General features: G+C 47.0%; 5 protein-coding genes across 10 annotated transcripts in view; all 5 read left to right on the top strand.

Moving 5' to 3' along the window:
- Nucleotides 1-2785, top strand: part of cenpu (centromere protein U) — a 9118-nt gene extending 6333 nt beyond the window's left edge. For both annotated transcript variants that reach the window (XM_030106649.1, XM_030106655.1), the window contains exons 12-14: nt 384-445; nt 2399-2555; nt 2630-2785. In XM_030106649.1, the coding sequence (XP_029962509.1) occupies nt 384-445; nt 2399-2555; nt 2630-2725 (315 nt within the window). In that variant the 3' untranslated portion in view covers nt 2726-2785. The remainder of the gene's footprint in view (nt 1-383; nt 446-2398; nt 2556-2629) is intronic.
- A 356-nt stretch (nt 2786-3141) lies between these two features.
- LOC115399342 (caspase-3-like) lies at nt 3142-11969 on the top strand. Its single transcript, XM_030106667.1, has 7 exons — nt 3142-3210; nt 9251-9342; nt 9579-9736; nt 10155-10283; nt 10376-10551; nt 10988-11108; nt 11213-11969. Exons 2-7 carry the CDS (start codon nt 9287-9289, stop codon nt 11446-11448), a joined length of 876 nt encoding a protein of 291 aa, XP_029962527.1. The 5' UTR covers nt 3142-3210; nt 9251-9286; the 3' UTR covers nt 11449-11969.
- Nucleotides 11970-14440: 2471 nt separating this feature from the next.
- On the top strand, nt 14441-24795 carry irf2b (interferon regulatory factor 2b). Of its 2 annotated transcripts, XM_030110998.1 has the most exons (9): nt 14441-14683; nt 16967-17047; nt 17583-17675; nt 17791-17890; nt 18317-18540; nt 19231-19357; nt 21166-21318; nt 21414-21451; nt 22325-24795. In XM_030110998.1, exons 2-9 carry the CDS (start codon nt 17006-17008, stop codon nt 22604-22606), a joined length of 1059 nt encoding a protein of 352 aa, XP_029966858.1. In that variant the 5' UTR covers nt 14441-14683; nt 16967-17005; the 3' UTR covers nt 22607-24795. The 2 variants fall into 2 exon arrangements, with proteins under 2 accessions (XP_029966858.1, XP_029966867.1); XM_030111007.1 differs by lacking the exon at nt 16967-17047.
- Nucleotides 24796-48751: 23956 nt separating this feature from the next.
- Nucleotides 48752-52968, top strand: LOC115401590 (uncharacterized). 4 transcript variants are annotated; one of them, XM_030109883.1, is made up of 12 exons: nt 48752-49435; nt 49553-49690; nt 49767-49975; nt 50075-50219; nt 50363-50658; nt 50759-50966; nt 51058-51174; nt 51288-51448; nt 51544-51744; nt 51827-52039; nt 52127-52351; nt 52479-52968. In XM_030109883.1, exons 1-11 carry the CDS (start codon nt 49301-49303, stop codon nt 52164-52166), a joined length of 1863 nt encoding a protein of 620 aa, XP_029965743.1. In that variant the 5' UTR covers nt 48752-49300; the 3' UTR covers nt 52167-52351; nt 52479-52968. The 4 variants fall into 4 exon arrangements, with proteins under 4 accessions (XP_029965743.1, XP_029965735.1, XP_029965727.1 ...); XM_030109875.1 differs by having other exon boundaries at nt 49553-49975; nt 52508-52968; XM_030109867.1 differs by having other exon boundaries at nt 49553-49975.
- A 4815-nt stretch (nt 52969-57783) lies between these two features.
- On the top strand, nt 57784-63973 carry LOC115404405 (D-beta-hydroxybutyrate dehydrogenase, mitochondrial). Its single transcript, XM_030113721.1, has 4 exons — nt 57784-58165; nt 58439-58591; nt 59366-59499; nt 63608-63973. Exons 1-4 carry the CDS (start codon nt 57784-57786, stop codon nt 63971-63973), a joined length of 1035 nt encoding a protein of 344 aa, XP_029969581.1.
- The last annotated feature ends 5568 nt before the right edge of the window (nt 63974-69541 follow it).

Below are 69541 nucleotides of genomic sequence, written 5' to 3'. Positions count from 1 at the left end.
ACTGAAATGAGCCTGACGCTCTTGTCCAGTTGTTGATTTCTCTGCAAACCAATGGAATTTTCCCCACTTACTACTTGTATGGCTGCTCTGAGATGTGCTGTTGGGGCCTCATTGAAAACAAGATTTGCGTGAAAGTGACAATCCTCCGGTGGTTGTTAGAAAGCCTGAATCATTGAGTATTTTAGGCCCATGTTAAAATGGTTTTAGTCTCACTTTTGTGAGAATTTTGCTCCACTTTTTTAAAAAGTGAGTTTTTCATTTGTGCTCCAGCATCATGTTAACATTCATGCTTTGTGTTATGCAGCTGTGCTTTGTGATGTTGTATAGTAATGGTGTGTGTGTGTGTGTGTGTGTGTGTGTGTGCGTGTGTGTGCGTGTGTCAGATGTCTTCTTTAATCCGCACAAAGACTCAGAAACTGCTGGATCGAAAACAGGAGGCATTGAGGTGAGAGAAGCTAGAACACACACACACACACACACACACACACACACACACACACACACGCAGATCAACATGTTTTCTGCTTCCTCAAACCGTTAAAGAACCAATGCTTTAACCAGAGGGTCAACATGAGGGTTAGGGGCTGAATCTGGCCTGTTGGATGAGCTCTGAAGGAGTTAAACAATACAATGTTTAAATGAAGTGCCTGCTGTTCCTGAACTGTCCACTAGGGGGCGTCAAGCACAGGTCTTACGCTTTATTACTAAAGGTCATGGAGTTGACTTTTTAATGGTTTTGGATCATTTATTGTCCTCTTATGGATTAACCTGTCTTGTTGTATCACTGATCTCGGTGTCAAATATCTTTATTATAACCACGTTTTCTACCTTTAGTTTGATTCTATTAACGTTGAGAAAAGGAAGAAGTCTTGAGAAAATCACTTTACTCATCAGCTGTAAAGCTTAAAGATATGAGATTCATTTAAATTTTAAAGATTCGTATTTCAGGTCCGGTTTTATTTCCCCACATGAATCTTTATTCTCAAACACATTTTTTTCATTTACAAGCGAAAGAAGCCAATCGATTGCGAGCCTTGAAGACGGGTTGCAGCGTCACTCCTCCATCATCCAGCTCTGCTTCTGTTCTATGAGGGAGCACCTTTAACTCCTCTTTCGTTGTGTTTCTTTCCTCCAGTTTTCATGAGTTTCTTGCTATGAATAATATTTTTGTCACATTTTTCATTCAAAGATACGATCTCCTCTGGAGTTCGTATTCAGATGTTTTTCCTAATTCTTACACTTCAGCTTCCCCTGTGGAAGAATCCGGCTCCGTTTCTCTCATTTTACAGTCTCTCACCCGGCGATCTGTGGAGAACTTATGTTTTTCCTGAGTTGTTTCCTTCATTAATGAGGCCAAACGAGCCGTGAGTCGTCCTGCAGCCGTTTTCACAGCTGGCAGGTTCAAATGTTTTATCGTCGGGGCTTTAATGTCTTTCTGAATTGTGTCTGTTTTTGACTTTTTTAAACCACAGTCAGTCATTTTTATGAGTTTCACTGAAAATGTGTTTTCCTTGTGAACGTTTTCAGTGTGTATGCATAGAAATAATGTTTAAAAGTTGGATTTATTATTTAATTTTTCACTAATTCTGCCCAAAGGGTCAACGACCGGTCCCTGCAGGCCTCCTGAACTGTGAGGATCACTCCCCGCTCTGTGGGTCCACATGTTTCAGTGTTGATGGAGGAAAAAAGTATCGTCTGGATGTTTAGGGAGCAGCAGTGACGATCAGGATGTGCGCTGAGCCCGTAGCTCTGACTTAACTCCGTCAGGCGTAGGAACCTGAGCAGATGCTCAGAGGTTTGTTTAGCGGCTGCAGAAACAGGTTGTGGATGATCAGAAGAGAGAATAACATGCTGTATTAGACACTGATTCCACTGAGGCCTTAAAGGTCTGATACACGATTTTCTCGAAAAGACGAAGCCCCACGTCTGTTACTCACTTTCTGAACAACGCGCATGTGCCAGACCATCCGCCCGGCTCTCCTGCTTCTCCCAGGAAACGCGGAAGTGTACGAGCGCGATCTCCTCTTCTCCGGCGTGCACGGCTCTGTTTACAGTTTCTGCGATCCGCCTCGCTCATAAATAAAGCTTTTTTTTCCGAAACAGCTACAGTTTCATTATGTCAGACTCGCCATCGGTAAGTACTAGCTCAGAAGCTCACTGGCTACATAAACACTCTGAATGCGCAAAAGGGAGAAGCTGATTGGACGCAAGCACGGAGAACCGCCTTACGAAAGCAGCTCGTCAGAATGATTGACAAACAGACCCACCAATTATTTAGGTGATCCACCCGGAAATCAAAATGTTGTATTACACCTTTAATAGAACATTTACATTAAATTCTCCGGAGCAGCGAGTCGTTCTTCTTCAACCAGCTGTTGTCCACCGTGTTTCCTGTCAGGACGGAGACGGAGGTCGCCCGGCTGCAGGCGGAGAAAGCTCAGCTGCAGCACAGACTGGCCCTCCTGCGGCGAGGACGCTCCTTCCTCCACGGCCTCCGGGAGCTCAGCCGGCAGTACCTGGACCGCCGGCGGCAGCACCCTGACCAGAGGGAGACGGTAGTGAGAACACACACTGTAGTGATCTGGTGGAGGGGGTGACCTGACGGCTGGCTGCTCCCTCCTGTCTGCAGTACGGAGCGTCCAGCCTGCCGGCCCTGCTGCTGGAGACCCGGCTGCTCAGAGCAGGCCGGGCCCCGGGACAGGAGGACGGCGCCGCCGGGAGGTGAAGCAACACAGAGGGAAAACACCTTTTAATCACTTAATAAAGCTTCTCTGTTCCAACGCTGCTCAAGGTTGTGCGTTTTATTTCATTATGGTCACAGAAATATGAGTGCATGTTCTGTTTTGTCATCGTTGAAGGGTGAACCACTGCTGGAGTCACAAGTCACATGAAATATAATCTGTTAAAACAGTGAAAAGGAAATAAAAGTGTGAATACACACAGGGATTCATGTGTTCATTTGCTCCCAAACTGCTTCATATTGATCACATGATCAGGTTCTGAACAGGTTACAGGTCCTTGCTGGTGATTGGTGGAAACGCTTGTGGACAGCTCGCTCAGCCAATCAGCTTCTGCCTTCCCGGCTCGCGTTAAGTCCCGCCCCCCGCAGGAAAGGCGGCTCCTGATTAGCTGGAAGTTTTCCCCGTCCTGTACTTTGAACGGGTTGGATCTGAGGAAGGAGACGCTCCGGAGCAGGTTCTTCTCTCTCAGGTACGGGAGAATTTCTGACCGACACGCCGCTGAACCGCTCGATGTTTGCCTCATTCAGACGTTCTGGACGGAAAGCGTCGCGTTAGTTTAGGGCAGAGTCTCAGGCAGACCGGAGGGGAGGGAGCTACCTGACACACACCTCAGCTCAGGAACGCACACACACACCACACACACACACACACACACACACTTTATCACTTCACTGGCTTAAAGTTTCTTAAAAGCAGCTCAAATGGCTTTAAACCTGTGTGTTAATGGGATTTATTCAGTGGATAATCTCTCATGACGCTCATCTTCACTTTAATGTTAAATGGAAAGCAAAATATAATTTACTGTGGTTTTATTTTCACTTTGTGACACCGAGGAGATACTGTGTTTTTTATTTATTTATTGAGTTCACTCACACATTGCCACTAAAACTGTTAGAGTAGACTATCGGGGGTAACTCTCATTTCAGAAGTGAGGGGGCATTTCTCAGAGCTCTATAGTGATTTATCTTCCTCTAACATTCAGTCACAGCTCTCCTTGGCTTCAGGTAGGAAACTTTACACTAGGAATATCTAAAGCTGTAAATTCCATCGTCCGGATTATTTAGGGCCAAATAACAACGACGGACATGAAAGGTTCAGTAAAACACCATTTTGTGAGCAAATTAATATTTACAATACAAAATGGAATGGAAGTGGGAAAATAAGACTCATAATTTAAAGGCATAAACATAGAGAGTGACACAACACTAAACACATCGACAGTTTAGTCAAATCTAACGACACATATGTGCAAACTTAATCAAAATAATGAGAAATGAAATGTCTTGACCTATACCTGCTTTCTGTAAAGACACAAATAATGCAGTAGTGTGTATTAATGTTTCATTAACATCTGCATGTAACAGCACGTTTCTTTTTCTTTTGCTGAACATATCATCACCATGTTTCCCATCAGTGATCAATACCGACTGTATTAACAAGCGGCTGCTCGTGGTGCATTTAAAGACGGCTCAGAAAAATAAGTTACAGCATGTTTATAACAGATTATATGTTTGTAACAGCTGAAAAAAGTGCAGGGGACAGAGTGGACAGATACCAGGAGTATGGGGACATGTCCGTTACACCCATGCAGGCCAGTGCTGTAGTCAGGATCACCGAACCTAGGATCATGTCACACAGCAAATTTTCCAGTGTTGAATTAACTCTGAAAGTGTTTAGAGTGGTCTCATATATACACTGTTGTAGTGTTAATTGTAAGTGTTAAAATATACACTTTAAAGTGTTCATTCTAAGAATTAACAGTGTATAGAGTTAAATAGGAACACTGGTCAACAGAGAGGAATATTAATATAACTCTACAGAGTGTCAGCATTAGAAATTAACACTGGTCAGTGTTGAGATTTTAACACTACAAAAGTGTATATATAAGACCGCTCTTTAACACTTTAAGAGTTAATTCAACACTGGAAAATTTGCTGAGAGGACCAAGACCAGAGACAACCAAGACCTTAAGGTTACAGGATCAAGACCCCGGGCGAATCCCAATTCTCTGCTTAATCCTCAATCTTACTCCTCATTCCTCAAAATGCGCGCTCCCGTGAGGTTAAGTGCTGTCCCATTCCTAAACAAGTTGAGGAAAGGAGCGAGACTAAGGGACGTTATCTCCCTTAATTTTGAGATTCTACCAGACCTACCTTGGAGTTAAGGAGAATCCAGAATGCTTGTTAAATAGGTCGTTTTGCTGTTATTTTATTAATAAAAACTTGTGTATATTACTTTGGGAGTAATTGTATTAACTTTCTATCACAGATAATACGTATTTGCAAAGGCTATTAGAAAGAAATCAAGAAAATTCATTTGAATGCATTTATTAACAAGGTCACACATGCAAAATGTTAAATATTTCTAATGCAGGGTGCATTACTTACAGTTATAAAGGATGTTGTTATGGATCATTGACCAAAAGTATTACTGCTGCCAGCCCCCCACCACCACCACCACCACCACCACCGCTACCGCGCTAAATTCTGCAGCGCCTTGACAACGGAGAGGGAAAAAACAACAGCGGTCCACGCGTGTGCGCTCTCTCTTCTTCGGACGGTCCAAAGAAGCGTCGCGCTGGCCGCTAGCACCCTCCCGACGGCCAAAAAACTCCCCGCCGCGCGCGCTCCCCCCAGGCCAAACTTTTTTCCTGCAGGAAACGCTGCACTTCTGGCTTTCTTCTACCCTCTTGCGCAGTGCTGCCCCCTGTGGTCCAAGGACGTAACTGTCTTTAAGGGTTGTCCCATTTCCAAGTGACATTACATTCCTTAACACTTGTTTTTAGGTAGCACTTAATTTGAGATTGAGGACCAAGGTTGAGGAGTGAGGATTAAGCAGAGAATTGGGATTGGGCCCCCAATTCTCTGCTTAATCCTCAATCTTACTCCTCATTCCTCAAAATGCGCGCTCCCGTGAAGTTAAGTGCTGTCCCATTCCTAAACAAGTTGAGGAAAGGAGCGAGAGGAAGGGACATTATCTCCCTTAAAGGAATACTCCACCCAAAAAACGATTTGGCCTAATTTTCTACTCACCCTCATGCTGAGAAACACTCTGGAGCACTTTTTTGATGTTTCAAATGCAGTTGGAGATTTTTGGGGACTTTCGTTGTCAACAAACAGGGACCGACAGAGCCCGAAAGAAAAAACGGTCCATAAAGTCCACAAAAACGTGTCCATTTTCCTTCATACTGCTCGTCCGCTGTAATCCAAGTGTCCTGAGCGCATAACGTCCATAATTAATTCTTAACGAGGTAATTTAGTATATTTTAAGAGCCCAAACAGTGCGCTCTGGTGCAGCTCAGGTGCATGTCTGCGTGCGCACCCTGAACTACGGAAGCCGCGGCAGACCAAGCAACACGCTTGGCGCTTTCAGCAGGACACCGAATTCAAAGCTTTAAAACAGTAGCCAATCACTTTTGTGATTGTCCACAGCTCGGTCACTCACAGCAGAATATAAACAGCGGAACTTCTTCTTCTACGCTTGCAATTTAGAAAAGTAGTCGCTGAAAGCGCGCAAGTGTGTTGCTTGGTCTGCTGCGGCTTCCGTAGTTCAGGGTGCGTGCAGACATACACTGGAGCAGTAAGAGAGCGCACTGTTTGGGCTCTTAAAATATACTAAATTACCTCGTTAAGAATTAATTATGGACATTACGCGCTTAGGACACTTGGATTACAGCGGACGAGCAGTATGAAGGAAAATGGGAACGTTTTTGTGGACTTTATGGACCGTTTTTTCTGTTTCTGTTTGTTGACAACTAAAGTCCCCAAACATCTCCAACTGCATTTGAAACATCAAAAAAGTGCTCCAGAGTGTTTCTCAGCATGAGGGTGAGTAGAAAATGAGGCCAAATCGTTTTTTGGGTGGAGTATTCCTTTAATTTTGAGATTCTACGAGACCTACCTTGGAGTTAAGGATAATCCAGAATGCTTGTTAAATAGTTCGTTTTGCTGTTATTTTATTCATAAAAAATTTGTATATTACTTTGGGAGTAATTGTATTAAGTTTCTATCACAGATAATATTTACAAAGGCTATTAGAAAGAAATCATGAAAATTCATTTGAATGCATTTATTAACAAGGTCACACAGCAAAATGTTAAACATTTCTAATGCAGGGCGCATTACTTACAGTTATAAAGGGCGTTATTGATCATTGACCAACATTATTACTGCTGCTCTTCCACTTCTGGCTTTCTTCTATCCTCTTGCGCAGTGCTGCCCCCTGTGGTCCAAGGACGTAACTGTCTTTCAGGGTTGTCCCATTTCCAAGTGACTTTACATTCCTTAACACTTGTTTTTAGGAGGCACTTAATTTGAGATTGAGGATCAAGGTTGAGGAGCGAGGATTAAGCAGAGAATTGAGTTAACAGGACTGAGACTTTAATGAGGTGGTCTCTAGACCTGAGACAGAACTACAGGAGAGGTGACGTCCTGAATCCCAGCATGGCCACACATTCATGTGAGTTTATGATGGAATTACTCGGTAAAACAGTCACTGAAACTGGAGAAAAACAGCAGAAAGTTGTTCCCTGTTCAGCAACACTGCTCTGTGTCCTCACGTCTCTTTAACATTACATATTTGAAATGTGTTTTAAAGAAGCAATCTTTATCATATTGATCACTTCAAACCTGCAAACTACAATTTAAACAGTCTGTATTTCTACAGTTTTCTCAGCCATATTGTGAAGCCACACTTTTTCAGAATCATTTCCTCAAAGTCTTTTCTGTTCCTAACAGCCAGACAATAAAAGACTGTCGATTAATTAAAATATTCAGCAGTTCAATCATAGTTTGTAAAATTCATCATTTTGGTTAGTCTCTGTTGTCCTTCACACTGAAAGCGTGTTTTTATGGGTGTACTGTATTTCCATTTTGCATATATGTGTAAATATTCACACCTTTTCAAACATTTTCATTGCAAATGAATCATTCATTTATTTTTTTTCTGGAAATTGTCTTTATATAAAAAATAGTAAGTATGGTAAAATTGCCTTTGTGTAATTATTAATGTTAAAAGTTCTTGAAAGCAGTGAAAATTCCAGTGGCATTCAGCTGTAGATCTCTGCAGAGCCGACTCCAGCTGGAAGTCTTCTGGGCTTCGTCTCCACGAGCACCTCCAGAGACACTCTGTGTGTTTACAGGGGACTTTTTATTCCTCTATAAATCTGAATAAAGCCTAATTCCGCTCTAAAATGACCACGTAAACGCCTGTAGACATTATTCAGAATTAAGTTTAAATCCAAATAGACCGGCGGAGTGGAATTATATGCGACTTCACGCCGGTCGTTCTGCGCATGCTCCGTCCTGATGACGCAATTTTCCAAGATGGCGGCCGGTCCGCGGTTCGACTCACAAGGAGACGATTTATTTAACAGCAGTTTTAAAAGAAATGGGATATAATGAAACGAGCGGATAGACGGGAGCAGGACAATGCGGACACTTTCAAAGCTGCAGCACCAAACTAAATCGAGAAAGAAAGACAAAAAAATGTTGTTTACTTCCGGGAGACGTCAGTACGTCTCGGCCGCCCCGTCCAATCAGATCGCAGCACAGACCCCGGCGCGAGAGAAGATTTAATCCTTCATTTTTCTAATGCAAACATGATGCTCATGAATATAATTCTGAATTACTTACTTTAGAATAAATCAATTCTGAATTAAAGACACCTTGTAGCCACACTCACTTTTTCCCGTGCGTCTTCATCAATTAGCTGAAGCTCGGTCAGAGTGGGCGGAGAGTGTTTTCAGGTCCTGTCAGACCCTTTCAGTGAAGTGGAGCTCCGGACTGTCGCCTGGCTGGAGGTTACGGGTCGCTCTCCTGCTGGAAGGTGAACCTCCAGTTCTGAAGTGTTACTCTAACAGGTTTTCCTCCCAGATTTTCCTGCATTTAGCTCCATCTTCATCAACCCTGCGCAGCCTCCCGGTGCAGCCCCACAGCTTGATGCTGCCTCCGCCGTGTTTCTCAGTGGGGATGGTGTGTTCAGGGCCATGTGCTTGGCCTGTTTTCTGCCACACACGGCATTTTGAATTTAGTCCAGAGAGTAAATTTTGGTCTCATCATTCAGAGCTCCTTCCTCCATGTGTCTCCAGCATGTCTCATTACAGAGGCGCTTCTTTTGGCTTTGTTTTCTTTCCTCTTTCCATTTTGAGATTGTGGATTTCACAGTCCTCCTTGAGATGTTCAAAGCTCAGCATCCTTTTTTAGAACTTAGCCTTAAACATCTGTGTAAAGTAAAAAGGCTTTGACAAAATTACATAAAAAGTATATGAAGAGTATTTAAAAAAACAAATATTGTAACAGAAAAAAGACAACTCAGAGGTTCAATAAGTTTTGTATCAAAGTGAATCTTCTGAATCTTCGTTGGATTTAACCCTCAGTGGGACTAACCGAGCCTGTTTGTGTTTCTGCTGTGATTTGTGAGTTTAAATGTGTGAGTTTATCCTTCGATTGTGCGTGCATAGCTGAATGTTGTGTTCAGTTTTCCCTCCTGGTGTTGTGTTTTCCCTGCAGGTGTCCAGCTGTGTGAGTACTCGCTTCAGGGGAAACATGTCTGATCCTCAGGCTGCTGGAGACACTGTGGACGCATTTCCAGTGTCAAGGAGGTAACTCGAGCGTCTGGTTTAAATGAGCTTCAGTGTGAACGTAAAGACTCCTCCGCACACTCCTCCACACACTCTCTGGTATCTTTACATATTGTGAAATCATAATGACATTTGTCTGGAGATGAGCTGAACCGGTTCCCTTTGTGTTACGTAAGTCAATGTGTCAGTGCAAAGACGACAAACAAGTTCTCCACTGACGTGTCCTCACAAGTGCGCGTGTGTGTGTGTGCTCCCAGATCGAACGGAGCAGGTGAGCCGCCAGGTGGCGGTGAGCCGTCAGGGAAGGGGGATTCCCCCCCCATGGAAGCCTCGGACCCCTACCGCTACAGCATGGACTACCCCGAGATGGGAACCTGTCTGATCATCAATAACAAGAACTTCCATCGCAGCACCAGTAAGCACACACCCGCCCACTCACACTTCACTCGTTTTCATGGACTCTCAGGGTGGGGGGGTCCGTTTCAGTGTGGGACAGGCGAGCAGACAGGTGGAGTCCTGTCCAGGTTTCTGCTGCTGGAGACAGAGAGAGGAGGTTCAGTCAGTCGCTTTGCTTCCATGGAGAATCTGAGCCAGCAGAGCAGATCAGTACCGACATGTCTGTCTGTGACGTTTCTTTCCCAGAGGAAATCTTTCTTCAAAGTCTAAAGCAGGGGGGTCAAACATAAAGCCTGCGGGCTGAAACTGGCCCTCAGGAGGCTCTAAAACAGGACGCAAACTGGAAAACTGTCGACGAAAACCCAGGTTTTTTCATTTGTTTGTGAAGCTGTGCAGACGTTTGTGGCGGTCGGGCCGCGCTGTGTCTCCGTCTGCAGACATGAGCCTCCGGAACGGGACGGACGTGGACGCCGCCATCGTCATGAAGACCTTCCGCCAGCTGGGCTACAAGCTCCGAGTGGCCAACGACCAGACTGTGTTCCAGATGAAGGCTCTGATGCAGAGTGGTAATGAAGCTCCTCCCCCTCCCCCTCCTCGTCCTCTGGCGTCCCGGCCGGTCCACTTCCTGTCTTGAACCGCTCGCTGTGTGTGGCTGCAGTGTCTGAGGAGGACCACAGCAGCAGCGCCTCGTTGGTGTGCGTGCTGCTCAGCCACGGCGAGGAGGGCGTCATCTACGGCACGGACGGCTGCGAGCGGCTGGAGACCCTCCTGCGCTGCTTCAAAGGGGACCGCTGCCGCAGCCTGCTGGGGAAACCCAAGCTCTTCTTCATCCAGGTGAGTCCAGCACGGGCAGGACCGACTGACAAGGTCTGAATTAGGGATCGACTGATCATCGGCTGGCCCGATTATCGCCGCCAGAACAAATTAAACTGAGCAACATTTCACTGACTGAATACAAAACACAAACGCTAATTATGTCAATACTAACAGGCAGATATTTTTCTAACTCAGAAAATGATGAACAATAATGAAAAACTGAAAACTCTGCTGTTAGCCTACAAAACACAAACAGGAAGTAGCTACGGAGGCCTGAGAGGCTTTGTACTATTCAACATTTTGACACCATTATTTTAAATTTTACTACAAGTGAATATCGGCTGTAATTCTTGGTTATCGGCCTCCTTGACTACCGATAATCGGTGTCAGTGTCGGCCCTGAAAACACCACACTGGTCTGTCCCTCGTCTGAATCCGTCACCGTGCTCCACCAGGCCTGCCGCGGCTCCGCTCTGGACGACGGCGTGGAGCTGGAGACGGACAGCGTGGACAGCCAGGTGTCAGAGAAGATCCCCATCGAGGCCGACTTCCTGTACGCCTACTCCACCGCTCCAGGTGCGTTTGCTCGTCTTCCTCAGCCGTTCATCCTGGTTGCTGCTGCTGCAGTAAACAGGAGTTTAGTGAACCGTAACTGAGGCTCACGGCCATGGTCCCGGCAGGGTACTACTCCTGGAGGAACACCACCAACGGCTCCTGGTTCATCCAGTCCCTGTGCGACATGCTGCTGCGCCACCCGTCCCTGGAGCTCATGCAGATCATGACGCGGGTCAACCGCAAGGTGGCGCTGTCCTTCGAGTCCTCCACCAACCTGCCCGGCTTCGGCTGCAAGAAGCAGATCCCCTGCATCGTGTCCATGCTCACCAAGGAGTTCTACTTCCCCCCTACGGCCCAGTGATCCGCTCCGTCCTGCAGTCTGGACTGGATTTGTATTTCAGAAACACCGCGACTTTCAGAATAATGGGAACGAACGGGGAGTTGGGGTTTTTTTACATGTTCTGTAAGATACTATGTAGAAATGTAAACGCCACGTGCAGCCACGTTTTACCAGCTGGATTCTCTCAACATGTTTGAACAAGTTTATTTTTATTGATATTTGATGAGATGATGGAGCACCCTGCTCTTTTCCACTTGTCCTTCTCATGCCAGGGTTTTTCTGAATTAGTATAAATAAATAAAGACATTCATTCATTCATTCATTCAATTAGACTGATGTTATTTTTTTAATAGTAGTGGCGAGTAAAACCAAAATGGTGTATTTCTGTGGCGAAATGCTTAACAGGGGATGAAATAATTCAATTAAAACACCAAGAAGAGACATATTTGGCCATCTTATAGCATTATTATGAAAGATGTTGGTATTACAAGTGTTGTCATGAACTGAAAACGCCTTAAAATGTTTTAAAATAACAGGAATGTCTCATTTTTTTTCTGTCACACCTGTGAAATTATCCGCATTTTTTAAACTCTTGGATTAATTGATGATTGTGCTGATATTATTCACCAGACATTGTGTTTCTAGAAGAAGAAATCTTCAGCGAGGTTCAGTTTTGTGGAACAGCCTGGAAAAGGTTGTGCTGCTGTAGCTTCACCGTGAGGACGCGCTCGTGCACATCAGCTTCAGTGTCTGAGCTCTGATCAACAGATCCGCCAGCAGAGGGGGGCAGAGAGGCGGGGGGGGGGGGGGGGGGGGGGGGGTCATGAATCAGCAGTGTCTTTTCCAGGAACTGAAACCGTGGCCGGGTTTAACCCTACACACACACACACACACACACACACACACACACACACACACACACACACACATACACGCGCGCGCGCAGGGTGGGGTTTGGATTAATAAACTGTGCAGAGATAAGTTTGACTTTGACTTTCTGCAGATGGTGTTCATGCAAGCCTTACACTGTGCGTGTGCTCGTGCGCGCGTTCATTTTTTTTTTGCATACATGAAAACCATCTGCATCCTGAGTCTGCAGCGTCCAGCTGCGTCTTCTTATTAAAATGAGTTTTCCTTTTGGTTTTGGGGGCTGAAGCTTCCAGAGAGCGCAGGTGTCTCAGTCAGGCCTTCACGAGCTCCTGCCAACTTTCTTGTTTCGTTTCCAGCAGTACTGAAAGAGGAGGAGGAGGAAGAGGAGGAGGAGGAGGAGGAGGAGGAGGAAGTGAAAATGAAAATCCAGCCAAAGATCATCTATTGACGTGAAGAACACTTTCCCCAACCCCATCTATATATCTCTTTTCTGTTACTGTTTCTACATTTTTTCAGCTGTGTGGTCGTTTTGACTTGTTTTGTGCTCCTCTCCAGTTTGTTCATTATTCTATTCCTCTTGCCTGTTATTACATGGCTGTTCTGTGACTTTGGGATCCAGTTGTTTCGATCTATAAGTTCATTTGACTGCATTTGTCCTTGTCATTCTGTCTGTCTCTGGTCATTATGTTTCATTAGTTATTTTTTCCACTTTTTTTTTGCTACTGTTATTTTATTTTGAGTTGCTTTGTGCTCCTCTTGTGTGTTTTCCCCTGTATGTTGATTATTTTCTGCCTCCTGCTTGTTAAATTCTGTTGTTTTGTGTTTTTAAGGTCCAGCTGTTTCAGTCTATGACTTTTATTTTATATGTTTGTGTTTATGCTTGGTGTTATTCTGAGTTTTATATCCATTTGTCTTTTTCACTCTCTTTTGTGGTTGTTTTATGTAACTTTAAGGTGTTTTCGCCTCTTTCAGTCCCTATAATGTGGTATTGTTGTGTGATTTCATGCTTCCTGCAGTCTTTGTGTCTCTCCTTGTTGTCAGTGTGTGTCTGTGGTCATCATATGTGTATTCTGTAAAGATGTGTCACTTCTCCCCCGTTTGTGTGTTTTGTTTTGATTTTCACTACATGTATGTGTGGTTCCTTCTTCACTGCGTGTCTTTCATGGAATTTACCTTCAGTTCTAATGACATTTAACAGGAACAGACCTGGTAGATATTCTCCTCTCAGCTCAAGACCTGCAGAAAGCACAAGTGAAAAGCGATAAAAGGGAGATAAGAGCGGCTGGTTAATGTCAAACTATCAGCGATGTGTTTGTGGTGGACGAATCAGCTCTCAGACTCAGTTCTGTGAAGTGAACCAGTTGGTGATTATACAACGTGCAGTGTGTGTGTGTGTGTGTTTCTGTTTCTCTTCTTTTACACACTCTCATTTATAGCTGTGAGCCTCTATGAGCTCCTGGGTGTTGTAACAAACGTGTTATAAATTCAATGTCAATTTTATTTTAATTATTTTTCTTTATCTAGTCACACACACACACACACACACACACACACACACACACACACACACACACACACACACACACACACACACACACACACACACACACATACAATTACCTTCAAAAGTAATAGTATTACTAATTACTCTTTTAAAAGTAAGTTACTTCACTGATTATTTGACTTTAAAAGTAAATAAGTCAGATTACAAGTTACCATATCAGCTCCAGTCAGCAGCTGAGGAAAACGCCCCCTCCTCCTCCTCTGACCACATCAACATAACAAAATATGAGTTTTATCAATACTCACTTTATTGGAAAGGCATTTTGAACAGTCACATCAGTAACGCATGTCCTGACATTTTTAATTGAAGATGAAAAACGATTTCTTAAAAAAAAGGACCGTTTTTTGACCTGACATGACAGATTTATAACTTATAGTCCTGAAGCAGCTAAACAACAAAAATAAAAAATGCAGTTTATTCTTTTAAAAATAAAGTGATCATTGACTTTATCTGTAATAAATCTCTTGACTCGATAACGTTTGCGGGGATGTGCTCGGGGAGACTCGGTGAGGGAGTCGGGTCTGGGAGTTGGAGCTCGGAAAAGTAAACGGAAGTGAGCGCTCTTCTGGTCGTGAGCGCGCACGGAGCGCGTGTACGGGAGGGACTTCCCGGAGCGGAGCGCAGCGCTGCGGAGCGGAGCGCCGTTGTTTTGCTTTCACTCTGCGCTCGGAAACAGAAATAACCCGGCGTCACTTTCCCTTTTTCTGCCCCGCGTCCTCCACCTCCGTCGCCCCGCCGCCCTCTCTCCGCCCGGGGCTGCGCCGCCTCGACCTTCCCGCGGCGGGACAGCGGAGCCGCGCGGCCGTCCAGCCGGAGCAGCAGGTAACGTCTGATTTCCGCGTCTCACACTCTCTCACACACTTTGACACACACACACACACACACACACACACACGGAGAAAGAAAGAAAGAAAGAAAGAAAGACTTGGTGCGGGACGGGGCGACGCTCCGGCTGGAAGTGTCACCGCGGCGCCTGCTGACAGCGTCCCCGCTGACCGACACTTCAGCCCGGCTGGAGGAGCGCGAGGCGAGGCGAGGCGGCGGGGAGCAAACAGGAAGTTTTGACGTGACCTCCATTAGCGCGCGCACACACACACACACACACACACACACACACACACACACACACACACACACACACACACACACACACACACACACACACACACACACACACACACACTGTATCTGCATCTGATCTTATCCCAGGACTACATGCTAATAGCATTCATGCTAACAGAAGTTAGCAAAGAAGAAGAAAAGTTAAAATAATCCAGAAAAAGATTCAGTCAGAAGCAGAAACGACCCGAAACAAACAGTTGTGGAGCTGACATGTCTGGAAAGCTGAGGTCAGGAGAAAGCTGCTGCTGACAACAGTAATAAAACAATAACAGGGTCCAGCAAGGTGTGAATTGGGGCCAGGAGAAAGAGCACTGTTAAGAATAAAAACTGCTCAGACATTAATGTTATCTGCTCTGTACTGTGGGAAGGATGGTTATCGCTTGCTTTCCGGTGCCTGCACCTGTGTTATAGATGTAACGTTACACATTTAAAGACAGGAGAAGGGAAATAATCCATTAGATTATTATTCTGCTGCTCGTTTCTCTCTTAAAGCTTCTTCTCCTTCCACTTTAATCACTTTATTGATGTTTTCATCTTTAAAATATCCTAAAATAAGTTTTAAACAGGTGCGCATGACACTGTTCATGTGTAACTTCTAGTGTTTTTCTGTATTTCTCACTGCTGAGTTTCTGAGATTTTCCAAACAAGAAGAATTCTGTCCTGTTTAAACTGCAGAGAAGAGCGTTTATTCCAGACATGAACCTCTTCCGAGTGTTTCATGGTGTTGCAGTAACCTCACCACATTGTCATGCTTCTATTCATCACATGCAGGCCTGTTTGTTCCTGTTTCCACCTGGAAATCGAAAAATATTAGATTAATAATCTGCTGCAGTTGTCTTTAAGGTCTCTCCTCCTCTTTTTGTAAATAATGTGTATTTATTGTAGAGTTTGCAGAAATCCTGCAAGAAATGTAAACAGTTTTTGAAATTATTTAAAGCCGGGAATTGTAAAGAAGACTGTTATCAGGATTAACTGCAGGGAGGCTTTTATACCGACATTAAAGTGTCTTAACTGTGTTACAGGTCCTGATAAAGACGATCAGTGTTGCTGAACTGAACATGAGCGGTTTCTAGAAGGAACTCGTATTTCCCAGCGCTGCTGGTTTAAAGGCAGGTTCAGGTGTGTGAACGCGGTTTGATGTGAGCTGTGCAGATTGGTTGCCTGTCAGGATGATGTGCGGTGTGTGAAGCGGCGCCCGTCGCCCGGTCTGACCCGTCGGGGGAGTGTCTGCCTCGCCACGCTCCCCTGAAGCCAGCGTGAAGAGCCGCCTCCCGCTCTGTTTGGTGCTCTGCTCCACCGTGAGGCGGAGTGTTCTCTTTATCTTCACCACTCCCGGTTTTTATTGTCCTAACGGGTGAAAGTTTTCTTTTTATCTTTACGGCTGATGGGATCTGAAGTCGTCTTCCTTCAGTCAGTTTTATTGAAAAACGGCAGTGAAGAAGGTCTAAAGCTGAAACCTGAACCTTCCTGACCAGCCGTCGTTTTGCTTCCGCTGCGTCTCGGTGAGCTGAGAGGATTTTAACCCTCTGGGCTCCAGGAGTCAGTCGGCTGCTTCTGATTCCACCCTGATATTTCACCTTTTTGCCATCACAGCCTCGCCTGCGTGATTCTGTTAATATTCATTCATAGATGTTATGTGTGAAGACACTGAACGTGATTATGGAAAAAGAAACAAAAGAAAAAAAAAAAAACCCTCCAAAAATAACAGGAAAGAAAATCCAAGCCGGAAAAGTTCCATAATTTACATGTGTGGTAAAACAATTATTCATTTATTTTTTATTTAACTTAGAATGCGAACATGAATAGTAAAATTCAAAAAACATCGTAGGAAATGTAGTTTCATATATATGACAGTTCACATTAAACTCCAGGACATTCCTGGGTGATTTTCTACGGTGTATTTTGACTCGTTTTGTTTTTTATTTATTTATTTATTTTGTTATCCAACCTTCTGATGTTCAGAACAGACTGAATCTCTTCCAGACCAACAGAAAGAAGAAACGACAGTAACAGAACAGGCTCATGAAGCGCAGTGTGGTTGAGGATATTCATCTCCTTGATAAGGTGTGTTAATGAGGCGCAGTGCCGCTCCGTACCGGAATAAAATCTTCGGAGAAGCTCAGGAGCCTTTTTCCAACACATTTGATCAGATAAGTGTGGTTTATGCTGCACAGATTTATCTGTAGCTGAAAATCAGAGAGATTTAAAGAATGATATGAACTGAACAGCGACACGTTCTGTACATTCAGTGGATCGAAATGGGTCAATGGAAAACACACACACACACACACACACACAAACACACACACACACACACACACTCACACTCACACTCACACTCACACTCACACTCACACTCACACTCTTCACCCGGTCCTGAGTTTACAGTCATCCTGTCATTTATATGCTGCTTTATCTCACATCGAAGAGCCTCATAAAAGGATGAAGGTCAGAGTTTCTTTTCAGGAAGCCTCATTTAAACACGTCATCAGGTCAGAATCTTCACACTGTGTGTGTGTGTGTGTGTGTGTGTGTGTGTGTGTGTGTGTGTGTGTGTGTGTGTGTGTGTGTGTGTGTGTGTGTGTGTGTGTGTGTGTAGGCCATCATGCCAGTAGAGAGGATGAGGATGCGACCGTGGCTGGAGGAGCAGATCAATTCCTGTCAGATTCCTGGACTGAAATGGGTGAACAAGGTAAGAGTCATACTGTAACACACACACACACACACACACACACACACACACACACACACACACACACACACACACACACACACTCCAGGACTGACAACATGTAAACTCTGTGCAGGAGAAGAGAATCTTCCAGATCCCCTGGATGCACGCTGCCCGTCACGGCTGGGACCTGGAGAAAGACGCTCCGCTCTTCATGAGATGGGCCATACACACTGGTAACACACACACACACACACACACACACACACACACACACACACACACACACACACACACACACCACCTCAGCTCCCTGTGAAGTCTCTCTGGATTAGAAAAAAACAAGTTCTTTCTATTTTTACTGGTGTCTGACGGGGGCTGCAGCTGATCCAGATCACTGAGAGCACCTGGCAAGACGATGAGGCTGGTGTCAAATTACCACAATAAGAAAAACGTGATTTTTCTTGTTTTCTGAGGACGTGAACTGGCTGACAGGAACAGACTCACCGCAGAATCAGTTAATGCAATCCTCTCTGAGCCTACAGGTAATACTGGTTCAGCTACCGTCGCTGATGTGGGGTTTCCTCTCTGTGTGTGTGTGTGTGTGTGTGTGTGTGTGTGTGTGTGTGTGTGTGTGTGTGTGTGTGTGTGTGTGTGTGCAGGTAAATACCAGCCGGGCGTGGACCGTCCCGATCCCAAGACGTGGAAGGCCAACTTCCGCTGCGCCATGAACAGCCTGCCGGACATCGAGGAGGTGAAGGACAAGAGCATGAAGAAGGGGACCAACGCCTTCCGGGTGTACAAGATGCTGTCGTACGAGGAGAGGAGCCTGAAGAAGGGGAAGAAGAAGACGGAGCGGGAGGGGCGAGCCAGGGCCAGCAAAGAGGTGGGGGTCGCCGCCGCTCGGCCCGCAGATAAACACTTCTGGCTCGGCGCTGGCAGGCCGCCACATTATCTCTGCTGAATCATCGTCCGTTGCTCCAGCTCCCACAACACCCGCAGATCCACAGGCCCCAGTGTGTGTGTGTGTGTGTGTGTGTGTGTGTGTGTGTGTGTGTGTGTGTGTGTCTGTGTGTGATGCAGAGGAAACAGAAACGGGAGAACACCTCATAGCGAGGTGTGGAGTCACGCCAGGCTCGCTCTCTCTCTCTCTCTCTCTCTCTCTCTCTCTCTCTCTCTCTCTCTCTCTCTCTCTCTCTCTCTCTCTCTCCGTTCTGCACGTGTCTGCTGATCCCTGCTTTACGGCACGACTGAACCAGACAGGAAGTAGAATCCAGCGCTTCCTGTCTTCGTCTTTCGCTCCAACATGGTTTCATAGCAACAGCACTAAAATATCTAAAGACCAATCAACAAAATCTACAAACAGTCTCGTTCTCGTCGCTGCTGCTGGAAATGAGGGCCAAGAGAAAGAGCGCTGTTAGTTTCAGTATTGCAGTGTATTGATTAGTGGCCGTAGAGGGCGCTGTTTTCCCCCCCCGTTTCCATGGAGACGGGATCAGGGTCAGCCGTCAGAGGACGTACACTCAGCCGGTCTTCCGTTGAGACAACCTGTCCCGTCCTCGTCTCCGTCCCCCAGGCGTCCTCTCCGTCCCCGGACCGCATCCTGAGCCGCCTGGAGGCGCTCGCCGGCGCCGCGTCCGCCGTCAAGCGGGAGGAGGTCAAGGAGGAGCCGGAGGAGCTGGTGGTGGCCGACGGAGCGCCAGGTATCCAGACCGCCGGCCCGTCTCTGCACTCTGTCCCCGAGTGTGTGTGTGTGTGTGTGTGTGTGTGTGTGTGTGTGTGTGTGTGTGTGTGTTTGTGTGTGTGTGTGTGTGTGTGAGGCAGCACAAATATTTGCTGTGTCTCTGAAAGTCTGGTTTTTCCCTGAGAGGAAGAATAACTTCCAGCTCTTTCAGCTCCTCGCTTGTCGATTTCAACATTTCGTCGTGTGAAGTTGTGTAAAGTAGGGCTGGACCATATGGCCAAAAGTGTTATCACGATATAGGTCTTAATTTCGGTCGATACGATATAATTCCGATATCGATATAAATTATATAAAAGCCTCAGAAAACCTGTTAAGAATCATGTACATAATGTACTACCTGTAAAACTAGAAACTATTTATCCAGGAAGCTCCTCCAGTAAAACATTTTAGAAATAAAAACTACAATAAATTAAATGTTTACCTTTTATTTAAGAAATATGAAATCACTGTCAAATAAACACAAGTTTCACCTTTTCCCATATAAATAGCTTTAACTTTACACTTAAATACAGTTATGTTGTTGTTATGGATTCAAACAAAGGTGCTTCAACCAGGAAGAAAAATAAAAGAGCTCAGAATTACTGCAATAAACAGAAAAAAGAGTGAGCAACGACAAACATAAATATTACTGGGACAGGGAATTTAAATCACTGCCATACACTCACCTTTTCAATATTAATAGCTTTAACTTTTAAACTACAACAGTTTTTCTTATAGATTTAAACAAAGCTGCTTCAACCAGGAAGAAAAATAGAAGTGCTCAGAATTACTAAGGTTAAGTACAGAATTACTTAAGATTGTAGTGGTTATGGTGACGCTGCAGTGAATCTCTGTACTGTTTTTTTGTTCTTTTTTTTTTTTAGTGGTGTTTGTCTTCACTGTTGCAGCGTCTTGTAAATTGTAGACGGTCCCTGAACCCCGCAGCACTATGGCTGCTCATAGAAATCAATATTGTTTCTGATGCTTGATATACAGATACTTTTAATAAAAATGAGCTTGCAGCCTGTGGTCCAGCTCACAGCGACGGGATGGAGGCTCCTTTGTGTGTTACTGACGTTTTGTTAAAGAGTTATTGAGACCGAAAGTCCGTATCTGTCAGTATGCTGCTAACTTTACTGGACTGCTCAGTGAATGATGTTCCTAATTCGTGGCCACGAATTAGCATTTCGTGCGCACGATTTATTATTTCATGGCCACAAATTAGCTTGTGGAGGCTTGTTCAGCCGCTTTTACATCACAAATTCTCATTTTGGAGCTCAAACTCACCGCGGTGGAGCTAGCTTGTAGCCTGAGGTGAGGACGGCCAGCTGTGGCTGCAGAGCACTGATCACTCTCTTGCGGCGCTTTCTGTTTGGCTTGAATCAGCGGCGCCGTCAACAGCAGTTAGTGGATGTGAAACGCAGACTGTAATGCACTGTATCGAAAATGTGTTTAAAACTCATTTCACCGTTACTGAATAAAAATATACAGCGGTTTATATTGATGTCGAAATTTTGTCCAGCCCGAGTGTGAAGTGTCGCGCTGTTCAGGGACCGCAGGTTAAACTGTGTGACTCGCTGCTTCTGACCCGCTGCTAACCGGCCGTTTCCGTGGTGACGGCTAGTTGTCGATGGTTTGGTGCAGTTAGCGGCTCGCTAGGCGGTTTGGCGGCCCAGATATGAGCCTCCTGGGGCCCGGTTGTGGCCCCGGGACTTATGTTTGGCAGCAAGCTGTGTTGTGATCCCACCGTGTGTGTGTGTGTGTGTGTGTGTGTGTGTGTGTGTGTAGCCATCCACAGCTCGGCGGACGAGCACCTGATCACCAGCGAGCAGCTGCCGTTCGTCTGCCAGACCATCGAGGTGACGACCGAGAACGAGGAGCAGACCGTCAGCTCCTCCCACTCCTACCCGCTGCAGATCTCCCCCGTGTCGTCCTGCTGCGGTGAGACGCCGGCCCCGCCCCCTGCTCCTGCCCGCCCCCCCCCCCCCCCCCCCCCCCTTCTGTTTTTTGTAACGTGTGTGTTTTATTCTGCGCAGGCAGTGAAACGGACAGCGATACAGAAGAAATCAAAGAGGTGAGTCTGAGTCAGCGGCCGAGTCCTGCTCCCCGCGACACGCCACTACCTGTTTAGGCTGCGCTCTCCTGGAGTGTGTGTGTGCATGCGTGAGTGCGCATGCGTGTGTGATGTGTGTGTGTGTGTGTGTGTGTGTGTGTTTGTTCCTTCCTGTAATGTTGCAAGACTGAGAAGAGGGAGGGCTCTATCAGGAACTGCTGCCGTCAAACATTAACTGTGTGATTTCAGGTTGTTCTTTGTAGCTCTTTACCACGCAGGCTACACACACACACACACACACACACACACACACACACACACACACACACACACACACACACACACACACACACACACACAGTTCTGTCAACTTCAAATGTAAACACTGTCTCAGTGTTGCAGCAGCATGTCAGTGAAGTGGCCTTGATCGGAGAGTTTATTGCTCCTTCATCGTCAGACCTTCTCTCACCTGCTCATCGGTTCCATAAAAATCTGTTTTTTGAATATTTCTCACAACTTTATTGTTTTTGAACCTGGACGCAGCGTGCCGACTTCCTGAAATGGGCTCCTTGTGTTCCAGCAGTAGAACTTGTGCAACAGTACCAGGGAATAATGTTGGCGAGCTGCTCCAATAAACATTTACTACCAGACTGGCCTGTTTATCGTAATGCACGCTGTCAAACATAAGGCCCGTGGGCCAAAACCGGCCCACTCGAGGGCCCGATCAAACGGCTGAGCAGTCAGCCTGTTTAGCAGAAGCTTCTAACAGTTCTTCTCTGAGTGTTGCGACATGTTGGAGCGCTGTGGCGACCCACGCTCCTTGAACGGCTCGCGTGTGGACGCAGTGCCGATGCTGAGCTCGTCTTCCTCCTGTCCCTCCTCTTCCTCGGTCAGGGCATCGGCGCGGCCTGGCGGAGGAGCTACAGCACCACGGTCCTGCGGATCCCGTCCTGCTCCCTCCCCAGCATGGCCACCTTCGTCAGCCCCAGCAAGCCCAACTTCCGGGTGACCAGCACGCGGGACCCCGCCCCCCTCATCAGCTACCACGGCGGCGACTGGACGCCGCAGAACTCTCTGGTGTCGTCGGCCGGCGGCGGCGGCGGCGGCGCCCACGGCCACGGCCACGAGGCGCGCGCCAGCGTCATCATGAAGACCTCGGACGTCACCTCGTCCTGACCTGCAGGGGGTCCCGGGGGGCCGCGGGGCGGCGGTGATTTGCTGTCAGCTTCGGTCTGCGGCGCCGGAGCCGCTCGTCCCAGAAGGTCAGCTTCTTCATTCTAATCTACTGAATCAGAGGAAATCGGCGTGGACGCGGTGTAACGAGACAGAAACCGTCATGAGAACCAGGATCCTGATCATGCTCTGCTCCGGGAGGTGAACCCTCGCGGTCCTCCGTCCTCTCTGGGCTCTGATGGACCTGGCAGGGGGGACCCAGTCCGGGACGACCGGACCGTTCCTGACCCGCCGTCCACAGAGGAGGCGGAACCGCTTCCCCCGTCTGGAGCCCCAGACAGAAATCAGTGACGCTTCAAGCTCCCTTTGCTAAATTACCGTCTAACTCCCAGAGCCGCCACAGAGCCCGGCGCCGCCGTGCCCCTCCGCTCTCAGGACGGCCGGAGTCTCGCCGTCTGTGGCGGCTTCAGGGAAACCTCTGCTCAGTTTCACACTCGTTGGATTTTGAAAAACTCTCAGTAAGTTAAAAATATCCACCAGAGATCTGAAGCAGCCGACCGTCGTTTAATCGAAGTGTTTGTGATTAATGAATGCCTCAGATTGATCACACCAACCCAACCTGATCCCAGACAGGAGGACGACTCACTACCAGGACCTGATTTCTGTGTGTGTGTGTGTGTGTGTGTGTGTGTGTGTGTGTGTGTGTGTGTGTGGAGACCTCAGGACAGTGAACTGTGTGATCATGTCTTCTCCCTCTAATCCTGTACATAGCTCTCATGTATGAACGCCAGCAGCTTCAGCACCTTACAGAGTGTGTGTGTGTGTGTGTGTGTGTGTGTGATGCGGAGAAGTGAGCCTTATTGAAGATTATTGTGTGCCTTTCACAGCTTGATTCAAACTGTCTGTGCTTCAGTCTGATCGTCCCTCCTCCAGTTTAAAGTGTGAAAGAGCCAGATCGACGGATCAGTCCGCTGATCGACCGGCTGACGGATCAGTCCGCTGATCGACCGGCTGACGGATCAGTCCGCTGATCGACCGGCTGACGGATCAGTCCGCTGATCGACCGGCTGACGGATCAGTCCGCTGATCGACCGGCTGACGGATCAGTCCGCTGATCGACCGGCTGACGGATCAGTCCGCTGATCGACCGGCTGACGGATCAGTCCGCTGATCGACCGGCTGACGGATCAGTCCGCTGATCGACCGGCTGACGGATCAGTCCGCTGATCGACCGGCTGACGGATCAGTCCGCTGATCGACCGCCTGACGGATCAGTCCGCTGATCGACCGGCTGACGGATCAGTCCGCTGATCGACCGGCTGACGGATCAGTCCGCTGATCGACCGGCTGACGGATCAGTCCGCTGATCGGCTGTCATGACGGCTTCTCTCAGGCTCCGCCGCCAGCGACTCTCACAAGTTTCAGCCTGCCAGGTGTTTTTTTAAGGTGACATAAGATGCTGTGAAGAGTCAGTCCGTCTGACAGGAACTGTCTCACCAGAACTCCACAGCTTCCAGCTTCATTCTCAGCCTTTATTTTCTAACTGTGAGGAAAAAGAAACGCAGAAACACTAATTTCCCTTCTATGTTGAGTCAGTTTGGATTTTTTGAGGTTTCGTCATCGATTCGTCACTTCGTTTCCAGGCCGTGTTTTCACGCCACTCGCCGTTTTGAGTTTCATTTTTGTTCCCGCCGGAGGTTTTCCTGAGTTTCCGTGTATTGTGGCTGAGATTTCCCCTCTCCGGTTTGTGTTTCTGGACGTTTCGACTGCGAGCTGGAGGAGACCTGTCAGGCTGAAGCACGGCCGCTCATAGGAAAGAGTTTCTGAAGCGAGACGCCGACACTGGACACGCCTGCCGCCTCCTCTGGGGGGCGCCGCCTCTTCCTCCGTGCCTTTGTTGACCTCAGAGGAGATATTTAAACTGATCAGCGATCGACGACAGGCGATATTTAAATGTGCCAAACGCCGCCTGTACGCACCCCGCTGTGGGAAACACTCACACGTTGGCCTTAACGGGTTTTCTACACACCGATCCTGCAGTGCGTTTGTACGCTCTCTCCTTCTTCTTCTTCTCTGGTTTTTTTTTAAAGAGTATTGTATCTGCTTGGCGTGGAGGACAGAGCTGCGAGCCTGCCGCCACGTCTCCCTGCAAACCCAGTGAATCATGAATAAAGACCTGTTTTTCTATTTAATCCCAGGTGTTGCCTGTCATTGGGGGGGTGGGGGTGGGGGGGGGGGGAGGAGGAGGAAGGGGGGGCGAGGAGCTTTGTTACAGATCAGAGTCCTGCTTTATGACTCAGCCTGTTCGTGGATATCTGCTGCTGTAAAGATAAAAGCCACGGCGATGAGAGTAAAGATCATGCAAGTTACAGCAAGTATCAGACACTGCAGCCCTGGGAGTGTGTGTGTGTGTGTGTGTGTGTGTCTCACACAGCTCATTCAGTTAGCCCAGAGCCGCCGTTTCAGTTTCGCTCTCCGTTCTCGCTTCTCGCTCGGCTTCCTGTTTGTGTCGGTGGAGGGTTTGGCCGGTTGCCGTGGCGACGCCTCACCGCAGCCACGCTTCAGGCTGCTGTTCGGAGGCGCACGCCCTCCGGAAAATGCCACATTCATCATCGATACCGGGCGTCGGGGCCTCATGTTAAAGGTTCCATGAATTTCATTCGGTGTGAGAAGAAAAGCCCACGGCTTCCAGTCATGAAGGGAAATGAAGGTTTTATAGCTACACTTTGAAACGTTTTTCTTTTTAATTGATTTTGAACAATTTTACCACGTTATTTTATTGGATTTGATCATTCACCTGTATGAGACTGCTTACAAGAGTTTCGACCTTTGACCTTTGCTGTTTTTAAGTTGGTTCACTTTGCCTCTTTTAGCAGTTTTGAGGAATTAGACTGATTTTGTTTCAGCTCTTGAAGCCGTTTTGACTCTTTTAAACATGTTGGCTGTTGTTCGTTTCAGCATTTTCTCTGTATTTTATCCCTTTTAGCTGCTTTTAGCTGCTGCAGCTGTCAGAATATTTTTTTTTCCTTTTATATCTTTTGCTGTTTTCGCAGTCTGGAGAGATTTGTACCGTTTTCTAATTCAGCTGTTGACGTTGTTTTGAGTCTTTTTTTGTTTTTGCTTTTGACATATCCCAGATTTTTTTTTGTTAAGATTTCCTCTATTTAGTCACTTTATAAGTTGTACTTTTTCCAACTTTTTTAAGTTTCTAGAGATTTTATTTATTTGACTTTTTTGCTCTTTTGGAGGAGATCAGAGTTCTTCTGATTTCCAGATTAAAAACTTTATTGAAGCCTATTTTCAGGAAATCTCCCTGTTCAGAGAAACTGAATCGATTTTAAAATGAATCTAGATTTAACAACAGAAATACATCCTGGAGTTTTGGATGCAGCTTTGAATGTTGAAAGCTGAGAGGCTCCAGCAGTGTGCGGTGCACTGGCGCCCCCTGCTGGACAAACGCAGAACCGCAGCTTTAATTAGTTCAGGAGTTTTCATACAATAAAACATGTAACGCAAAGTGATTGAACACAATTATCAGCCTTCACAATCATCTCCAAGGCATTCTGAATTTTTTGAGTTGATAAGTACAAAAGTATTTTAAACGCTTCTAATTGAAATAAATAATTTAAACAAAGAGAACTATTAATAATCTTAAAAGGAGGCCTTAAAATGAAATAAAATAAATGTGTAAATACCCCCCAACAAAAAGGTATAAGAAAAAAAATAAAAAACTGACATTCATCATAAATGAATAACATTAAAACGGAAAATAAAATTACATTTATTGAAGGGATTTAAATATACCAAACAAATGCTTTTATAGAAATGGAAAAGAAAAAATAAAAAGACAACAAAATAATTGAACACAATATAAAATACTCAAATGACTTGCTAAAATGCTTATTTAATTTAAACAGCCAAACACATTAAGATTGCTGGCATTGTTACATAGATAAAATAGAAAATAATTTCATGTTTTTCTCATTTAATAAGAAGCTATTACATTATTATATTTATTACATTTAAAATGTCCAGAATGGTTTAGATTGTAGTGGGCCATCACACTTACATTGAGGAAGCTGGTGTCGTCTGTTGTGAGTTGTTGTTTATTTGATAGAGAAACAGGGAGGCGAGGAGCAGGAAGCAGGTCAGGAGAGGCCAGGATGTCAAAATGTCCTCATTTCTTCCATCCCGGCTCGGGCCGGGTCAGAAGAGCTCAGATCACGTCCACAAGCTTCATGAGCAGCCTGACATTTCTTCATCCTCCCAGACGACGTCTATTTATTGTTCTAAAACATTAGAAAAAAATTAACTGTGCGTGTTTGCATTGACGTGACTCAAACTGCTTGATTTATTGATTTATGCTGATTTAGAACAATAACTACGTTCATCATCAGCCCGATACCATTTTTGTTAGGACCTCTAAGGTTCCCTGATTGATGCCTGAGGCAAAAACGATTTTAAAATTGAAACATTTTAAACCTTCTTTTATTTAAAGACCAATATTTTTCGTAATGTCGAATTAAAAATTGGATCACGTATGGCTCATTTTAACAGCTATTAATGACGAGAGCAGCGATCAGGCAGACCAACGACATGGACCAACAACAAGGACCAACAGCAGAGAGCAACGGCATGAGCCAATCACAGAAGACAAGCACATGTGCAGACAACTTCATAAGCCACCAGCAGAGGGCAAGAGCATCATATGCAAAGTAAGATGAACTGGCAAAATCAGTGAGTAAAGACCACAACACATATGAGCGCAACATATGCAACAAACACATTTACAATATACACATATGCAGAAAATACATGTGCAGCATCTACATATGCATCAAACACATATGCAACAAATACATGTGCAACGTCCACATATAATGCAGCAAACACATATGCAACATATACATCTCCATATACATAAAGCAACAACACAAGACATCAGCCAAGTACACATAGCAACAACATAGACCAACAACATCGACACATATCACATGTACTTTTTTTTTGACACAAATGGAACCCCATAGTTTCCCCTCATGGGGACCCAAGAAATGTCCCGACAAATGACATTGTGCCTGGTTTTCCTATGTTGTGGGGACAAAATGTCCCCACAACATGGGAACCCCCCCCCCCCCCCCCCCCCCACACACACACACACACACACACACACACACGCAATATTGTTAAAACAAATTTTTACTTATCTGTCAATGATCATGAGTCAGTATGACTCAGTTCTGACCAAAAACACCAGCTGTTCATGAGTTTAAAGTGCTGTTTATCTGCTAAATCTTTCTCCATCCAAACAGGTTTTAACCCTTTCTAAGGTAAGATTGCTTTTAAATATCTTCAAACACTTCATATTCAGGATAACACACCCCAGTGTGCTGTTATTCACACTCTAAAAACAAATGTCTAGACTCAACAAAAAAAAAATCAACGCAACAGTTTGCATGAGTCTTTTTAAGTTATGGCAGCCTCATTACAAATTACATTGAACCAACAAACTATATTGCTTTGAGTGAATTCATTTTTTGTCATCAGTCAAAGATCATTGTAAGTACTGCTTACTTAATAAATGTAAGATTTTTATGTTGATTACTCAAATAAATTGGCTGCCCACTTTTAAGTAGTTAAAATCGTCAGTTTTTGTTGAACATTAATATCGTGATTATTTGTCATCACCAATGTGGACTGATTCTGTATAGGCAGACACAGGCCTTTAATCATCCCAGAGGCAAATGGGAACTGTTCTGTTGAACTGTCCAAGTTCCAAAGTAGTAGCAGGAGCAGATTAAATGCTCAATATTTCTCATTCCAGGTTTGACACGAAAACTAACTAAACTATTTAGATTAACTGAACAACAAGAACACAACCAAACACAACTATCAACAACACTATTAACGTCAGAACATTAAAATAAATCATGAAATCAATGTTTAAATCTTGAATATCTCATCCCAAACTCCCATGATTCATTGCGACACTACCATCATCACTGTTAAATTCTTCAAAGAGCCCGCTCCCTTTATGCTGTGACCAACACTGACCCTGTCGATGTGGTGTCCTGACGCCACTAGAACTATTAGAAATAAATTTTACTCGCCATGAAATGTTGCTTGTATCAAGGTTTTTCATCCCGCTAACCCACTGTCCAACTGGCCCAGGCATGTTGTGTGGCGAGAGGGAACTTAAAATTGTGAAGTCAACGCTGACAAAATTAAATCATCAAGCCAAGTTTGTTAAGTGATAACAACTTGAATTTTGTTTTAAACCCATCAACAATGAATTTTGAGTTCAAATTGCAAGCAAAATTAAGTTGATGTAATTAGGAACATTTTTATTTATTCATAACTTGAAAAGAATAAGTTTGAAACTTAGAAAGCTTATCAAAATCAACTAATTACATTTTTTTACTTGGATCCACGAATTAAATCAAGTGATGTTAAAAGCTTCTCTGAGTTACTTTTTAGAGTGCACACTTAATGATACATGCTGAAAACCATCCATCCATCTTCCATCGCTTATCCAGGACCGGGTCGTGGGGGGGCAGTAGTCTGAGCAGAGATGCCCAGACTTCCTGTCCCCAGACTCTTCTGCCAGCTCTGAGGACCCCAAGGCATTCCCAGGCCAGTTGAGAGACATAGTCTCTCCAGAGTATCCTAGGTCTTCTCCGGGGCCTCCTCCCAGTGGGACATGTCTAGAGCTTCTCCCGAGACAGGTGTCCTAAACAGATGCCCGGACGGCCCTTAACAAGGGGCTCCGGACTCAGTATTCCCGAAGCCCCCCCACAAGACACCATGAGAGACGTCTTCTCCAAATCCACAGAACACACGTGAAACTCATGTCTCCTCTGTTATATAAAACATTCTGGGAGTGTGTCTGTTTGTGTGTGTGTGTGTGTGTGTGTGTGTGTGTGTGTGTTTGTGTGTGTTGCGTGCATACGACCCTGATTGATGGTGCGGTTTTATTTTGTTGTTTTTATGACTGATTTTACTGTTTAGCACTTTGATTGATTGATTGATGAGAACTGGTCGGGCGAACTCTCATGAACCTTCGAGCACCCTATGGAGGGTATAGAGCTGGTCCAGTGTTCCACGACCAGGATGAAAACCGCATTGTTCCTCCTGAATCCGAGGTTCGACTATCGGTTGAATCCTCCTCTCCAGTACCCTGGAATAGACTTTCTCAGGGAGGCTGAGGAGTGTGATCCCCCTTGGGTTGGAGCACACCCTCCGGTCCCCCTTTTTAAACAGGGGGACCACCACCCCAGTCTGCCAATCCAGGGCACTGTCCCCAACTGTCCCTCAATGTTACAGGGACGTGTCAACCAAGACAGTCCCTGAACATCCAGAGACTTAATGTACTCAGGGCGAGACCTCGGCCTCTCCATGGAAGACATAGCGACAAGATTGAGGAGGCTCTCAAAGTATTCCTTCCACCGTCCAATAATAGCCCTAGTTGAGGTCAACAACTCCACACCTCCACTATAAACAGTGTTGGTGGAGACCTGCTTTCCCCTCCTGAGGGGCCGGATGGTTTGGCAGAATTTCTTTTGGTCGACTGGTAGTCCTCCGCCATGTCCTCCTGAGCTTCTCCAGACCCAAGTTTTTGCCTCCACAACCGCTCTGCCTGCAGTTCGCTTGGCCTGCCGGTACCCGTCAGCTGCTTCTGGAGTCCCATGAGCCAACAAGGCTCGGTAGGACTCCTTCTTCAGCTTGACAGCAGCCCTTACTTCCTGTCTCCACCACCGGGTTCGGGGGTTGCCGCCACGACAGGCTCCAGAGACCTTACGACCACAGCTCAGGGCAGCTGCTTCGACAATGGAGGTGGAGAACATGGTCCACTGGGATTCAATGTCCCCAGCCTCCCACGGGACATGAGCGAAGCTCTCCCGGAGGTGGGAGTTGAAAACCCTGCTGACAGAGGGTTCCACCAGACGTTCCCAGCAGACCCTCACAACGCGTTTGGATCTGCCAAGTCTGTCCGGTTTCCTCCTTTGCCAGCGAATCCAACTCACCACCAGGTGGTGATCGGTCGACAGCTCTGCCCCTCTCTTCACCCGAGTGTCCAAGACACATGGCTGGAGATCAGATGACGCGACAACAAAGTCGATCATCGACCTCCGACCTCGGGTGTCCTGATGCCAAGTGCACTTATGGACACCCCTGTGCTCGAACATGGTGTTCCTTATGGACAAACTGTGACTAGCACAGAAGTCCAATAACAAAACACCACTCGGGTTCAGATCGGGGAGGCCGTGCGATCCAATCACCCCCTTCCAGGTCTCACTGTCGCTGCCCATGTGAGTGTTGAAGTCCCCCAGTAGAACAATGGAGTCCCCAGATGGAGCACTGTCCAGCACCCCTCCCAGGGACTCCAAGAAGGCTGGGTACTCTGCACTGCTGTTCGGCCCATAAGCCGAGACAACAGTGAGGAACCTGTCCCTGACCCGAAGGCGTAGAGATGGTATACTGGTCATTGGAGATTTTAACATACACATGGACTCACTCACATGCCGACAAACTTCAGAATTCAAACAAGTACTGGACTGTCTTAACCTACAACAACTCACTGATCAACCTACACACAATAAGGGCCACATTCTGGACTTGGTAATCACCGACTCAGTTCCATTAACTGATCTCCATATCTACAACATTGGCATCTCTGACCATCAGGCAATAACAATCAGGATTCCCATCTCCTCTCACTTCACCAAGCACAAACGACAAATAGTATTCCGTAATATCAAGAACATTGACTACACCTCTTTTAAACAGGACGTTCAACTTCTTTTCGTCCTCCCTGAACCTACAGTTGCTAATCTTGTGGACCATTACAACAAAAGCCTCAGTTCAATCCTGGACTCGCATGCACCAATAAAAACCCGGACTGTCCCTTTTGCTTGCTCAGCACCCTGATATAACAACCAACTGAGGACTTTGACCGCAAGGTCAGAACACTACTCCACAATCATAAACAATAATCCAGGTAATTCCAAAAAACTTTTCTCCATCATCCAACACCTTCTCAAACCACAGATTCCTTTACATCACTCACCAACAGTAGCTAACTGCAAGAAATTCTTGGATTTCTTCACCTCAAAAATTCACAATCTTCGCTCCACACTGTCATTTACATCCAACAACACCCAGCAAAAAACTCTCTCAACTTTTTCTCACGACGCAGCAGGTCGAGAAAATCATCCACTCCTCAAAACCATCCACTTGCTCCTTAGATCCCCTGCCCTCCCTTCTGCTAAAAAGTCACTCCAAATCCTTCAGTCCCTTCATAACCAAAATTATTAATCTTTCTCTTGCTTCTGGAACCGTCCCAACCTCCCTTAATACATCTGTCATTAAACGACTCCTAAAAAACCCACTCTCGACCCTGAACCCCTCTCTAGTTACTGTCGTATCTCAAACCTTCCATTCCTTTCCAAAATCCTTGAAAGAGTAGTCTTACGTGAATTGCACAATCATCTCACAACTAATAGTCGATACAAAAAATTCCAATCTGGTTTCCGCCCCTCCCACAGCACTGAAACAGCTCTCATCAGTGACCAATGACCTCCTCATGGCCTCTGACTCCGGTTCCACATCCCTCCTTGTTCTTCTTGACCTCTCTGCTCCGTTCGATACCATCGACCACCACATTCTCCTGCACCGCCTCCAGCACCACATCGGCCTCTCTGACACTGCCCTTCACTGGTTTCACTCCTACCTCATGGAAAGGACCGAGCACGTGGTCCTGGGGGATGCTAAGTCCCGCCCTCACACTGGCACCTGTGGGGTCCCCCAGGGCTCCGTGCTCGGCCCCACCCTCTTCGCCATCTACATGCTTCCCCTCGGGTGTGTCGTCCGCAAACATGGAATTAATTTCCATTGCTATGCTGATGACACACAGCTGTACCTCAAGGTCTCCCCTTCTGCCTCCCCCTCCTCCGCTGCCCCCCCACCCCCTCCAGCTCCTGCCTGGATGAGATAGGGGCATGGATGAGTCAAAACTTCCTGCAGCTGAATGGCTCAAAAACTGAAGCCATTCAAACCGGAACCCCTCATCAACTTCACTCTTCTCCCATCTCTTCCATTTCTCTTTTCGGTCATAGCATTCCCCTCTCTCCCTCTGTAACAAACCTCGGGGTCAAATTTGACCTCCATCTCTCCTTTGACAGTCATGTCAACCACATCTGCAAAACTTCCTTCTTCCACCTCTGTAACATCTCTAAACTCTGTTCTTCACTTTCCCTTCCTGCTGCAGAGAAGCTCGTCCATGCCTTTGCCTCCTCCAGGCTGGACTACTACAATGCACTCCTCATCGGGATCCCTGGCAGGAGCCTCCAAAAGCTCCAGTATGTTCAGAACAGCGCTGCCAGGGTCCTGATGAGGGTACGGAAACACGAGCACATCACCCCCATCCTTCACACCCTCCACTGGCTTCCCGTTCACCTCCGTATCGAATACAAAATCCTCCTGCACCCCCTCAACCACTGTCTTCACGGTGACGGCCCCACCTATCTCACAGACCTGCTCACACCGCACACCTCCACCAGGACCCGGTCAGGCCAACAGCACCGTCTGCTCCCGCCCAGGACACGGCTCAAGACCATGGGGGACCGAGCCTTCGAGACCGCTGCTCCCCGTCTGCAAGAGCGAGCATCCAGCTGCAGACAAGACGGTGGCCGCCTTTTGCAATCCATACTGGAAGTCCATGCCGGAAGTTAGTCCATACCGGACTGTTTCCTTATTTTGGTGGAAGTTGGTGTTGAAAAGAATGTGGATCTCCTGGAGGCGGATGGTAACCTGGCAAAAACCATTTTCACATGTGCAACAACGAATTGCTTCACATGTCCATCTGGGATTTCACTCGGCAAATCCGTTTGGGAAAGGAGGGACTTGCTGCAGAACTCTTTGTGTTCATTGGACAGAAGAACACAGTGCACCGCCTAACCATGTTTAGTTTCAGCCAATCACTGCAAAGAAAAAACCTCTTGCTGATCGTTTTTCAAAGATGCAATAGAGGATTCATCCAAAACAGATTTAATCGCTGTCGGGACATCCACTGTTTTCGCTAGCCATGCTAATATTATTAGCAGTCCGTGACTTCCTGCTTCCGTCAAAGCGTGATGTCCCGCCCTAAATGACGCGTGATTGGTCTGACCGAAAAAAATCTGAGCGTGATTGGTCCGGCCGAAAAAAGTCTGATCCCGAGCACATAGGCTGGAGCGGTACAAGATGGATTCTCGTGGTGTGTGAGAACAAATACCGCGAGAATTCAGCTTGCTGGCAAGGTTAGGCGGATGGTTCCTTTGGTTCTACTGGATAAAAAAACTCCAGCTTTGGTCCAGAAAGTTTTACTAAAACTACATAGATAGAAAAGGTGTTGTATTGTTTCCATCTCATTTTTACAGAAACAGCAGTTGGAGTCTACGTCTAACTTAAATCTTTGCAACGTTTTTTTAGCTGGATTCTTTGCTTTGTTATTGATGCAGAATTTTTTATCCTTTTAATAGATGAATGAGGCCTTTTGGTTTCACTGAAACAATGTTATATTCTATTTGTGAAAGTTAGATTTTGTATTTAGTGATTAATTCGTTATAGCTGATTATTTCTCCTAATTTTGAAAAATAAAGTTTTGTTTTAGTGTGTGATATTTTCATTGCTCCACAGTCTGATGGCGGCCTCCATCTTGTCTGCAGCTGGGTGCCTCTCAAAACAGACGGGGCGGGACAGTTTCAAATTGAGCTTTGGAGCGTGATGTCACAAAAAAGGGGCGGAGCCATTTTTAATGTTGATCCGCCATTTTGAAGGGGTGCAACAAACGCACTGCAGTGCAAACCCATTAGAAGCTGGGAAAGTAATGACCAAAATGGTTCGAAACTGCTGTGTTGCTGGTTGTAAGGCTCACTGGCCTGACCGGAAGGGCAGAAAGTGAGAGAATGGGCTGTCTGTTTTTGGTTTTCCTGCTTGGAAGCACCGTATCATGTTACGGCTTGCCTGGATTGCTGCTGTTAGACGTGTGGACATAAAGTTCGATGTCATCCCAAGATATCTCTTGATATGTTCTACACATTTTCATTCTGGTAAGTTCTTGATAGTGGTCATGAATAAATTACTGTCATAAATTACTCTGTCAGTTAAACAAGCTACGCTAAGACTAGCACATGGCTAATTGATTATTCTAAACAAAGCCCTCCTGCTACCACTCCTCATCCTCGCAGTCGGACTGACATTTTAGTGAGTTTTTCATAATCATAGCATCACCTCTCAGGTGGAGGTAAATCAGGAGGAGCTCTTTGGAAGAATTAAAACGGGAATTAAAGGAGAATAGGAAAACGCTGTCTGGAGGAAGCTTGCAGCAGCGATGAACAGCGTCATCTGGACGAACGGACACCGGCTGAGGTCTGAATAGATTATAGATCCGTTAATTTAACCCTGATGTTACAAATAATGAGGCTGACTCATGTGATACAGCTCAGAGTTTTATTGTTTTGTTTAATTATGTCTCGGAGACAGACAGCGGCACCGCGGCCCGGTCTCCTCCCCACAGCGGGGACGGTCCTACCGAGACACACCCAGCACCGGACCCGGTGCCGAACAGGACCCAGACCGAGCGGGACACAGGACCAAACAGGACCCGGGACTCAGGCCACTGAGGGCGGCGCCTGCCACCCGCTGTCGGTGCAGCTTAAATTAAAGAATAGAAGTCTTAATAAAATGTTTGACTAAACGTCCTCTGTCTGTATTTAATCTCCCTTTAGCTGATACGTTATTTTCTGGGCTGCTGGCTTCACACCTTGCTAAACTTTAGAGTTTATTTACATTTCATAGCGGTTCTTCAGGTCCCGTCTCCTCCATCCAGCCAGTCCAGGCTCTGTTTCCACGTCGGCTCCTCTCGTGGCGCAGGTGCATCAAAAGTAACTCTATCTATCAGCCAGTGCAATATTGTGTAAAACTGCCAAAATAAAGTCCTATCTTTTCGGGGCTGAACAGCAGCGTTTCCCCTGCTGGATCTGAAGCTGCTCCGCAGCAGCTGTGCGTCTTTGCGCTCTGTTAAAACAGCTCCTCTCCGTGGCAGGATGGACCAGCGGAGTTATTGAAAGTTACAAATCCATCATTAATCCCACAAGAGGGGATATTATTAGATGTTCTGTAAGGGCATTATTTTATTTTTTATTCTTTCACTTTTTAATCTTGCTGATTATCTGCTGCTTCTGCTTAATGGCGTGTTTCAGATGTGCTTTATAATTGTTCTCACGCTCCGCCAGGTTTTTCCTGCACTACACTGTAAATCCACACTGACTCAAACTTGCGTACGCGATGTCAGACCTGTCGTGAGATGTCGTGAGAATGAGGTATCATAATTGTGCATCCAGACGCAATCGGTCGCGGTAGAATCTCTTTTCTTTTGCATTTTCAAATGTTGTCATAGTTTGTTTTGATTTCTCTACCCCTTCAAAATGGCGCCGTCGTCCCATAATGCATTGGACGTGACGTCGGTTCCAAAGCTCAATAAAGAGAGAAAAATCTCAGAATATGGAATATGTCCAGGAGACTCCTTGAAACGTGAGAGAGGGGGGTGGTAATAAACTGACCAGCAAAAATGAAAATCCAGTGAACAGCGACACGACTCTTGACATCAGTGTCCAGATGCTTCAACTGTGCATCAACTACAGAAACACTGATAAAAAGCTGGTTATTGTGATACTATTTTCATGTTTTACAGTTACTTCTGTATATTCTTTAAGAAGCACTCATAGTCTTACTTTTACTGCTCCACGTACAAACAAAGAGGGTGGTCGCAGAGCCTTCCAGTACAGGGCTCCACTTGATTGGAATAGGTTACCTTTATCCATTCGCGATGTAACATCTTTGGGTCAATTCCAATCCTTATTATTTTCACACCTGAAAGTTTCCTGCTTATGTTTTTAGTTTTTTTTCCCCTTTGAACTTCTGTCAATGATGCATCACCTGCTTCAGAACTCATGGGGGATTGTGGGTGAGGGAACAAAGGAGCATGTCTGTCCTGTGTGTGTGTGTGGGTAAGTGTGTTTATGTGTAAATGTGTGCATTTATGTATGTTATTGTAAATTGTGTTTATATATGTACGTGTTTATGGACCCCCTCGAAAACGAGATGCTACATCTCAAGGGGCGTTCCATTAATAAACTTTAAACTTTTGCCATGTGAATATCATTAAAACACCTCGGCTTCATCAATACACACTTCAAACGGAACTTCTAGTAGAAAAGACGCATGCTTCCTTTCCACACATGAGCACTGCCTTCACTGTTTTTATTTTTACCAATCAATGTAACATCTTGAAGCCTCTGAGGCAGCTGTTGTTGTGATACTGGGCTATACAAAAATAAATTGATTGACTGATTGACTGAATGTTTTATTGTTGTTACACGGTGTACTGTGAGATTGGACAGTTTCTCCTTTCCAGTGCAGGCACAATGAAGATAACAATATTTGGCCACACTTCCCTTGTTCTGGATTATAATAATAATATATAATCTGAGATGAACATCAGTCCTCCTTATCTGTGTATATATGTCGGTCTGTATATGTTGGCCTGTGGATTTATGTCGATGGAGTCTTTGTAAATTGAAAGATTCAATCCCAAGCTCTCCCCCTACCAGTTTGCATGTGTTTATTTATCGTTTGCATGTTTTTAATCAGGTGAAAATTCAATAAATCGATGAATTCTGTCTTTTCTCACTCATTTGGCGTGTCAGTTGCCTGCAAAAGCAGTTCAACCTCTAACAGGATTCATGGGTTTGTCTGGAGCAAGTATGAAGAAATTGCCAATTGCAGAGTCTGACACACTGAAATATAACCAATCAGGATGTTTCCAGCAGTGACATCAGAGACAGGAAGCTGCAGTGGTTGTTTCATATTGAGGAACTCGACCAGTCCAAAGTTTAGACACACTTTCTCCTTCAATGTTTTTTTTCTTTTCTTTATTTTCATGACTGCATGATAGCTGTTCAGTGAAAGTATCAAAACTCTTAAATAATACATATGGGGTGTATATTTTTTCTCAAAGTTTGCGCCATTTGCTTTGTTGACAGCACTGCAAACAGCCGGCCTTTTCTTAGTTTCAACTTGGTTAAAAGCGACAGTTTGTCCCGGACAGGATTTGAGGAGCTGCTCATCCAGGTTGGGTTCATGGCTGGTTTTGCTCTTTGGTCACATGGGGTCTCTGATTTATTCATTTCTAAGCATAAATACTGGTAACCTGTGTAGGGGCTAAGCCTATGCTTGAAGCCTCTACGGCTTCTGCCCGGAGATTTCGGCTGACACGCCGGCACTTGAATGGAGTGAATAATGTGGCTGAGGCGATCGTTTGCGTCTTTGAACTATGTCCATTTATTTCCAGTCTCACAAACTCCGCACGGGGCGCAAATCACACAGCGATGGCGTTGGCGGTCAAAACCGTGTTTCCTCTCACGGGCAGCAACACCTGTCAGGCCATGATTACTTCCGTTTTATACATCCCGTGCTCCAACAATCTGGGTTAACATGATTGTATATTCTAAAACCTCTATGGAATATGTCAGTAAAATTGGGCTGCTGGCTGTCCTCTCCTCTCCCTCATGGATATCTACTGGACCTGGTTCCTCAGCAGAACGCAGAACCTCATCGAGGACAGATCACATCCAGTTCTCAGCTTGTTGATCTGTTGCCGTCTGGGAGGCTTTACAGATGTATTAAGTTGAGGATAAACAGACTGTGAAGTGGAGCGAGTGGAGGGAAACAATCGGAGCAACAAACCATCAAACTCTCAACTCGACAAATTATCATTTAATTACACAAACATCATATGTGTAATTCAGGACGTATGATCACCGGGACCAGGAAATACATGTTTCGCTGTCTTTCTGCGGATACGCCGACAGCGTTACCTGGGCAACGGGAAACGCCAGTGTTTTTCCGATTAAAAAAAGAACATTTCACTCACTGAATTAAAAAGTGGAAATTCAATGTTGAAAACAAAAAGGACCATTCAGTTACGAAGGGAAAATGATAAAAGGTCAATTTGTTTTGTTTGTTTTATTTGCTGGTGACAGCAAGCTGGTTGCTGATAAACATGAGGATTATGGGTATTGTAGTGCTTCTCCGTGATATGACATTGACAATAAAACGTGTTTTCTTAAAATAAAGTTGATAGTTCACGGGGCCTTTTGACTCAGCAGAAGCACATAGCATTGCTACACAGTCTGCCTCGGATGGTTTCACTGTTATGGCTAATAATCACATCTTTCTTCAGAATATCGGATTAGTCTACAGCAAAACTGTTTAAAGACACTTCTCCCCTGATCAGTACATCAATGTCAGATCAGATCAAGCTATCTGAAGTAACATGTTATGTACCACAGGCCTTTAAGTTTATGTTAATAAACCTCTTTTTCAAAAAGCCACCCTTGATCCAGGTGCTCTAACAAGCACCAGGCCAATATCCAACCTTCCCTTTAATTCTAAAATCCTAGAGAAAGCTGTTGCAAATCATCTTTGTGACCATTTATATAACAAAGACCTTCTATTTGTGTCTATTGTTTGTATATCTATGGTCGTGCGGTGGTTTGTGCCATAAAGTGTCACAATGTCTGTGGACGGCGCGGAAGTCTGGGGTTGTTCTGGTATAATCCAAAGTAATCCTGCTCAGTAATCTGTGTTTTTTTATCAGATGTACCTTGAGCCAGATGAGACATTTTTTCATGTAGAGTAACAGAGTTTACAGTCGCATTTTTTTTGTATCTTAGGAACACACACACACACACACACGCAGGGAAGAGTGCTAATCACTGTGCAGTTTATTTATACTCAAAACAATAAAGAAAGAGTGAGAGGTGAGGATGGACGCGTCCTCCCGTCTCCTCCACGCTGCGTTCACTGACTCTTTAACGTGGCAACATTTTTGAGCCAATGGAGTTTGGAGCTGTGAGCGCCGTCTCTGTCTCTCGTCTTTTCTCTTCTCCCCCCTGCCTTTCCGTGATGAAGAGCCCGTGGAGCCTTTACTCGTCTTTAGAAGCGACGACCGAAGCAGCGTCCGCATCCCTCAGTGGCAGCAGAACTCTTCTGCCTCTTCTTCCAGTCTCTGTCCCATTTCTCGACGGCCTCTTTTTTGGCCTTCTTCTCTGCCTTCTTCATCTTGGCCTTCTGCTTGTCGGTCATGGAGGCCAGCCGGTCCAGCTCCAGGATCCTGTCGATCAGAATCTGGATGTCCACCTTGCTCCGGGTCCTCTCTTCGCTCCATCTCTTCTCCTTGGTGATCCAGGCCTCCTCTGACTCTTGGCAGCGTTCCAGCAGCGCCCCCCTCTCCCACCTCTCAGTGTCCAGTTTCATCTCCAGGTCTGAGACCTGGGCCTCTGTGGTCCGGAGAGCCTGTTTGAGGGCCGTGACCTCTGAACTGAGCCACCGGACTTTCTGCTGGTGCTCGGCCTGCAGGAGAGACTTCTCCTGGTCGGCCTTCTCCAGCTCAGTGGCGATCCGACTCTCCAGCCCGGCCAGGATGGCTGTGAGCTCCTCGTCCTTTGCTTGAAGCGTCTCTTCCAGGCTGGCGTTCTGGACCTCCTTCAGGTCCAGGGCCCTCTTCAGAGAACTGAGCTCCAGCTCCAGCTGGCCCATGTTCATGTCGCGGTCGTCCAGGAGCTTCTGCTGCTTACTGAACTGATCCATCCAGATGTGGCGCAGCTGCACGGCTTGCTGGCCTCGCTCCTGGAGCTGAGACTCCAGCTGCTGGAGCTGGTCCTCCAGGACTCTGACGTGGCTGCTCAGACTCTGGTTGTCCTTCTGCAGCTGCTGGTTCTCTCCTTCCCGGCGGCTGACTGCAGAGCTCAGCTGGTCCACCGTGTGGCGGTACTGAGTCTGGAGGAGCGATTTCTCCTCCGTAGCCTCCTCCAGCTTGCGGACCCTGAGAGTCTCCAGGGCGGTGACGGTGGCTGTAAACTCAGCCTCCTTGTCCTGGAGCTTCTCTGTCAGGCTCTCACACTCTGCCTCCTTCAGGGCCAAGGCTCGTGTGAGAGAAGCCACCTGTGTCTCCAGGCTGGCCTGTCTGGTGTCAGAGTCCTCCAGGTATTTCTGCAGCTTGTTCAGCTGATTCATGTAGACTTGAATCAGCTCGTTGTCCGGGTCGCATCTCTTCTTCTCTGCTTTGCGCCACCTGACCCTCCATTTGTTAGCCGTGGACGCCATGTTAACCAGCGTCGGCTCACAAGCAGAGTCCTCAGGCGTGGCCGTGACAGCGGGGACTCGAGTTCGAAAATCCTCCATTTCCTTCAGAACGTTCGAAAGAGGATGAATTCTACAACCAGCGTCTGGTGATCTCTGGGACTGAATCAAATGCAGCAGTGTTTGACTGTGGGGTGTCTGGGTTCACGGACAGTAGTATTTCCTCACGCTGGAACGGAGCTGGTCTGGAACTGAACTGCTTCTGGGTCGCTCTGGTATGGAAAATGGACTTTTCTGCTGCTCTGATGAGCAGAGTTCAAAGGCTGCTGATGACATCACTGCAAGCACCATGATGTCTTAGCGTTACCATGGCAACTGCAGATGCTGTGCAGGTGGCGCAGCTCAGAGCTGTCTGACTGGCTGCATTTCATGTTCCGGAGGAGAGATTGGGTGGCCCATGTGAAAATAAATGAATACTGGATTTTATCTGCAGTGTTTAAGTTTTCTTAATGAGGGGGTGTGGCTACTTGATTGACAGGTCTGCTCTGGAATACCTGACAGGTCCTTTATTCAGAGGAACGTAGTTCTCATCAACATGAAGTTATTTTCTACAGTTGCTCAGTTTGTTGACGAGCTTTAAACACCACTGTGTGAACTGAAACACTGGATCCATGAAGCTTTGCTCATTTCAAGAGGTAAGATCAGGCTTGAGAGTGATCCTGATGACAAGAGGCTGCCGTCAAACTCGTTTAGTGGAGTCGTCTCTGGAACAGCGACACTAAACAACACTAAAACGTCCCCACTGATGGCCCGGTTTGGGCTGCAGGCCTCATGTTTGACACACGGGGGTGAAGAACGCCTCCGGTCAACGCTGCCCTGGTGTGTGTGTGTGTTTCAGGCCTGTCATGTGTTTACACGTCACATTATGGCGACTGGACCTCATGGGTACAAGGATGAATCCACCATGACAGAAATAAAGAATCTGAGGTGTTGGACTGAGGCTGAGGCTTCTGGGAAATATAGCAATGTATGAAAAAGGGGTAAAGGTCACAGTGAGGATAAAAAACACAGCAAGTCTGCAGGAAGTTGAAGAGAAAAATGTAACAGAGAACCAACATTCTGAGATCAGAATGGTATGAACACACACACACACACACACACACACACAGGTCAGGTGTGAGCTGAGAGTGTGTTCCTCCGCCCTCTCTGGTCTGTAGACCCTCCACTCCGCCCTCATGGCCGCCCAGCAGGGTTTCCTGGAGGGTGTCGGATGCGCTCGGACTTCCGGTGTGGGTTTAGCGTGTGCAGCGAGCCGGAGGATGACCCGTAGAGCGGGATCATCATGGCCGTCCTGTCACGGCCTGTGAGCAACGGGAGGAATTCAGACTTCTGCTCAATATTCACAGGAAGTGAGGCTTTGAGAATAAACACCGCGGTAAATGATGAACTGCGATGGAGGAACCTTTAAATGATTAATGGTGTTGTTGATACTCCTGTTTAGAGAGGAGTGAGGCAGCAGTGTGACAAGCAGCAGCCTCAGGAGGACGCCGGCGCCGACCAATCACGTCGCAGCAGAACGCCACAACTCTCATTCAAACATTTCTGGTTTTCAAACAGCAGATCCTGGGACTCTGTGAGCTGAAGGTGCATGAAAAGCGCTCTGGCTTCACGTTAGTTCCTGGTTTTTAATCCCTCACCTCTGAAATCTGTCAAAATACAGTTTGACCAAAGAGACAGAGCTGGTGTTCAGCACTGGGACTCAACAAGAACTCAGCATTCAGGACAGTCAGGCTCATTTCTGACTGGAAGGGCTGAATCCTGTCCTGTTGGTCCAAGTTTGTTCATTAGAAAGCAGCTCTAAAAATGTGTGCCGGTCCGTTACAATCCATTTTTTTACGGTTTTCACTTTTTAAGCCATGTTCCACTTCTAATAATACCTTGGCGTTGAAATGATGAATACGATTCCCTGGAAGTTTCTTTTCTTGGTTTCTGTGGTTATATTTGGAAAGTCAGAATTTATTTATTTATTTTTTAAGTTTCCTGTTTCATGAAGTGTCATGTTTACTGGGCAGCGCCTTCAAAATGATGTCCGTTTACACAGAAACGGCTGAAATACGAGGCAGTTTTCATGTTGGGCCAGTAGTGGGAGCTGCTGTTCGTTTCTCTATGAAAACACAAGCTGCGTTTTTTACGTTTTCCCTTTATTATCTTTATTACGGCTTTATTTGAACTCTCTATTTTATGTTACATAAATTACATGTTACACCCTCTGTCCCTCTCTCCCTCTTTGGAAGATTTAAATGTACATGAAGTTTTTCTACTGACCCTTCATCCTGACTCAATGCGCCCCCTGGTGGCGCCAGGCGGGATTACACACACTGTTGTTCAGTAGGTTCATTGTAATTACTTATTTGACACATCCGCTTTTCAGATGTGTTTTAGTGGCTAGGCGTCTCTCCTCAGGCCCAGAGAGAACATGCAAACCCTGCACTGAAAATCCCCCAAGACCGGACTCGAACAGGGGATTTTCAGCAAGGCGAGAGGACGAACCACTGCAGCACCATGAGAGTCATAAACCATCAATTAAAATTAAAATCCTCAGTGCAACCTGAAATATTTAAATTAGAGACAAAGTTTAAGCTCTGACCGTGCGTCTTCTGAGGCGGTTTAGACGTGCAGTGGGCTGCTCTCTCGCCTCACAGAGAGAAGTTCCGGGTTTGAGTCTGGGATGTTCCCTCCTTTCCGTGTGGAGTTTGCATGTTGCGCTCGGTTCAAACACATTTAATTCATGAGATACACTCTGCAGTGTTCGGTTTCAATTCACACATTCATGAACTCTGCAGTTTTTCTTTCAGTCGTTCACACTTCATTTGTTTGTCTTTCTTCAATCCTTCGGCGCTCTTTCAGTCTTTCGTTATCCAGCCGTCGACGACCACATGCTGAGTGATCAGCCCCCCAGGAGGGTCTTCACTCTACTGCTGCGCTTCATTTTCCTCACGTTACATGAATTTCTGCTGTGATTTTAGGATCTGATAGTGTTTTTAAATTCATCCGTCATTTTTAACCTTTTCTTCCCTTTTTGAGCGAAGTGAAAACCAAGAGAGAGGAGTTGAGATTAAAACTGGATGAAATGGACCTTTAAGATGATAAAAGGTCAATTAAACTTCAAAATGACAAAAGGAAGGTAACGGTGATGCTCTAAATGAATGGATTTCAAGCACAAACAGGTTGATTACCAATAAAAATACAAAAAAAAACAATGATAAAGCTGAAGAGGGAGTTTTTAAAGGGATACTTCAACATTTTGGCAAATTGGCCCATTTAGCGCAATTCCTCAGTCACTTTGAACAGCATACTTACTTTTTTTGTGAGGGCGAGCTGTTCTTTATTCAGAGGTGAGTCAGGGAAGGTTTTCGGGACAGACACAATGGAAGTGGATGGTATTTTTGTTCCCCCTCGTCAAACTCATCAAATACACAATCCAACAACCCCAAAACACTTTGGTGGACACGTTATAATCCGCACATTCACTACGCTGTGGAACACCAACAAATAATATTGTAGCGTTACGACACTGAAGCAAATACTGGGAACTACTTTTTCTTTTGAAATCACTACGCCCAGACGCCATGTTTAGTAAGTAGTTCCGTCTTAGCAATCTTCGCATAAACAACTCAATCTCGTAATTTTGCATCAATATTTCACAACGTCTCCTCGACCGTTTCAGCTAAAGTTTCAGTTTCATTTTCAAAAATGTGGCGTAGCGAGACAAGGAGGGAAAAGACATTTTCAAATTTGAACGTCTTAATGAGGCTACGGCAACACATACTACTGAAAGAAACTCTTCACAAAGTGAAAAAGGCGTCATATGTCATTTAAACAGAGCAGCGTTTGCAAGCAGAAACACACGGCATAAATGGAATTGTCCGGCGGCTGTCTGTCACTTGTCTGGGGCGCTGTCACCAACCGGGAGGAGGAGCGATCTGGGTCATTGACGTTACAAGCCAGAGAATTTCAAAACCGAGCGTTTGAGCACACATTTGCTGAAAGGTGGAGCAAGCAAGAGAAGGAGAGAATAGACTTCTCATTTTTGGGGGGGGGGGGTGTGGACAGGCTCAGGATGCATATTATTGTTACAAAACCATTGTAAAGTGAATTTTGCATAGTATGGGACCTTTAAGTCCTTTCATGAAGGCTTCCACCGTCTGTGGGGCCCTGAGGTGGTCTGGAAGAGAGTTCCACACATGGGGAGAGGCACCCCGCTGCAGACAAGACGGTGGCCGCCATTTAATCCATACCGGAAGATGTTTATCCGCACCAGATCGGCTCTGTGGAGGTTGAAACTTCTCGCTTCTCTCGCGAGTGAAGAAACTTTTTGCCAGGGCTGTTTGTTTGCCCCACACACACAAATCTTTCACGTGTAGCCATTGTAACCCCGGTTATTTGTAGTAGTATAGAACATTCCGATGCTCCTGAACGCACCATCCGCTGGTTGCAGAGACACAACAGACTCAGGAGCAAAGAAAATATCACACAATAGAACAAAACTTTATTTTTCAAAACCTGGTTTGGGCAAATCAAATAATAAACGAACTAGGAGACATAATCAGCTATAACGAATGAATCACGAAATACAAAATCTAACTTTCACAAATAGAATATAAGACTGTTTTAGTGAAACCAAAAGGCCTGACTCATCTATTAAAAAGGATTAAAATTCAACCCACAAACTCAGAAAATTGAAAAGCAGATATTAATAAATGGAATGGATATAAATAAATGTTCAAACAAATTGATCAGAAACAATATTGGGCCCACAGGTCGCCCTGCAGCAGCATCCTACTGGAAGTCCATATACAGTGAAATAGACCTGAACCAGGCCTGGCTGCTGGGAGAAAAAATCTGCATCAATAACAAAAGCAAACAATCCAGCTTAAAAAACATTGCAAAGATTTAAAGCTTGTGTCCGAAGTTTCCCTTCGTTTCCAACGTATGTATCATTTTTTAACAGAGCTTCAATGTGTCAGTCTGGTTCCATACTACAATATAATATCAGCATAAAGCAATATAAAAATGTATTTATGAGCCCCGCCTTCGTCTCATAGACCCCCATGTTATCTGAAAAAGCGCCGGTCAGCTTCAGCCAATAGATTTCGAGCTACCGCTTTGTCATGCTGTCAATCAAAGTGTGGAGCAGCCAGAGAGCAAGGCGCTCGCCCAGCAGAGGAGAGTTAGCTCTGCAGCAGCCGCCACGCTCACCTCGGATTTATCCACTGTCTGCTGAACATCCACCGTAAACAGCTGAACATGGAGGATGGTAGGCACTCATTTTCACTCCATGGGTAATGTGTGTGCACAATTAAAGGGGCGTGGCTTGGTCGCTCAGAAGCAGAGGGCGGGCGGAGCCTCCAGACGTTGAATTAAAAAAAAAAAAATCTCATTGTTTCAAAACTCCGGAGACAAGCTTTAAGTTAGACATAGACTGCAACTGTTGTTTCTGTAAAAATGAGATGGAAACAATACAACATCTTTTCTATCTATGTAGTTTTAGTAAAACTTTCTGGACCAAAGCTGGACTTTTCTGTCCAAGAGAACCAAAGGAACCATCCGCTTCCAGGAGATCCACATTCTTTTCAACATCAACTTCCACCAAAATAAGGAAACAGTCTGGTATGGACTAACTTCCGGGATGGACTTCCGGTATGGATTGCAAATGGCGGCCACCGTCTTGTCCACAGCTGGGTGCCCTTTGGGTCAGGTTTTGCCGGTACATGCCTGGTGTCTTCGTTCTTTCTCTCTTTCCATCGCTCGCCGGCAAGCTCACTCCCCAGTCCAGGCTACTGGAAAAAAAGTAAATGTGACAGTATGAAAACATTACAAGTGAGAAAAAAAACAGCAAAAAACATGAAATGAAAACACTGTGATAATTGCTGTGACCACAACTGGTCTGTAACTACCGTTTAGCCTATATGCATTGCTGGCTACAAATGAAAACAGTAAAATCAGAGAATATAGAATATGTTCAAAAATCCACATTTGCTGGGCTGAGCTAAAACTGTTGTTTTAACCACTACTGCCACCATGTGGTTAAAATATGTAACATCACCTTATGAGCACGATCTGTTGGCAGATCAGATGTAGCCTAAACCACAGACTGTATGGGCTAAGCCTGCAATTATTACATTAGAGACGGTCATACTGATGACTGGTGGACATGGGAGAAAGTGTAACGATTAGCATCTCAAAATAAAAGTTTAAGCAAGAGATTGTTCTCGTAGTTATAACATAACACAACAACAAAATGCCAAAAAATACAAAGCAAATATATTTGGACTTAATACATTTTGAAAAGGCTATGATCAAGGTTTTGTTTGTTTATTTTGTATACTACCCACATGTTTTCAGCACAGCATATTGGTGATTATACTTAATTCGTGCAGAGCTGGCAAGTCTGCTGGATTCATTGTTTTGGCCTCGCTGTGCTCTCTGCTGGTTGGCTTCTGAAAAATTAAAGATATTGACTGTGTTGTTCAGAGGGCAGAGCTTATTAAACCTACACTGAGGAACTTTTCAACCTTAATAAAACATTTTAATATCTTTTGTGATGATACATCGACTTACAACTAGTTGAATGACCCCTCTGTCACGGCCTGAGGGCGTTAGTATTGCTTTCACTTGTTCTGAGCAGCTGTGAGGAGGGTGGTAGGAACCCTGCACACTAAAACACTCCAGATGTGCGGACTGCTTTACGGCATGCGTCACATCATGATAGAACATTGTTTAGCCACCATTAGATTCATGACCTCGTCGCTATCCGTCCTTCACACAGCCACTGGAAACAAATGAAGGCGAGTTCAGTCCGACAGCACGCCACCGGGAGCAGCATTTTACGACGCCACGCGCTAGGCCTCATGGGAACTCTAGTATTCCTTCAGGCAAAACACTACCGCTGTTGTCCACTGGCGCCGCCAAAATCAATGAAAACTGAAAACGCCCGTGTTGCTTGTTTAAAACACTCGGTTTTTACGGCATTTTATAAAAAAAAACAAAAAAACTAAAAAACAAAAAAACGGGCGTTTTTTATGGTGTTCTACAGCCTTCGGCAAGAGCGGCGTAAAATATGCGCGTTTGATTTATCCGAAATCGCGTTTTTTACGGCGTCTTCAGATGTGTTGGATTAGTGGCGAATTGTGACTCTTTTGGCTTTCCATAAAAAAGTACATCGCCCTGGACTCGAGTTGTAATAAAGAGAGCTTTATTTAGATTTTTGCGGGAAACTAAATTGTGTGGTCGCATTTAGGTGCGCAGCAAAGTATGGCACTAAAATGACGCCATAGCAAAGCCTTATAGGCGGGTAGAGCGTCCATCTGACCTGTCGTAACACTCCAGCCCAGTTGGTGGCGGTAATGCACCGAGATGGTGGCCAGCCGCCACAAGAGAAGAAGAAGAAGAAGAAGAAGAAGAAGAAGAAGAAGAAGAAGAAGAAGAAGAAGAAGAAGAAGAAGAAGAAGAAGAAGAAGAAGAAGAAGAAGAAGAAGAAGAAGAAGAAGAAGAAGAAGACTGGCGTTGTCTTTCACTACAGTTCCCATGATGACTTGCGGGGCAAGATGGCGGCGCCCTGCGATGAATGGTGGTTGTGGTGAGCTTCTTCAGAGAAAAGTTTATCTCCACCACGGGGAAAGAGCTGAACTTGTAGCTTTGGCACACGGAGCCTCGTTTCCCAACATCGACACGCTGCCGACCGCGAAAGAAGCGGAAAAGTCGCGCGCAGATCGCTACAGAGCTCTGTTGTCGGACTCGTTGACTATTCGAGAGGTTTATGCCCCTAATCTTGATCAGAGGAGAGCGTGGATCGGTGATAAATGACCACAAAACGGTAAAGAAATAAAATAGGTTGTGTTTGGCGTGAACAGCTTTGAGATTTGTTGAAGAAGTGTGTGAGAATCATGCAATCTGACGTGCTGGCTGTGAAATGTGACGATCGGGTTTGGGATTGTTTTGCCCCTGACGGGAGCTGGTCGGCTCAGAGAAGATTCTGCCTGGTGTCACGTTAAAGTGTAGATTTTCTAGTTTTATTTGATACCAAATATGTGGCGGTGGATTAGACGGATCTCGCATTGTGTTGCGTTTTGTGTAGAGAGGTGCGGGTGAGGGGGGCGTGTCGAGTTGTTTGTTGCATCTGGATTTTAAAGTTGTTATAAAACACACACTCGGTCGTCGAAGTGCAGCTGGAGCGTTCAGTTAGTGAGATTAAGGCTTCTGGTTTGAAACACGATTGAAAGAAGTCATCTTCACAGCATTTTAGTGACTGTTTACACATGTTGACTGGAGCATACAGCTGTCGGACCGGTACCGGGTCTGAAGCAGTCATTTGGGCCAAAACAAGAGTGACAATACTTCACCACAGGGCAACACGAGCCCCGTGAAGCCCGAATTGCATTGAGACAAAGGGCTGCTGATGGCTTGTGATGGGGGCGGTTCCCAGGTGCATCTCAATGGCAGAGGTGTGGTTAAATGCGGCTGCTTTCTCTGGCTTGGTCATTCTCTCCTGAGGAAACAGAGGACACTGCTGGACATCCCTGCCTTCTTTTCCCATTTCTTTCAACTCACTCAAGACTTTTTATTTCTCACCATGGCTCAAGACAAAAAGTAAGTCAGGCCAAGATTCTTCTCTGCTGTTATTTGCCAGGTGTGGTGTTTTAGTCACACCTGTGGACAGCAGTGTGCTTTCTGTGCCTAACAATGTGTGTGATCTGTTTGTTGCAGGGATCGTCGCTGGCTGTACTGCCTCCAGTGCCTCAAGCCAAGCCAGACCCTCTCAACACATCTTGCCAGGGTCTGCATGAAGGGCAGCACCCCAGCAGAGCGGCAGCAGGAGCTGGAGAGGGCCAAAGACTCCACCAGGTCCTGGACTCATGAGGGGAGGCTGTGGGACTACACCCGGATCAGCCAGCTGGTGCCTCACGCTCCTTCCAGACAGGCTCTGGTGAAAGAGCTGCAGAGGAGAGGGTTCTTTATCCTCAACGCCCCCATGGACGTGGACCTGGAGGAGTTTGAGGCCCGAAGCTCTGAGCAGCCCTCTGCCACTGCAGGCCCAGTTCCTCCTGCAGCAGAGCAGGCAGGTGAAGGCAGCCCCGCCCACACCTCTGAGGAAGAGGGCAGCGGCTCCGATGACCCCACCTGGCAACAGTGAGGCCTTTTACTTCCTCACACAGACAGAAGTCAATCAGTTGTGACCTTGTGACCTTTGCAGACATGCATGAATTGCATTTCTCTGTGCTTTCTCAGGGCCACCCCCAACTTCTCCACCTCCGTGAGAGTCCGGATGCAGGAGGAGAACTTGTACGCCAAGTTCCCCCCTGAGACAACAGAGCTGAAGAAGTTCAAGAACCATTTGGTGTCTGTGCTTGAGACTCCCAACTACCAACAGGAGGTGAGTGTTAAATCCTGTTATTTTCGCTCAGGCTGGCCAGACTGGCTTCTGCTGCTCTGTCTGCATGTTCATTTACACATGAATGAAGCTCTCTGTGTCCCCGACTGCAGCCTGACTCTGTTTATCTCACTGTGCCTTCACAGGTAGACAACGTGTCCCGGGTCCTGCGTTACCTGCAGCCGACGGGAGACCAGGTGTCGCTGGACTTCCTGGACAGCACAGCGCCGGTGGGCGACTTCTTTGCTGCCCTGAAGAGAGTGGGACAGACTGCAGCCACCAGGTTCAACTATATAAAGAGCCTGGTGAAGTTCATCCGGTACCTACAGCTGGAGCACGGTGGCACGGACCCTGCCTTCTTCCACAAGTGCACGAATTTCATGGACTTTCTGAGTGTTCTTCGAAAGTCAATTTCAGAGACACACAGCAAGGACCGTAAAAGGTGAGCTTTGATTCCCCAAACCGTCCTTTTCTGTGTGCTGTTTAAAAGTCAGATCAGTGTTTCAGCCGCTCCTCCTCACCTGCAGCATCTTGTCTTTTAGGCATGAGTACTTTGTCGGGGCCAAGACGGGTGTGCACGAGTGCCAGAAAGTCCTCCGAGTGGCCAAGAAGGACGCGCTCGGCGTTTATGAACGCCTGCTGCGCAGCGAGCCGGTTTCCGAGGAGGAGAAGACGCGGTACAAATATTACTGTGAGGCTGTTCTCCTCCTGGGTCACTTCCAGAGGCCTGGAGCCGTGGAGGGACTGACAGTAAGTGCTTTTCCAGCTCATGCAGTGGACATCTTCACCAAAATCACGTGACCTAATTCAGACCATGAATGTGTTGTTGGTTGTTTCTCAGGTCACAGAATGGCTGGCCAAGCAGGACTGCGGCGGCCGGGTCGTCGTGGCTGTCAAGTCCCACAAGACAGCCAACAGGCCGCTGGCTCTGTTTGCCCTGACCCAGGAGGAAGCTGCTGTAAGTAACATCGCTCCTCTTGAATGTGGAGCAGGATCCATGTCAGCCGTTGCTTCCTTTTTATTCATTTCTGCAACATTTCTTTAAAATAATTCCTCTTTCTTTCCTCACAGCTCATCCAGCAGTACTTCCTGTGTGTCAGGCCTGACTACATCAAGGCAGAAGCCGATGACGAGGATGAGGACGAGGACGAGGCTCATCACCGCCTGTTTCTGTCCACCAACGGGAAACCAGTAAGGAGCGCCACCACCGACCTCCAGCGCCTGCATCAACAGTGTGTTTACAAACCTTTTGTTAGTTTATGATGCTTAAAGTTGTTCCGAGTTGATGAGACGAGCTGAAGACGCATCGACTTCTCTGTCGTTCCAGTTACGAGTTGCCCAGCGTCAGCAGCCAGGAGGTCCGCCGTGCCGTCGAGACTGCTGCCAACAGCACGTTCTCAGATGAGCAGAAGACCGGGCTGGCCTACTATCTGGCCCGCATGGACAAGGCGCCTAATGAGCATCACCACACGTGGGAGCCGGGGAGGATCGTGGAGACGGCCAACTTGGTGCGCCTCCTCACAAACGGGTAAATAAGGTGAAACGTCGAGAGTCTCTTCCATCCGGCTGCTTCATGGTCCGTTTTTAAATCAGGTCTGCTCTTTCTGCAGGTCTGATGACTCTGACCACCAGCCACAAGCTGGCTCCAGAAGAGGACGAGAGGCCTCCCACGAGGATTACAACAAGTTTCAGGAGTTGTTCCCGGTCACCCTGGACGGACAGCCTCCAAACAAAGTCCAGAGGACGTCTGCCGGCTTCAGTGCTGACTGGGTCCTGTACGACAAGAGCCGAGCAGTACAAGATGAGAGAGCAGCATCTCCTCAGTCAGTGCAGTAAAGTCGTTCATGTTTGGGATGATCATTAACGACACTCTTTGATCTCATTCAGTTCATATTTCATCTATTTCACAGCAAAGTGGTCCAGACGGCCCCCGACAGTGCAGAGCATTGAGGAAACGATTCAGCGGGAGCAGTGGCATTCCAACTGTCCATCTGCTGAAGCTGTTGCCTCAAAGTGGACTCCGCTGAAGAAGGATGAGGTTGAGACCAACGCGGCCCTCATCAAGCTGGTCCAGAAGCAGAAATGGAAGCATCTGGCTGTGGTGGAACCATCGCCGAAGGCTGGCGAGGGAAAAGGTAATTAAACTTCTGCACTTCAATTTTTATGCCTCCATCAATCTTACAACCCAGACATTTATGGTTATGCCATGTAAAAAAAAAAAAAAAAAAAAACCCAACTGATATTCTCATTTCTGACCCACAGGAGTGGTAACCACCAAATCTTTTCCCAAGGGCGCCATCCTGTGCGACTACCACGGAGAGCTGATCTCTGGTGCAGAGGGCAGGAAGAGGATGGTCAGCAGGAGCAATCCGATGGGCTACTCCTTCTTCTTTAAGGCTGGTGACGAGGATCTTTGTGTGGACGCTCACGATGCCCCTGCACCTGTCACCCGGACACAGAGACCTTCGGCAGGCTCATCAACCATTCAATGAAGAAGCCGAACGCCAGGCCCGTCGCCTGCCTGCTGAAGCTGCCAGAGGGTCCGAAACCCGTCCTTCTCTTCAGGGCCATGAGGGACATTAATGTAAACGAGGAACTGCTGTTTGATTATGGCGTGAGGAGGAAGTCTTTTGCTGGTGAGGGAGCTAATCTCACCTGGTTGGAGGACTGACGACCCTGAGTCCAACATCACTGCAAAGTATGATGGGAAGTATGTCTGTATGGGTCCCGTCCAGGGAGACGTGCAGATGTGTCCCCACTGTGTAAACAATGTAAATATAGTTTATAGTGAATAAAATGATGCGCGACGTTGTTCCAGTTTGTTCTTTATTATTTGTGGATGCTTTTCATAGACGAGAGATGACGCCTCAATTTGTAAACTGTTCATGAAAGAAAAACGGCTATAAAACAAGAGGGATTAGAAGCAGGATGCAGTGTAGCTGTAGACCGAACAGTTATCCCCCTTCCCTTTCAGAGTCTGTTCAGCCTTACAGTGTGAGTCTGAGCCAGGGTTCTACTCATCTAGATCTGAGATCAGAGGCAAAGACTCTGATCAGCACGGCTTTCTGCAAACTCTTGTAGTGGAGCGCCCCCCTGTGGCAGCAGCAGGGTATTGTGATTTTAAGCATGATCAGATCTGGTGTTTGATACTGTGGGATTACAAAACAATGTCCTTATGAGCTATAAGGTGAAATTTGCACAAAACGCATAGTGGACACATTCTGGCAACATGTTCAGAAATTTAAAATCTATTGGAGCAACTTTAGGCCATCTGACCTTTGACCTTTCCAGCACTGCATGACATTCTAGAAGTTCAAGTTTTTGCTTCGCACTGTCCAGTCATTGTAGAAATCTAAGTAATAAAGTCAAATGCAGTTTGGCATTCAATATTTACAAGATTTACAAAGATTAAATCTGAGTAAAGTCATTTTAAAGGAAATAAAAATGTGTTTTTTCCCCTTGAAGAGGTACAGGTAAAGGCCAGCAGCAATGTACATTTGAGATTTTCTGTCAATCTTATTGTATATGTGTGAAATTAGACTGTTGTTGTGTACATGCACAATATGCTTCCTTTGCTTGCTGCAGCCCAAGTGGTGCTTTCAACCTGCTTCTTAATCAGGTTCGGGGGTCTGAACCCGACGGGTTGGGGAGTAACGCCAGGAACGCACTGGGCGTGGAGGCGCCGCACGCGCCGCCAACGTCTCCGCGCCGGCGCATGGCTGTTCGCACTGGAGGCGTATCTGCTGGCTGCGCTCTCCGCTGGTCACACGTCGACTGCACTCGGCTGATCCGGCTGCTCTCGGTTTTCACATCTGTTCCCTCTGTCTCGCTCTGCCAGTAGGATGTGTGTGTTCTGGTGACCTGTGAAGAGACTTTTTCTCCTCCTGTCCTCTTTTTTTCTGCATCACGTGAATCTCTGTCGCTGAGTGTGTGTGTGTGTGTGTGTGTGTGTGTGTGTGTGTGTGTATTTATGTGTTTTTGTTTGTTTGATTGGGTGTGTGCGTGCGTATGTCTGTTTGTGTGTGTGTCCATCTCTCTTGTGATTAGACCCAAGTGACAGACGGACGAGCAACACCGTAACTAATCGTCATTTAATCTATTTTATTCTGAAAATTGACCGGATTCTCTTGCCTTTTCTGTTTCCGACTTCCTGTCTGCTTGATCCAGCTTGACAAATGGCGCTCTCGGCTCACGTGAAAAATAGAACGAAGCGGAGTGGCGCTGCGGAGTGGCGCTGCGGAGCGGCGCTCCGGCGCGTGGCGCTCCGCTGCGCATTGTGTGCGGGCAGTCACATGGGAGGCGATCAGAAACTCCGTGAGCGGCGCTTACGCGTTCAGTGCGTTCCCCCCATAACGGATTACATGTAACGGTGTTATGTAATCAGGATACAAAAAATTGTAACTGTAATCCGTTACAGTACACGCAAAAAATATGTAATCTCGTTACAGGTACTTCTGATAAAAACACAGATTACTGAGCGGGATTACTTTTGAAAATCAGACGGAATATACCAGCAACAACAGACATCTGCGCCGTATACAGACATCGTGATACTTTACGGCGCTTTACGGCACAAACCGTCTTACCGTAAATCTATAAACAGTAGACGCCGTAGATAAATAAATGATAGACGCCGCATCAACCGCTGTCTCGGAGCAGCCTCCCGCTCTGCTGATATGTTTACCCGTGAATGAAACAACCCACGTTGCCATGAATTTTACCCCCTGCTGCTGGAGTCACGGCTGCTCCAGAGAGAGAAACTCATTCTTTGGCTGGAAACAGAGACATTCTGTATTTAAGTCAGATGAGGCCAGAACTTCTCTGTACAATGTAAATCCTGCCTCCAACTGTGAAAACGCTCTCAACATCCAGGAACTCATCAAACCTGAAGACACATCTACAGGTATGAAACACACCTGAACTCACAGTGAAGCTAACCTGTCAGTAACCTGCTGCTGAGAACCTCAGCCTCACCAGGCTGAACTCAGAAGAATCTGATGGAGGCAGTGATATCTTCAGCCTGGATGGAGGATTTACTGGAGACTGCATGTTTCCTTCTGTCTCTGAGGAATGAACCAACTCTGAACTCTTGAAAAAATACTTTGCATGGCCGACCTGAAGACAAACCTGCTCCTCACTGCAGCAGTACAGCGACACAGCAGACTGAGGATAGAATATAAATGTGTGTTAACACTGTCAATGTGGCTCCTGGTGCTGCTGCTCTGTAGAACTACTAGAGGAACACAGTCTGAACTGATGGTTCTGATCCTGAGTCAGAAAGAAAGAAAGAAAGTCAGTTTCTCAGTAGGTTTAGAGGTTAAAGGTCATGTTGCTGGTATTAATTGGGGCTGAACACAGAGTTCAGCAGAGTTCAGAACACTCAGAGCATTTAGTGTTTACTGTGTAGAGTTGTCAACACACTGTGAGGATGACACATTGTATTTGTCTTTATTTTTTATGTTTGCTGGTGAAGTAATCTAAAAGTAACTAAAAGTAATCTGGTACATTACTTTTTATTTGAAGTAATTAGAGTAAGTTACTGATTACATTTTTTGACAAGTAACTTGTAATTGTACCAGATTACAATTTTAAAGTAACCCTCCCAACCCTGGGGGTGAATACATATGCACATGGCAATTTTCAGTTTTTTATATTTTTAAAATGTCTTTTTTGTATTTATATTTCTCACTTCACTTCAAAACTTGAACTGTTTTGTGCAGATCCATCAAATAAAATTCTGATTTGAAAAAAAATATTGAAATTAGAGATTGCAATGTTACAAATTAGGTAAAAGGTCAAGGGGGTGAATACTTTTGCAAGGCGCTGTACCTGTATTTTTTTTTTCAGCGTGAGGCCGAGCTGGTGAGCAGCTGACTGTCAACTCGGGCCCTTGAGAGCCCCGCCAGTCTGCATGGGGCCAACTTGGCTATGGGCCGAGTTGGTCGGGGCCGATGCAGAAGTGATGAAGGTCCCAGAAGATCACAGAGGAATCGAACTCACTCTCCTGTTTGTGGACAGTGGGAGGAAACCATGAGAATAGGCTTTATTCAATGACTGATGATTGATCTGACTATTTGATCTGAGTAGTTTTTCTTCTCAGAGTCCATGATGGACTGGATCCAGTCATGCAGCAGTCAGGAACAGAGTCCAGACTCTGTGGAGAATCTGCTGTCGCCTCTTCTCCTGGAAATGAAAGGAGGTTCTGTGTGGAGATCCGGCCTGCTGACAGTCAATGCTCGGGGCCACGTCCTCCGTCTCCTCCTCCTGTCCTCATTGGAGGGAGCTGAGTTACATAAAGTGGCTTCTGGCTTCATTTCACTGGAAGAAACAGAGCTGATGACTTCTGATTCCCTGAATTGTTTGTTTGTGTGGAACCGAGGTTCCTTCATGGTCACATGAGCACTCAGTCTGCTGTGAATCCCTTCAGACTGCCCTGGATGAGAGTCCTGCTGCTCAGATCCTCTACAGCTCCTCTACAACCCCTGTAGGTCTCCTTTACAGCTCCTCTTCAGCTCCTCTAAATCTCCTCTTCAGCTCCTCTAAATCTCCTCTACAGCTCCTCTAGATCTCCTCTTCAGCTCCTCTATAGCTCCTCTAGATCTGCTCTACAGCTCCTCTAGATCTCCTCTTCAGCTCCTCTAGATCTGCTCTACAGCTCCTCTAGACCTCCTCTTCAGCTCCTCTATAGCTCCTCTTCAGCTCCTCTAGATCTCCTCTAGATCTCCTTTTCAGCTCCTCTAGATCTTCTCTACAGCTCCTCTATAGCTCCTCTAGATCTCCTCTTCAGCTCCTCTAGATCTGCTCTACAGCTCCTCTAGATCACCTCTTCAGCTCCTCTAGATCTTCTCTACAGCTCCTCTATAGCTCCTCTAGATCTCCTCTTCAGCTCCTCTAGATCTTCTCTACAGCTCCTCTATAGCTCCTCCAGCTCGCCTCTTCAGCTCCTCTAGATCTTCTCTACAGCTCCTCTAGATCTCCTCTTCAGCTCCTCTAGATCTTCTCTACAGCTCCTCTATAGCTCCTCCAGCTCGCCTCTTCAGCTCCTCTAGATCTTCTCTACAGCTCCTCTAGATCTCCTCTTCAGCTCCTCTAGATCTTCTCTACAGCTCCTCTACAGCTCCTCTAGATCTCCTCTACAGCTCCTCTAGATCTTCTCTACAGCTCCTCTACAGCTCCTCTAGATCTCCTCTTCAGCTTCTCTAGATCCCCTCTAGATCTCCTCTACAGCTCCTCTAGATCTCCTCTAGATCTCCTCTACAGCTCCTCTAGATCTTCTCTACAGCTCCTCTACAGCTCCTCTAGATCTTCTCTACAGCTCCTCTAGATCTTCTCTACAGCTCCTCTACAGCTCCTCTAGATCTCCTCTTCAGCTTCTCTAGATCCCCTCTAGATCTCCTCTACAGCTCCTCTAGATCTCCTGTAGATCTCCTCTTCAGCTCCTCTAGATCTCCTCTACAGCTCCTCTAGATCTTCTCTACAGCTCCTCTAGATCTCCTCTTCAGCTCCTCTAGATCTCCTCTACAGCTCCTCTAGATCTTCTCTACAGCTCCTCGGCTCCTCCACCACCATGATCTCCTCGTCCTCCTTCCTGGACCAGGTGACCACCGTCGTCCCCGTCTCGGTCCTCCTGGTCCTGGTCCTCCCGGTCCTGGTCCTCCTGGTCTTGGCCCTCACCAAGCTGTTTTCCGGGAGCGGCCACCAGGGGGCGGAGGAGGCCCGGGCCGTGCTGGTGACCGGGTGCGACAGCGGCTTCGGACGGCAGCTGGCGCTCTGCCTGGACCGCAGGGGCTTCCTGGTGTTCGCGGGCTGTCTGAGTCCAGACGGAGCCGGAGCCCGGGGCCTGCTGGAGCAGAGCTCCGGGACGCTGAAGGTCCTCAAGCTGGACGTGACCAAAGAGGACGACCTGCGCCAGGCCAAGAGCGCCGTGCTGGAACACCTGCCAGAGAAAGGTCAGAGGTCATCTAACTCCTGGGAAAGGTCAGAGGTCATCTAACTCCTGAGGAAGGTCAAAGATTAATGACCAGATGAGCTGAAAACAACAGGAGCCCAGATTTCCGGTTCCAGGTGAAGCTTGTCTGAAGCAAATCTGTCAGGATCCCTGTGCTCCGTCAGGTCTGGGCGGTGGTGAACAGTTGCTGTGCTCCGTCAGGTCTGGGCGGTGGTGAACAGTGCTGTGCTCCGTCAAGTCTGGGCGGTGGTGAACAGTTGCTGTGCTCCGTCAGGTCTGTGGGCGGTGGTGAACAATGCTGGGATCTCCGACTGGGCGGAGATCGAGTGGAGCTCCACCCAGGACTTCTGCAACATGCTGGACGTCAACCTGCTGGGCTCCATCAGGACCTCCATCACCTTCCTGCCTCTTGTCCGCCAAGCCAGAGGTGAGAGCTCCACCTTCTCCATGCTCCACCCTCTCACCCCTCCACCAGTGAGCATGTCAGTAAACTTTATTTGTGAAGCGCTTTTCAGAGCAGTCGTCAGGAAGAGCTTCACAGTGGCAGAGGATTAGAAAGCTCCAGATACGAGATCAGATAAACAGCCTGATGTATGAGAGGTGGTGTAAACAGAGCCTGATGTAGAAGATAAGAGGTGGTGTAAACAGGGCGGACAGAAAAGGAATCACATGGACTGTAAATCATGCAGAGAACAGCCAAGAAAAGGCGGAGTCGGTTTGAACCAAGATGCTTTTTGAAACAGATGTTTCAGATGTTTTTTGAAAACCTCCACCCGCCCAGGGAGCAGGTCTACAGGAAGCTCTCTCCAGAGGCCAGGCACGGGAGATTTGAACCAGCAGTCACCTCTAGTTGTAACGTGAGTGTGAGGGACTCTAGGTTCTGCTCAGAGGACGTCAGGCTCCAGGCCCGGCTGTAGGGTTGGTTATGTCTGTGATGGACGTGGGAGACTGGCCATGCAGGGGTCGAAAGGTCAGCAGCAGGATTTTAAACTGGCCTCACAGCAGGGAGCCTCCACCTTCTCAACCCTCTAGGTCCTCCATCTCCCTCCACCCTCTAGCTTCTCCATCTCCCTCCGCCCTCTAGCTCCTCCATCTCCCTCCGCCCTCTAACTCCTCCATCTCCCTCCACCCTTTACCTCCTCCACCCCCCTACTCTCTAGCTCCCCCACCACTCTCTCACCTCCGCCCGGATCCTCTGCAGGTCGGATGGTGTTCGTGTCCAGCATCTTCTCCTTCTTCCACTGCCTCAACATGTCAGCCTACAGCGTCTCCAAGAGAGGCCTGGAGGCCTTCGCCGACTGCCTACGGGTGGAGATGGCCAGCTTCGGGGTGAAGGTAAGGAGTCTGCTAACGGTTGGAAATGGGTGGAGATGGCCAGCTTTAGAGTGAAGGTACAGATAGGACCTCAGGAAGTGGGAATTAAATCCAGTTTAGACAGAATGAAGCTCCGAAGGCAAAACTGAGCCGGTTGGATCTCATCCATCTCCTCGTCACCTGGTTTAGGACTAGTTTAGAAGGATTTCACTTTTATTGTGGACTAGTCAGGTTGATTTAGGACTAGTTATCTCTAGTTTAGAAGGACTTTACGTGTATTGTGGACTAGTCTTATGTTGATTTAAGACTAGTTATCTCTAGTTTAGAAGGACTTTACATGTATTGTGGACTAGTCAGGTTGATTTTGGACTACTCCCTCTAGAACCGCCACCTTAACATGGTGGGGGAGTTTGAGAGCCGGCATGATCCCAGGGGCTATGTTGCCGGGGGGCTTTATGTCCCCTAGTAGGGTCTCCCATGGCAAACAGGTCCTGGGTGACGGGCCAGACTGAGAGCAGTTCAATAGCCCCTATGAGTAGAAAAAGAACGAAGGTAGTTGCCCGGTTTGGCGCAGCCGGGGCCCCACCCTGGAGCCAGGCCTGGGGTTGGGGCTTGTAAGCGAGTGCCTGGTGGCCGGGCTTTTGCCCATGGGGCCCGGCCAGGCTCAGCCCGAAGGGCCAACGTGGGCCTGACCTCAGGTTGGCTCACCACCCACCAAAGCCCGGCCCGGCCAGGCTCAGCCCGAAGGGTCGACGTGGGCCTGACCTCAGGTCGGCTCACCACCCACCAAAGGAACCATAGGGGCCGGGTGCAATGTGGATTGGGTGGCAGCAGGGTGCCCGGCGACCCGATCCCCGGACACAGAGACTAGCTCTAGGGACATGGAATGTCACCTCATTGGGGGGAAGGAGCCTGAGCTTGTGAGGGAGGTTGAGAGATACCGGCTAGATATAGTTGGGCTCACCTCCACACACAGCCGGGGCTCTGGAACCCAACCTCTCAAGAAGGGCTGGACTCTCCACGTCTCTGGCGTTGCCTGCGGTGAGAGGCGGCGGTCTGGTGTGGGTCTGCTTATAGCCCCAGAGCTCAGCCGCCATGTGTTGGAGTTCACCCCAGTGAATGAGAGGGTCGCATCTCTGCGCCTTCGGGTCGGGGACAGGTGCCTCACTGTTGTCTCGGCTTATGGGCCGAACAGCAGTGCAGAGTACCCAGCCTTCTTGGAGTCCTGGGAGGGGTGCTGGACAGTGCTCCGACTGGGGACTCCATTGTTCTACTGGGGGACTTCAACGCTCAGTTGGGCAGCGACAGTGAGACCTGGAAGGGGGTGATTGGATCGCACGGCCTCCCCGATCTGAACCCGAGTGGTGTTTTGTTTTTGTCCATAACGTACACCATGTTCGAGCACAGGAGTGTCCATAAGTGCACATGGCATCAGGACACCCTAGGTCGGAGGTCGATGATCGACTTTGTTGTCGTGTCATCTGATCTCCAGCCATGTGTCTTGGACACTCGGGTGAAGAGAGGGGCAGAGCTGTCGACTGATCGCCACCTGGTGGTGAGTTGGATTCGCTGGTGAAGGAGGAAACCGGACAGACTTGGTAGACCCAAATGTGTTGTGAGGGTCTGCTGGGAACGTCTGGTGGAACCCTCTGTCAGCAGGGTTTTCAACTCCCACCTGTGGGAGAGCTTCACTCATGTCCCGAGGGAGGCTGGGGACATTGAGTCCGAGTGGACCATGTTCTCCACCTCCATTGTCGAAGCAGCTGCCCGGAGCTGTGGTCGTAAGGTCTCTGGTGCCTGTGGTGGACACCGGAAGTAAGGGCTGTCGTCAAGCTGAAGAAGGAGTCCTATCAAGCCTTGTTGGCTCATGGGACTCCAGAAGCAGCTGACGGGTACCGGCAGGCCAAGCGAACTGCAGCCCGAGTGGTTGTGGAGGCAAAAACTCGGGTCTGGGAGGAGTTCGGGGAGACCATGGAGGAGGACTATCGGTCGGCCTCAAAGAAATTTTGGCAAACCGTCCGGCGCCTCAGGAGGGGAAAGCAGGTCTCCGCCAACACTGTTTACAGTGAAAGTGGGGAGCTGCTGACCTCAACTGGGGATATTGACGGTGGACGGAATACTTTGAGGACCTCCTCAATCCCATCGCCACGTCTTCCGTAGAGGAAGCAGAGGCTGAGGTCCCAGAGGTGGACTCGTCCATCACCCAAGCTGAAGTTGCCGAGGTGGTCGGTAAGCTCCTCGGTGGCAAGGCACCGGGGGTGGATGAGATTCGCCCTGATTATCTTAAGTCTCTGGATGTGCAGGGACTGTCTTGGTTGACACGTCTCTGCAACATCGCGTGGCGGTCGGGGACGGTGCCTCTGGATTGGCAGACCGGGGTGGTGGTCCCCCTGTCTAAAAAGGGGGACCGGAGGGTGTGCTCCAACCCAAGGGGGATCACACTCCTCAGCCTCCCCGGGGAAGTCTATGCCAGGGTACTGGAGAGGAGGATCCGACCGATAGTCGAACCTCGGATTCAGGAGGAACAATGCGGTTTTCGTCCTGGTCGTGGAATAGTGGACCAGCTCTATACCCTCCATAGGGTACTCGAGGGTTAGTGGGAGTTCGCCCGACCAAGGAGAAGAAGGCGTTCGACCACATCCCTCATGGTGTCTTGTGGGGGGTGCTCCGGGAATACGGAGTCCGAGGCCCCTTGTTAAGGGCCGTCCGGTCTCTGTATGACCGGAGTAGGAGTCCGGTCCACATTGCCGGCAGTAAGTTGGACCTGTTCCCGGTGCATGTTGGACTCCTACAGGGCTGCCCTTTGTCACCGGTTCTGTTCATAATCTTTATGGACAGAATTTCTTGGTGCAGCCAGCGGCCGGAGGGGGTCCAGTTCAGGGACCACAGGATTTCATCTCTGCTTTTTGAAGATGATGTTGTCCTGTTGGCTTCATCAAACCAGGACCTACAGCATGCACTGGGGCGGTTCGCAGCCGAGTGTGAAGCGACCGGGATGAGGATCAGCACCTCCAAATCCGAGGCCATGGTCCTCGACCGGAGGAAGGTGGTCTGCCCTCTCCAGGTCGGTGGAGAGACTCTGGTTCGTGTAGAGGAGTTTAAGTATCTTGGGGTCTTGTTCACGAGTGGGGGACGGATGGAGTGTGAGATTGAAAGGCGGATCGGTGCAGCGTCTGCAGTGATGCGGTCGTTGTTTCGGTCCACTGTGGTGAAGAAGGAGCCGAAATGAGTTTCCTCTGTAGGGTGGCTGGGCTCCCTTAGAGAGAGGGGGAGGAGCTCAGTCACCAGGGAGGAGCTCGGAGTAGAGCCGCGACTTCTCCACATCGAGAGGGCCAGCTGAGGTGGCTTGGGTATCTTTTAAGGATGCCTCCTGGACTCCTCCCTAGGGAGATGTTCCGGGCATGTCCCACCGGGAGGAGACCCTGGGGAAGACCTGGGACACGCTGGAGAGACCATGTCTCTCGGCTGGCCTGGGAACGCCTTGGGATCCTCCCAAAATAGCTGGAGGAAGTGTCTGGGGACAGGGAAGTCTGGGCATCCCTGCTGAGACTGCTGCCCCCGCAACCCGGCCCCGGATAAGCGGTAGAAAATGGATGGATGGATGGATGGATGGATGGATGGATGGATTTTGGACTAGTTATCTGTAGTTTAGAAGGACTTTACTTGTATTGTGGACTAGTCAGGTTGATTTAGGACTAGTTATCTGTAGTTTAGAAGGACTTTACTTGTACTGTGGACAAGTCAAATTGATTTTGGACTAGTTGTCTGTAGTTTAGGTTTTGTTTAGCGTGTTTCGCTGGTTTACTATGGGTGGATTGTTCTGGAATTAGAGTCACTCACTAGAATGGAGGCTGCCGGTCGAGCCTGGTGCACGACGCTGTAGACATTCAGTGGAACATGCGCTTTTTATCCGTTTGTTCTCCCAGATCGTATGGGTTCTTCTCCTCTGGTTCCTTGCAGGATGTAAACAGTGAGCGATAGCGCCCTCACCACTTGCTGTAGTGAACTGCAGTGACAGATGAGCAGTACCTTGAAGTGTCCTGAGCTCATTAAAGATTAAAAAGAAGAAACCCCGGCTGGTGAGTAGCCAGAAGAACATGGATGCTAAAGCACGTGGCGTTCCTCGCAGGTCAGCATCATCCAGCCGGGGAACTTCGGCCGAGCCACCAGCATCCTGAAGGAGAAGAGCGCCGCTGACATCTGGGAGAAGCTGGACCTGGAGCAGAGGCGGAGTTTCAACCGGCAGTACGTGGAGCTGGCCGTGGACTACTACAAGTCCACCTGCAGGTCGGGATTCCAGGAGCCCGACATGGTGATCGACGCCATGCTGCACGCCATCACGGCGTCTCGCCCCCAGTCCAGATACCTGCTGGCGTCCCGTGTGGACTGGCTGTTCTTCAGGCTCTTCCCCTTCCTGCCCACTGTCCTCTCTGACGCCTTCTTCAGCCTCAGCTCCATGTACTCCAAGAGGAAACAGCTGCTGTACGCCCAGTAGCTTTTCTCAGTCTGCACCACCGCTTGGGCCTAAGACATCAGCAGGTCCTTCTCTTCAGGTGGACTCGTCTTCGTCTCATGTCCTCGCTGGTGTGAAGCTACAGAGGTGACCCTGGTGTGTAAACCAGCGCTGATCATCCGGTTCAGAAGGCGCGTTTTGAAGCCGATCTGTGTTTAAGTTTGGATTAAACTGCTGTGCAAATGTTCCGGCTCTACTCCTTCATTCACTTCCTGCTCTTACTGAAGCTTTGGAAAAGAGAAATGCTCATGTGCTTATTGTTTTTTCATCGACTAACTTTTCACTGATTCTACATAGAAATTAGCTTTTGTGAATAAATGTTAGCACATGAGTCTCCAGCAGTTTTGCTGAGCGAAGGACTTCCATCTAAGGTGGAAGGTTGGAACCTCCTGGTCTGCAGTGACAGATCTGATTCAGAAGCTCCACCAGTGAGAGGAAGATGCTCCATGAATCTGAACGTTAAACAAGGACGATAACAGGGTCCTGTGGCTTTATCAGGAGAGAAAACAGCTGCTAACGCTAGCAGTTCTGCAGCTATCAAACTGTTCCAGACACTTCCTGAAACCCTCCGTGGTTCTGTCGCTGTGGACCACAGTGACCTTCACTTCAAGGTCACCTGAAGAGAAACTCAAGGTTAGCATTTCGGGGATGTGAAGGAAACCTTAGAACCACAGTGCCTTCCTCCAGACAGGTTAAGTTTTAAATTTCAGTTTAAAATATGGTTGTGCAGTTTGAAAATGCTAACAGAGCATTGGTGCAAGCATAAAAAGGGAATTACTTGGCATTCAGTCACTTCACAGCTTTAAAATGTTAAAATAGAAATAGAGGTGGAGGGAAGATAGAAATGGTTCGTGCATGAAGTATATAATTCGTTGTTGTTGCTCACATTGTACAAAGAAAATATTCATTTTCTGGAGTATTTCCTATTTCACTGACGTACAAAGTGAAAAGCAATTCTGCACAACACAGCAGCGCCAAGCGGCTGCTTTCCCCTTATCCAACTTGCACAATGAAAATTAAAAAAAGGAAGTAAAAGCCTTCAACGAGCCTTCAAAGTAAAAGCATGGTGTTTCAAATGGTGTGTATGAGACAGCGCAGTTTAAGGAGAAGAAATGAAAAAGCACAGCAATATCCTACATAATCAACACAAGTCGTAACTAATATGCCAGCAGTGTCCCACGCTATTGACATCTGAAGACACCTGACACGATCAATAAAACTAGCTAGCTGTGGTGGCTAATTACTGTACTATGGAAGCCCTAAAAGGACATGGTTGATTAAAATTTTTTTAATTTCCTCCGTTTTGGCATGATAACGAGTTAATTTCAGTGATTTTCTCGAGATCTCGAGTTAGGGCTGCACGATTAACCGACACCGCATCGAAATTGAGTTTTAACTACTGCGGTAACCTAATCGCACGGGGTCCCACGACAGTATCCGCAAATCAAAACGTTCGAGTCTCGCGTTCCGGGCCACCGGCCAATCAGAAATGACAACAGGAAGCAAGTAGAGCAAAAGCGAGCCAGATGTAGATTGTGTCACCGTGAAGTAGCCAGATCCAGAGGAAACACGTCTAATTTGTACCAACACCACTAAACAAATAGGGCATTAAAGCTCGTGTCCGGAGTTTTGAAAGAGAGAGGCCGTTTCTCAATACGCGTACTTCTCTGTGCTTGTGAACTCACGGACTCGTGAAACGTCATCAGTCAGAGACCAAGTACTGTTCCAATTCAAAGTACTCATCTCACCAAGTCCACATGAAATACCCGGCTGTAACTAACTCCGCCCACTTTACCGAGTCTGCATCGGACCAGACTTTTGCAGACTTCGAAGACAGAATTACCCAGAATGCATTTCGCAAGAGATGGCGCAGGAGAAAACACACAACTGTGAGTAAAAACTCTGAATTATTAGCGTAATGTGGTTTTAAGAATATTTTTGGCGAGAATATAGTAGTTTAAAACGTTTTTATGGGATCATTATTTCATAATTGAGCTTATTTGAAAATATGTTCCGACAGTATCGGACGTTCGGGGGACGGTGTTGTAGGCCGAGGTGACCCGATGCTCAGCTGCTTCATGTCGGCTGCGGCTAGCTGTCACCCTGCTGTATTCAAACGTGACGCATAAATCGTTTTATTGAATCCAACGATGTCTGGGTCAATTTTTATTTTCTTTTGAGTAAACATACTCGACTGAAGGAAAGGCTCATGTTTAAAGTTGCTTCACTTAACTGGTTTAAATGAGAGGTGAAAGTTACTATGGCCAGATTGGGGTTTTTTTCTCAATTGTGCAAATTTCCTCTACTCACACTGGTGAATGTTGTGCGTTGAAACAAACACTATTCACTGTTTCACTCAAGGGACTACTGAGGAAACCGAAGCCCTCATCCAGTGGCGCTCTGGGAATGAATCCCTCTTTACAGGGAGGAGGAATTAATCTCGATGTGGATGGGAGTGAGTACTGTTTTTGAACGCTTGGATCATTGCACGCATATTTGTTCATACATGTATTAGTAATTTATTGAATTAGTAGTTAGCTGTTGTTTTTGTTTATATCCTCAGAGAATTTGTGAGCTCTTCAGGTGTTGCTGTTACGGCCAAACAGGCAAAAAAGAAGAAAAAAAAAAAGGGACAACCTGAAGGCTAAATACAAGGTACATTACCTGTTTGCTTGCTTTGAATTACACTGGAGATGCTTCCTGTGATTGCTTTTAAAGAAACTACTTGAGCTTTTGTCTGCTAGCCCATATATGACATTTAACAGACAACAGAACAGATGCAGTGGCCCTGAAATAAAGTTAACTTTAGCTGTGTGAATATATTCAGACACTTAGCTTCTCAGTGTAATTAATATATGTATTGTGTTTTTTGTTGTTGTGTTTAATTACTATTTTCAGGAGCTTAGGCAGGGTGCGAACAACGGGGGGCCGGGGGGGTCGCAGCCCCCCTTGATGAGACATGAGCCCCCCTGAAAACATGATTTGTGAATTTTTGGGGGGGCCCGAAATATTAGCAAAATGCTGTTTCCCCCGTGTATTTCCTTTATTTTATTGTTATTATTTTTGCATGATCATTATCATGGATCATATGCAGAATTAGGCTGTTTTTAATGTAAGGTTTGCGCATCACTATTTTACTTTAACAAAGCTGCCGGCCTGCATGCAGTACTTGCCCTCACCATTGAAGCGTGGGGGCGCTATGCCTTAAGCGTCACTTGAAGCAGACGTACTCGCTCCGAGGCACGCGCACCCCCCCCAATAAGTGAGCCCCCCCGACAGCCGCGGTATAGTTCGCACACTGAGCGAACTATACCGTGGAGGCTGGCTCTGTGACCGCTGCCACCTGGCCGCGGTGCAGCATCATGGATGCTGCTCTCCAGGGGCGGCACTCCATCGGTCCGCCCCTGGTAGTTGCAGCAAACCTGACTACCACTGCGGGTGGCACAGTCAGCACTCCAGCCTCCACCCCTTCTGCCCCTGATGGAGCGACAGGCAGCCAGCCACAGAGGAAGAGAGGGAGGGCCTGTGATGCTGTCCTCCAGTTCCTCCAGGACCAGGCAGAGAGGGAAGAGGAGAGGGAGAGAGAGGCCTTGGCCAGGGCAGAGGAGAGAGAGAGAGAGGCCTTGGCCAGGGAAGAGGAGAGGGAGAGAGAGAGACCTTGGCCAGGGCAGAGGAGAGAGAGAGAGCAGCGGCAGTGAGAGCAGAGAGATATCTAGCGCTCCTTGAAAAACTTGTTAATAAATCATAATTCTTGAAATTCACCCAGGATAATCTGTTTTTTTAAAGCAACAGTGTATTGCTCAAGAAACAAAACAGAACGAAGTCCTGTATTTTACATGCATACAGAACTATTTACAATCATATGATGAAAAAACAAACTGCAATGTCACACAACACAAATAACATATTTACACTTGTCTCTTTGTCAGTCTGTCTATGTGCATATATTTACAAATGAGCATCCGGGGAGCTCCTGAGTTTAATGTAGTCATGTTCACTCAGGCATACAGGAAGCGCATCTGGTGCAGACAGCTGAGCAGCGAGCCTGGCTCGTGCGTCGCCTCCTGCCAGGTCCCTCCGATCCACCTCTACATCGCCGTGTTCATCTCCCTCCTCCATGGTGTCACCTGCTGCCACGCAGATGTTGTGGAGGATGCAGCAGGCAGCGACCACCTTGGGCGCGAAGATGGGCTCTGAGGAAGATGGAGCGCCAGCGAGTTTTCAAGATTCCAAATGCGCGCTCAATGATGTTACGCCCTTTGGAGTGGTGTCGGTTGTACCGAGCTTCTACCTGGCCTGTAAATTAAAATTTACACGAGAAATGTGATATATTGTGATGTAACGATGGTAAGCATTTGTTGTGCATCCTGAGTGTTAATATTTGTCGATATTGAGATTAAGTTTTCTCACTTGCAACAGGTTGTCAGTATGGTGTCATCACCGCAACCGGATGCTGCAGGCAAGGGTCTCCACCGTCGATCCACGTCGTGTGATTTAAGTTCATAACACTTCTAACTTATTTGTGCTTTTACTGTTGCAGGTTCTGGTGAAGTTTTTTTTTCAATAAAGTTTTCTTTAACTCCTGGGTTTCTTTGTTAGACACCAGTTATGCTTGATATGTTTCTTTGCTCTTCAGTGTAAGTCATGTTGTATTCATGTATGTATTCAAGACGGATATGAATAGTGCTCAAGATTGATGTGTTTCACTGATTAACTTATTAACATAATACAGTATAGACTGATAGAGAACCTGACGACAACAAAAGGCAGGTAGGTATGTGGAATGCAGGTAAAATCATTTGTCATACATCAAGGATGTTAACTAACATATAGTATATGATTGTATATATACTGCAGTAGTAGGAAATTTGTGAACAACATTTTTTATTTTGGAGTGAATGCATAATAGGTTAAAGGTTGTATGGTTGGGCAGGTAGGCTGGAACTTGTAATGTTACTATTATTTGTACCCCAGAGGTAATATTACCACTGGATTATACACAGTATGTATTCATATGTGTCAGAAAAGGTACAATTTGACCCCATTTTTCTGAAGTTTAGAGCCACCCGTATTTTAATCAATGAATGAGCCAAGTTTTTAGGCCCACCTCCCGACGCAGTGAGGTAAGCTAACAGGGCGCGGCTCGTCCGTCCCCCCCCCCCTCCTCCTCCTCCTCCTCCTCCTCTGCAGCGTACTGGCTCGTCTAGCCCGAATTTTCCTCCGCAGTTTTGCTGCTTCCTCCTCGGCCTCCAAGTATTTCTGTCCAATGAGGACAGCAGCCGTTGCCTGATCCATTTTTTTGTCTCTTCTCTGGTATCCACTCAGAATGTTATATCCACGACTATCGCCCACAAATATTTCCTGCCAATGGCCCCGCGATAAACAATCATCCTACGTTACTTTTTATTAATGTATTCATTTTTATTAGTATTTTACTACATGGATGATATGAAGAGAAACACAAAATTGTGTTGTAAATACTGTATATATATGTATGTATAAATACATATTTTTATCTGTGTGTGTGTGCGAACGCGTTTATGTATGTAT

The sequence above is a fragment of the Salarias fasciatus genome, chromosome 2 (genome assembly GCF_902148845.1).
Source record: "Salarias fasciatus chromosome 2, fSalaFa1.1, whole genome shotgun sequence".
Taxonomy (NCBI): Eukaryota; Metazoa; Chordata; class Actinopteri; order Blenniiformes; family Blenniidae; genus Salarias; species Salarias fasciatus.
Note: the sequence above shows the minus strand (reverse complement) of the source record. Positions and strands in the feature narration are given on the sequence as shown.

Bases quoted from the DNA above. Each gene is read 5' to 3' on its own strand.
- LOC115401590 (XM_030109875.1), top strand. From the start codon at position 49,245: ATGGCTTGTGATGGGGGCGGTTCCCAGGTGCATCTCAATGGCAGAGGT. The intron at 49,436-49,552 runs GTAAGTCAGGCC...TGTTTGTTGCAG, and splicing joins ACCATGGCTCAAGACAAAAA to GGATCGTCGCTGGCTGTACT. The intron at 51,449-51,543 runs GTGTGTTTACAA...CTGTCGTTCCAG, and splicing joins CTCCAGCGCCTGCATCAACA to TTACGAGTTGCCCAGCGTCA.
- irf2b (XM_030110998.1), top strand. From the start codon at position 17,006: ATGAAGCGCAGTGTGGTTGAGGATATTCATCTCCTTGATAAG. The intron at 17,891-18,316 runs GTAACACACACA...GTGTGTGTGCAG, and splicing joins GAGATGGGCCATACACACTG to GTAAATACCAGCCGGGCGTG. The intron at 18,541-19,230 runs GTGGGGGTCGCC...TCCGTCCCCCAG, and splicing joins GAGCCAGGGCCAGCAAAGAG to GCGTCCTCTCCGTCCCCGGA.
- LOC115404405 (XM_030113721.1), top strand. From the start codon at position 57,784: ATGATCTCCTCGTCCTCCTTCCTGGACCAGGTGACCACCGTCGTCCCC. The intron at 58,166-58,438 runs GTCAGAGGTCAT...GTGCTCCGTCAG, and splicing joins GGAACACCTGCCAGAGAAAG to GTCTGTGGGCGGTGGTGAAC. The intron at 58,592-59,365 runs GTGAGAGCTCCA...GATCCTCTGCAG, and splicing joins TCTTGTCCGCCAAGCCAGAG to GTCGGATGGTGTTCGTGTCC.
- LOC115399342 (XM_030106667.1), top strand. From the start codon at position 9,287: ATGTCTGATCCTCAGGCTGCTGGAGACACTGTGGACGCATTTCCAGTG. The intron at 10,284-10,375 runs GTAATGAAGCTC...GTGTGGCTGCAG, and splicing joins GAAGGCTCTGATGCAGAGTG to TGTCTGAGGAGGACCACAGC. The intron at 11,109-11,212 runs GTGCGTTTGCTC...TGGTCCCGGCAG, and splicing joins CGCCTACTCCACCGCTCCAG to GGTACTACTCCTGGAGGAAC.